At 24.6% G+C, this 65940-nt stretch overlaps 5 non-coding genes across 5 annotated transcripts; 3 read left to right on the top strand and 2 right to left on the bottom strand.

Annotated features, from left to right (window-relative positions):
- The first annotated feature begins 24193 nt into the window (after positions 1-24193).
- On the top strand, positions 24194-24267 carry Trnat-agu (transfer RNA threonine (anticodon AGU)). The gene has a single exon. It is a non-coding gene; the product is annotated as a tRNA-Thr (tRNA).
- A 1104-nt stretch (positions 24268-25371) lies between these two features.
- Positions 25372-25443, bottom strand: Trnat-ugu (transfer RNA threonine (anticodon UGU)). Its single transcript has one exon. It is a non-coding gene; the product is annotated as a tRNA-Thr (tRNA).
- A 3326-nt stretch (positions 25444-28769) lies between these two features.
- Positions 28770-28842, top strand: Trnat-ugu (transfer RNA threonine (anticodon UGU)). The gene has a single exon. It is a non-coding gene; the product is annotated as a tRNA-Thr (tRNA).
- Positions 28843-29962: 1120 nt separating this feature from the next.
- Positions 29963-30036, bottom strand: Trnat-agu (transfer RNA threonine (anticodon AGU)). Its single transcript has one exon. It is a non-coding gene; the product is annotated as a tRNA-Thr (tRNA).
- A 6456-nt stretch (positions 30037-36492) lies between these two features.
- Trnaa-cgc (transfer RNA alanine (anticodon CGC)) lies at positions 36493-36564 on the top strand. Its single transcript has one exon. It is a non-coding gene; the product is annotated as a tRNA-Ala (tRNA).
- Positions 36565-65940: the final 29376 nt, after the last annotated feature.

Genomic DNA, 65940 nt, shown 5'->3' with positions numbered 1-65940 from the left:
TTTGTCTTTTGTAGACCATATTTATATGCTCGTTAAAAACTAGATCAGGGGTCGACAAACTGCGGCCCGCGAGAACTTTTTTTTTGAACGGAATGCAGCCCATGAAAGAAAGTTTTGTGGCCCGCAAACATGTAAGTGTGGTCCGCTGAGCAAAAATATAGTTTAAGTTAAGTTTTTTTTTACGGTAATTTGGTTAAATTGATTAAATTAATTTTAAGACACTGTATAAAACTTTATAATAATTTAGAGGGTTTACTGCTTTAACTTAAAAATGTGAAAAAGACAGATTAGCATTCTAAAATGGTTTTTTCTCGGTTTTATAATAACTTTCTTTTTACAACAGCAAGTAGTTATCTGTAAAATAGAGTGCTTGGATTTTGTACGTTAGTTTTATAATACCTATTTAGTAGATAAATTAAATGCAAATGTTTTTCATTTTGTACAAAAGTAATGCATTAACTAAAATGTAATTTCTTTACAGCTGAGGTATTCTTTTTAAATGATTTTTATACCTAAGTTTCTTTTATAGATGTTTTATTACTTGATGTTATATTTGAGTGTTCAGAAAAACATTTGAAACAACATGATAATAAGAAATAAGATTTAATTGACTTTTTAGTAGTTTTCTTTGCACTTTAAATTAATTTCTTTGCACACCAATGTACAAAGATGCTCATATTTCAAACCACTTTTTATTTAATACTTAAGTTTAGTTTTTAAATAGTTTTCTAACATTACTGTTTCTACAGGTAATATCTAAGTGTCTAAAGACTCATTTAAAGCAATATATATGACATAAAATGAACTAGTTTTTGTTAGGTATGCATTTAAATTTTTCAAACAATGTTTTTTTGGCAAATTAAGTTAATTTTCAAGCGTTGCATACTAATCCACACAATTTCTGTTTTTTGGATTTACCTATTTATACAAACTAAATTTAGAGATGGTAAATTTATTAAGTTTGTACATTGTTAATCAAAACAGTTCAAATTCGATCAAATAAACAAATAAACTTTGCCATACACTCAGACTATGACTATTTGAAGACATCAAATCTCAGGCCAATTAAGTCATTTTTTCAGTTTTTTGTGTGAATTGCTGTTTGTATACAAAAATATCAAGCTAGTTTTTGTCATTCATGCCTGATTTTTACATTAAAGATTGGCAAATTAAACTTATGATTTATGTTTTGTTTAATTCACAGTGTTTGTTTGAATTATAACATATGATAAATTTTAAGTTTTAAAGACGAAATAGTTTGAATTTCTATTTAGATTATTGTATACATACAAATGCGAACAATCAGTATTACAAAAAAACTTGAATTCCGGAAAAGCTTTGAATTTGACAATTTATGCTTAAGTAATCTGAAAAAAGCTTTAATTTGAGAACTTTTGAAAAAACCTGGAATTTCAAACAATTATTACATTTAAAGTAATAAAATTTCGAATTGACACAAAAAATATAACCACATTAAAAAAAATTTATTATAAAAAACTTAAAGTAGCTCGACAGTATCTTTTTAATTTTGATATATTATTTAAGACAGTTTTTTACCTTTATTTTAGTTTTTTACTAAAAATCGAAGAAAAGGTTTGTATTTTTAAAAACTTAATATTGGTGCATCGCACAATTACTTTTAAAATATATTTACCTGTTCTTGTGCTTTGCATTGGAACTAAATCTATAAATTCGTTTAAAAATTCTAAGTTAGTAAAAACACCTCTAATAAAAATTCACAGATAAACAATATTTGTTGTATCAGTGCTCTCATCTTAACAGATTGATTAAAGTCCTTATATGATTTATGCGGCTTTATAATCTTCAGAAATTTCCTAAAGACTACATCTTATTGTCATTGAAGTAATATACAAAAGTAATACACTAACGTCAACTTAATTTCTTAAATTAAATTCAAATTCGAAACGGTATCTTTTTGTTAGTAATTAATTTTACTTCTTTATAACTTGCCTTAAAAACTTCTTCGGTCAGTCTGCAATTGCTGAAGATAATCATGTGCTTTAATGGAACTAACTAAAGCGATTTTTTTGGTTTCTCGCAATAAACCCTAACTAACAGTTTTTGATTTTTATAGCTTGTCTTATATTTCACATCTAATCTTTTTAAATGCAATGTTTTTATTGCAGATAAAGAATTGCTATAATGCTCAATAAAAAAAAATTCTATTACATTAATGGCATTATAATAAACTTTTATACTCTTGTTAAAAACTCAAACTAACTATAATTTTTTTTTGCTATACATTTAATTTACTGTTAACAAGTTCGATATTTCTTTATTTCGTAAAATTTATATTAAATAGGGTTTCCAAACAGGCATTCTATTTACAGCTAAAAGTAATTTAATATATAAAGTAAATAAAAGTAAAACTTTCTCTAGTGTGACTAAAACCAAAGTACTATTCAAATGTTACTAAAACTGCGGCCCGCGAAGACTTTGAAAGCTTGAAATTTGGCCCGCGAGCACAAACTGCCTGTTGACCCCTGAACTAGATGAATCTATCTATAACTCAACACTTTTGATAACTTTTTACAAACTAAAATAGTAAAATTTTTAAAATTAATATGAAAAAACAACGTTAAAAAAACCCAAGCTTTAGTTTTTGATAGTTCACTTATAAGATGTATTTTTCAAAGACTAGTTATTTTTATTAAACTAAGCACAATACTGCTAGTATGAATTTGAAGAAAAGCGACTTTCATTTGATTTTTTTTAGGATTTAGGTTACAATTTATTCGTACCCTATTTTAAGATAAAGATATTTTAATATTATAAATCTAAAAGTTTTGAAACTTTTTATTAGAATTTAGTTAGAAAAGTATCAACTTCTTTTATTCAAAAAAAAAAATATTGTCTGCAATCTTTGAATGTAGAGATAACACTTTTTAATAAAAAAATAGAAAAATCTTAGTTTTTATTAAAACTTTATTTATTAGTTACAAGAATTAAATTTTTTAAAAACTTATTAAAACTTGTTATGGTGAATCGTTTAACTTAAGCTTTTTTTCGTGTACTATACTATTTTTGTTTACTTTAGAAAAAACCTTTAGTTGCTAAAATAGTTTAAAACTTTATTTCAATAGAACTTCTACACTAAAAAAAAATTAAAAAAGAATAATAGTTTTTGTACTTAAAAACTTGTCTGGCAAAAACTATCGGAAAACTGTTTTTATTAAAAACTTTGTTCTTGTTTAGTTTATTTTACTTATATATAGCTAACCAGTACAAATATACTAAAATGTGATATTTTTGTATAAAATATCAGCCTATATACTTGTTTAAGTTCAAGGAAGTAATTGTTCATCTTTCCGTGTTCACATAATTAAATTTGTTAACAGCCAAATTGTGTGTAATGTTTAAATTAAAGCAAAAAAAACTTTGAGGAAGCTTTTGAACTACATAATTATTTTTTTAAACTTAAATGAACTTATTAAGATAAAAAATTAAATATCTATTAAACAAAGGATTAGTTAATAATCAGATAAGAAAACATAGTTTTAAAATAAATAACATTTTTAACTTGTATATTAGTAAAAGTAAAACAAAAAAATCTCTAATATATATAATAGTATATTATATTATTATATATTATAAACTACTGAACATAATTAAGTAAAAAGCAAGTGTAGTTTTAGATTAAAATAGCATATGAAAACAAACTTGTTAACTTTGGATAAACTTTTACTAAAAAAAAATGTCTTTGAAACATTATATTCTAGTTTTCTGGCAAAACTATAAAAACTTGTAAAAAAAAATTAAACGAATTATAAAATTTAAGTTATTATAGATTTAACTTCTAACAAATTTGATTTTGAAAGCGCTAGTTGCCATTCTCATAATATTATTTTGTTTTTAAGTTCTGTCTATCTAGTTAGAAATGTTATGTATATGTATAGTAGACTATCGCTTAAGTACGCAACTGAACCCGGCCAAAAAATGCGTACTTAGCACGGGTAGTGCGTATTTTCGACGACATAGTATAATATGAAACTTAGTTGTTCGTTTTCTTTCTTTCAACTAGCCACCAAATAATTTAGCCAAATAAACAAGTCTATTTATTTTAAATGAAATTTTATACATAGTTCTAATTTGCAAACTTATTTAATAGATTTTAAATTGATTTATTTTTTCTTTTAAAAAGTTTCTACATAAATAATACATACATTTAGTATAGAAAGTCAATGTCAGTCAATGATATAAAAACATATTAAGCCATAGTTTCCATATTTTGACAATGAAATTTAATACATAATTCTAATTTGCAAACTTTTTTAATAGATTTTAAAATGATTTATTTTTTCCTTAAAAAGTTTCTACATAATTAATACATACATTTAGTATAGAAAATCAATGTCAGTCAATTATATAAAAATATATTTAGCCATAGTTTCCATATTTTGTTTTGTTAGAGGGAAAGTATCAAACTACATTGTGTTTACCAAACATTTTCAAAACATCAATGTGTGTACATTTAAATTAAATTATGAGTTAACTATGTTGTATTTGTAGGTTTTTTAAACTTTGTCATCTAGATTTATTTATTTTATAGCATTACAGCTCAAATATCATTATTATTTTAAGTTTTCTTCAACCACTACATAAGTATTTAGTTTATTAACATTTAATAACAGAACTGTCACAATCTCAGGCCACTTAGACTACTTAGGGTTACTCACCCTAGTTTAAAAGTTGTGAAAGTCTAAGGCTAACTCAGCAGGTTGGCCATTCTACCTGGAATCAAAAAATAATCTAGAAAAACTTGATGATTAAAAATTTAGGCAAAAAAACTGGAATTTCTTAGAAGTTCTAATATAACATCCTTTATTTTGATAAATAAATTGTACATATAACGGCACAGTTAAAAATGTAGATTGAATAGTATTTTTAAAACTTTTTTTTCTTGTTTCGTTAACATAGTTATTAAAATTTGCTCTACAATGTTCATTAGTTCAACATCAAGCAACTCACAGTGACTCTAAATCTTTTAGATGCTGTAATTGTCCAGAAAGATTTTTTTTTGTCTTTCTGGATAAGTGCGTACTTAAGGCGGGATGCGTACCAAAAAAAGTGCGTACTTAAGCGGTAGTCTACTGTAGTTAATAGTTTTTGAAAAAGTGTATCAAAATCAAATGTTAATCTCAATGATCTTATCTAACAACATCAAATAGTTAGGTTACAAAATTAAAAATTTAAATACTACTTAGTAGTTTAAAATAATTGATCAGAAGCTAATGAAGTTTATTTTTTCTAACAATAAAAAAAAACGTTTTTTATTGTTACATACAGCGGTTAAGACGTCATTAAAAAAAGAATTATTTCAAAATTGCTTGTTTTTTTTTCAATTCAGGTTAGTATTGAGGTGATGACTGTAAGGACTTTCAAAACATCAGGTTCTTAAAACATATTTTTTTTAGTCTCTTCGTTTTTGTTCAATTAATTTAATTTAATTTAATCATTCAAACCAATTGACAGAAAAATATTTTATACAACCGTCATTTAAGATGTCTGAAATGGTATTACTACTAAAAAAAAATAATAAGTTTTTTTAAGTAATGGTCTCGAATTGCACCCGACGTGTTTTTAGCTTTAGAAATACTTTTGCCGAATAAATATAATTAAGCAATTTTTAACAATTACTTTAAAATGTACTCTTAATTTAAGAAAAGAGCAGAGTAGTATTAAAATGCGTCCGATGATTATTTATACGTTTATTAGTACTTAATTTCTCAAGGCTAGATAAAAGTCAGGTTAAAAAACCACCTATAAGTGCTTAAATTGTGAATACAATGTTTTTAACAACCAAGATCATGAGGTAATATATATGCATTTTAACACAAACGTTCAAATATTTTTATAAAATCTCAAAAAACGACACAGAGAAATAGTAACAGAAAAATTTGATAAATAAGATAAAAATGTTATAAAAAACTACCAAAATTACGTTTTATAAACGACGAAATCTTTAATTAAATACTACAAAGAACTATATTATAACGAAATAAAAATCAGTAAAAAATACAGAAAAAAAAATCAACAAACCAGAAGTGTTCTCATCATTATGTAATTATATAAAACATATACAACCTTGTTTATGTCATTTTAATTGATAGAAACTAGGCAAATTAGTTACTAATTAAATTAATGAGAACAATATTTAGTTCCAGAACATCTTATAAACTGTTACAGTCGAGTATAATACTTCCGTATTAAAAAATATACAGTATATTATTAGAAACCTAAAAGACTAATTTGTTTTAAAATTCACATGTAAATTATATCATAGTAAGTTAAAATAGCCGAATTTTTTAAAACGTCTATACAAGAAATTTAATAACATAAAAAAATCAAGAAATACATATATATTATTAAATTATACAAAATTTATTTTACGCTTGTTTTATTTTTAGTTACAAGTTACATCTTGTATAAGTAAGTGTTATAATTTGCTTTCCTACACTACTTTCAATAGAATCATGTATTGATACATTAAATACTAGCATATAACCTTTAAGAAAAATTTTATCAAATAAGTCAAAACACACAATTTTTATTTTATAAATTAATACTTTTCAATAGTTTTGTTATCATTTTTTTCGTATATAACTATGTTTAGTTTAAAAAACATATTAATAAAAAAGAATATTTTTTTGTTATTGTGAATAAAATTTTCAAATAACAAAGTTAAAAGAAATAATTTTTTAAATATGGCACGGAACATTTTCTAAACGTTTGAGATAATTTACTCAAAAACGTAGGAGAAAATAAGTTTTTAGTGAAATAGTCTTTTTTCCCTATTTTAAATACACCCATATAAAGCAAAGTTTTCAAAAGTAATTTGCTCCACGAGGCTTGGAGCTAAAAATATAAAATTAAACTAACAAGAATATTGTGTTTTATTTAAATTTTCAGGCGTTTTTTTTAAACGCAAACTACTAACAATAAGGCTTATTAAAAATAATTTTAGGTGTTGTCTTAAGTTGGTCATGAAAAGTGCTTCTCTGTATTTTGCACTTCAGTTCTGATTGTTGTTCCTTACTCAGATCCTTATGATTAATAAGTACATGCTTACATCGATCAGAACTAACAGTACATTGTTTACTAAACTCTACTCAACCATAAGGTTCGTAATCTAAATGAATTTTAAAAGGTCGGACTAAAGCGCTCTTCTTAGTCAACTTATTCTTGCAAGTACCACATTCTTGAGCTTTTACTTTGGTATGAGTAAAAATGTGAGTCGTAAAATTATTTTTTGGCAAAAATTGTGTAAAGACACTTCACATGTATTTCTTTTTTACAAGTATAAAATAACACATCATTTATGTCTTAAAACTTGTTTGGTAACACATTATATACTTTCCGAAAGATAAGTTATTTAAAATTGCCTTTAGTACTGTTTATTAAATGTTAGTATCGAGTTAACAATTGTTAACTGTATCTGCTATTTATCATGCTATCGATCATTTTAGGGATAGGGAGTACTTGGGTGATGTTTGCTAAACTTGTGAGTCATTATGATTTGGATGATTTTTTGCTTTATTATAAGGAATCTAAAAAAAAAAGAACTTCAAAAAAAACAACTGCTGCCCAAAATACTAATTTCAACACCAAAAATCACATACTTTTCGATTTTTTGACTTAAACAGTATTAAAATCACTTATAGATGTCCTAGACTTATAATTTATGTCTTAAATGAAAGCTTATAATTATTGACATATATTTGAAAACATTTTAAGTGCTTTTGATGTATTATGACGTCATAATCACCCTAAATGTTCAAAATGTGTCTATTAAATGTAGGGGTAGGGAGTACAGCACATTTTTTGGTCATATTGTAAAATTCAAATAAGTACATATAGGATGTGTTTTTGCTTAGTTGAAAAGAATCTAAAAAGAAAAATTATAATTTTGGAAAAAAAAAAAAGTTGCAGCCGAAAAACTTATTTCAACCCCAAAAATTACATGTTTTTCGGTTTTTTGACTTAAACAGTAATAAAATTACTTATACAAGTCCTAGACTTATAATTTATATCTTAAATGAAAGCTTATATTTATAGGCACAAATTAAAGACATTTCAACTGGTTTTGTTGTATTATGATGTCATTATTACACTTAATAGGCAAATATAGTCTGTAAAATCTGACTTTATTTTCTAGTATAAAAAGCATATTCTTCTGCTGTTTTACTTTTAGCTTTAGATTTAGAATATATAATGTGTTAAGTCAGCTAGGCAGAAAGATATTACTGATGTAATGCCATTTCAATTGCATGTGTAATATATATATATATATATATATGTTCAAAATCACTTTCTTATTTAATATAACTCTCTATTTCAAATTATGTTTATTAAAAGCATTTTATATGAGTAAATACAATAATAATTAGATGCTATAAGTTTAAAATTAAAAATTATTTGATAAAAAGCTTTAAAATTAGAGATTTAAACACTTAAACAAACTAAGAAATTAAGTTTTAACTTATTAATTGTACAATACTTTATAAATTTTAACTAATAGTATTTTAAAAACTATAACATACTTCAAGCTAATAAAAAAATACTAGAGACAAGCATTTATTCTTTAGTTAAATAAAAATTCTTAAGTTCAAAGAATAAAATTACACTAATTTTAATAAATTTACATGTAATTTCTTTAATATATAAGTCTAGATCTTTTATTCTTAGACAAAAGCTCTCAATAATCATAATTTGTAATTACGAAGAGAGATTTAAAATGTATTTTATATATAAATCAACGAAATGACATTACTTCAGTAATATCTTTCTTCCTAGCTGACTTGACACATGTATATTCTAAATCTAAAGCTAAAAGTAAAACAGCAGAACAATTTGCTTTTTTTATTAGAAATTAGATTTTACTGACAAAATTTGCATATTTAGTCTAATAATGACGTCATTAAACAACAAAACCAGTTGAAATGTCTTTAATTTGTGCCTATGAATATAAGCTTTTATTTAAGATATAAGTTGTAAGTCTAGGACATGTATAAGAAATTTTATTACTATGTTAGTCGAAAAATCAAAAAACATGTAATTTTTGGGGTTGAAATTAAGTTTTTTGGCAACGACTTTTTTCTTTGCAAAATTATAATTTTTCTTTTTAGATTCTGTATAACTAAGCAAAAACACATCCTATATGTACTTATTTGAATTTTTTAATATGACCAAAAAATGTGCTGTACTCCCTACCCCTACATTTTACAGACACATTTTGCACATTTAGAATGATTATGACGTCATAATACATCAAAAGCAGTTAATATGTCTTTAAATATATGTCAATAAGAACAGGCTTTCATTGAAGACATAAATTATAAGTCTAGGACATTTAAAGTGATTTTATTACTGTTTAAGTCAAAAAGTCGTAAAGTATGTGATTTTTGGGGTTGAAATTAGTTTTTAGGGCAGCAGTTGTTTTTTTTTTGAATTTTTTGTAATTTTTTTTTCAGATTATTCTCAATGACGCAAAAACACATCCAAATCATAATGACTTGAATGTGTATTACAATACGACCAAAAAATGTGCTGTATCCCCTAATCATTTACAATGTTTATTACCAAAATGACGTAGACATCAGTAACAAATAATTTCAAGTTGTTAATTATTATTTAGTAACCATTATAAATAATAAAACGTTTTATGTTTGTTAAAAACACCTTTGTTCGTTATTCATTGCAGTTTACATTATTTTTTTATCATTATGCATTTTAAGTTAACCAAAAATATTGTTTTCATTACTTTTAATTGTTTTTTTATTTAATAGTGCATACTAAAAACTATCCGCTAAATTATAAAAATTACTAAAATAAAATTTGTTTTAAGATAATTTTAACCCTTTTTTTAAATGTTAAAAAAAGTTTACAGTTTAAATATCAGTATTTTAAATAGATAGATGCTATTTGTTTACAAATAAATAAAACTAAAATACTGTATATTAAGTTTACAACTAGTTTTGATAATCTTATTTCAGTACCACATTAGTCATAGTAAAATATTACTAGAGGTTTTAAAAATATAAAACTTAAAAATCATTGATTTTTAATCTAAACTCAGGGCTTATTCTCTCAAAAGCGCCTACGTAGTTAGGTGACGTCACAAAATGTCATCGTTTAATGCCACGTCAGCTCAATCGACACAGCAACTCTATGACAATAGCGATATAAAAATAAAGCAGAGTTGTCAACTACCCGGCGTCCGGAGATAGATGTCTTGACGAATTTTTAAAGGTGACGCAATGTCGCCTAATTGACAGCTGAAATGCTTGTTTGGCAGCAACAATGTATGGTTGCCTTGTTAGCTTTTGAAAAGCTTGCAAGGCTAATTTACTATACAGATTTGCTGGTAAAATTGCATGTTAAATAGTAAACAAGTATACCTAAAAAACTAAAACCTAAAAGCTAGCTATACTTGTTTACAACTTTGACTGCTGCACATATACACTACCAAAGTGTTTATTGAGCATTTTGGCTGTCAATCTGCTTTAGACTACATTGTGTTGCCTTCAAAACTCACGAGAATAAAGTAAGTTGTTGTTGTATATATTTTTCAAAACAAATATAAATTAATAAAAACATATGTGCTACTGCTACTGATTATCTACAACATTTAAAATTCTATTATCAAAACACCAGCTATGTTATAAATTAATTTAAGTTGTAAAATTTTATAAAGTAGCTATTGTAAGTCTTTTATAAACAAAATTTTATAAAAGTTTTTTATTACAGAGTTTAGTTTAGTTATCTAATCTTTTTAAGTTTGCTAAAATGTACTTTGCAAAACTGTACTAAAATGTACTTGACTACTTTTTACTTAGTATTAAATTAATTCAGTTTTATAATATTGTTAAGTATTTATAATACATTTTAATTCTGAAATATTTTAAAATATTTTTGCTTATAACTGATTGTTTATTTGTTCAATTATTTAATGTTTTTTATAGTAAGTACTGCACATTAAAAACTATTCAGTATTTGTTTTCAAACTTCTTTTTTCCACACTTATTCATTTTGTTTTAAACCATTTACCTTTCTTCTTACTTTTCATTAACAATCAAAAAAAAAACTTAATTTAGTTTTTTGAAAACAATTTAATTAAGTAAAAAAGTGCTGTTATTTTATTACACAAATGTTAAAAACTCTATTTGCTGCTAGTAATTGTTTACAAAATTAATTTAACTTATAGTTTAATATCAAAAAAACATAGCATTTATCTATATTATTAATCTATTTAAGTTATTAAACATTATTTAGTAGTTGTTGTAGTTAAAAATATCTTTTGCTTTTTATAATTTTATTCTGTTGATAAGTAGTTGTAATTTTCTACAATAAAAATCTTTTATTCTAAGTTTAATAAAAAGTTTATTTTCAGTAATTAATTGCTTTAAATTTTGGCACCTCTAAAGCCATTGATCAGTTTAAGTTCCTTTTTTGTATTCAAATAGTTATACGTAAACTTTTGAAACTTATTAAAATTAAAACAGGTTTTAAGACAAATTTAGTACAACAATAAAATAACATACAGTTAAAAAACAAGTATTATAATAAGCAAATACAATTTAAAAAAATAAAACCAGTTTAGAAAAAAGATTAATTAATATATACCAAATTTAGTGTTTGTTTTAATTAAACGCTTTTAATACATATTAAAATTCTAAAATTTTATTTAAACTTTTACTGAATATATTACAAGTAACATTATGATAAGAAACCACACAACATTAAGATTCTCAAGCTCAAAACTTATTCTCTCAAATTACGTTTGAAATTACATCATGAAAACTTTTCGCTTAATGCTACGTAGTGTCAAACGACGCAACAACTGAACGAAAATCGCGATATAAAAGCAAAACCTGCAGGCGCCTACCATTTCTGTTCGTTGCATTTCATTCATTGTTGGAGAATTTTTGAAGGCGATGCAACATCGCCTAAAATATACTGGCAGCCAAAGTGTTCAGTAAGCACTTTGGCTGCAACGATGTACAGCAGCCTCGCTAGTTTATAAGCTATCCTGGCTGATCAACTGTTCAACTTTGCTAGTATGTTGCATGTTCAACGGTAAACCAGCAAGACTAGCTTAATAAAATTGAGTTGCATTGCCTAATAATTGCAAGTCGACTTATAAGTTAAGCTGACTTAATATAAAACTCTACTGATATCATATTGTCAGCTTGTATTTTAGCTTGCTAAAAGCTGTCCTACAAATTTCCAACTAAAAGTGCTTAAATAGCATAAACTTTTAGGCGCTTTTATATCACTTTAAGTGGTACAAGTCTTCTCATAAGTCCACCTGCTTTAGTGTAAAATTTTGCAGGTAAGGTGTAGCGTCTTGTAACTAATTTATGGCTATATGGTAGATGTTCAGCACATTTATAAGAAAATTTTTATGTCATAAATATACAAAAGTAAGCGAAGTTTTTATTTTAAAAAGAAACAAAAGAACTGGTTGAAACATATAGTTTTTACTGAACCTTTATGATTAAGCATAAGTTTATTAATTTATTTAGTTGTTATTCTCTTATTACGTTTTTGTTTTGTTTATACCTAATTTAGATTAACCTTTTAAAGATACATACTAAACTGCTTTTTGCCACTAAATTATTGTAAATAGATAAAAGTACTAACATATAAAAAGTATTTTAGACAAATTAAAAAAAAATAGGTATAAATTCATAAGTGCAAAGTAATTTTAAAAGATTGTAGGATAAATTGTTTTCAACTTATGTTGAAAAAAAGTTAAATTATACTTATAACTTTAAGAACTTGAAACTTATAAATAACTTTATAATATATACAAATTAAGTTATAACATTTTTATATTATTAAAAACTGAAATGAAACTTATAAATTATACTTAATTTTATGCAGTTAAATTTTTTGTACAAATTTGACCTTTAATAGAAATGAAAAAAATATTTTCAGAGTTTCGGAGATATTTTGTTTCTAAAATCTTTTATAACTAAGCTTTTTTTTAGATTTTTGTGTATAATATTCAAATACAATTGAAAAATAGTCAGATGTATGTATTTTGTAGTTTTAAGATAATCTATACAAATTATTGTTAAACTTTTATTGCGTTACGCCGTTTTTCTGCAAAACTGTTCATCAGACGCTAATAAAAGCTGAAAAACCAAAAATATTTAGAGCAATGAATTAGAAAATCAAATACACATAAAATTAAAATTAAATATAAAATAAGAGTTACCATTAACATGTTGTTTACAAAAGTTAAATTAAATTAAAATAAAATATAGGTAATTTTTTTAGTTATCTATTAATAATACATTTAATATATTGAGCTTTGAAAAAATGTAAAATATAGGATTTATAGGGGACTTATAAGAAAAGATCTTTTATTTATTTTAAGATTATTTGCTTACATATAAAATAACCTTATGATTTAGTTTTTCTAAAATACAACCTTTTAAATTTAACTAAAGTTTTTTGCGTGACACAAAGTTTATCCTAAAATTCAAAATTGTTCGCTGTAGAAACTTGTTGATAAAAAGCAGCATCTTGTCAGCTTAGCTACGTTTTAGCTAATTTTTTGTTAAGCACATCGCTAAGTAAAATTTTTAACTATTATATCCCAAGTATACTAAGATAAGCAAAGATTGTTTATAATTATACCAAACCGAATAATTTTAGTTAGTGATTAAAGTTTTTACAATTTATTAAAATTTATGTTCAAATTTAAATTCACTAATAGTTTAGATATTATTCACTAACAATTGTGTTTTTGATAAATGTAGATAAACTAAATAAGTAAACGTACTACACAGGTTGATGACACTAACTAAGCTATTGCATTTAGAAACAAAAAATTATAGATAACTTTTAACAATTTTTTTTTTAATTTTATTAAAGTATTAAATTTTGAACGCAAAGAAATTGTAAAAAGTTATAGAAAAAGTTGTAGTCACTTAATGTTAATTAAGCGTAAATTGAAGGTTAAACTTAAAGGACTTAAAAGTTAACAGTAACTTAACTTATTAAATGAAAATAAATAATAAATATATATTTATTTAAATTTAAAAAACCTCATTTGAAATGATAAATCACTTTTTTATCAACAACAAAACATTTAGTTTACACATTTTATCCCTAATAAAAACTTTGATTTTTTTTTTATAAAAATGGATAATTTTTTGTTTTTAACCTTTTAAAAGTTTGCATTTCCATGGTTTTTATGTTTAACCTTCATTTCCCTTTTTTTTCGTGTGTGATACTTAAATACAGCCTTATTTTACTTAGTAATTTTTTTTTCAATTAAGGCTAGTTGTTTATGTTTTTTTAATCAACAGTTGCTTATTATTAGTTTTTCTTTCACATTTATTTTCGAAAAAGTATATAAAAGTGTTATTTTTTTTAGTAGATAGAATGAAAAATGTATTATGGAAATTATACTTAAACTTTTTTTATTGAACAGTTTTTAAATTTGAAAAACTTAAAGACTATCAATTAAAAGCGTGTCATGTATTAGCAGTTTACAAATTAATCAAAACACTAAAGTAGTATTTGTTTATTAAAATTGTTAACAAAAAATTACAAGTAGTGTTTAAAGTATAAATGTTTCTAAAAAAGTTTAATTCTTAATCTGATCACATAATCCTCTTTACGAAAAAGTTCTTGCTTAGTGTTACGTAGCTTGAAGATGGAAACAGATCTATAAAAATCTTAGAAAAAAAAACCTCCACATAATAATACGCTAAGTCAAATATGTATCGAGACTGTCTTTTTAAGGCAACGCAACGTTGTCTAACTGACAGCCTAAATACATAACAAACACTTTAAATAGCAATAATGTACGTCAACCTTGGAAACTTTTAATAAGCTAGTCTGGCTGATTTACAGTTCATTTTTGCTAGTATCGTACATGTTAAAAAACAAGCACAGCTTACTAAGTCTAACATGTCTGCGCAAATATTTGTCACATAAGCGCTCACTGACTATTTTTCCTGTCAGTTCGTTTTAGACGAGTTGTATCATTTCAAAAATTGCAAGTCTTTGTACAAATCGTGCTAGCTAGCTTTAATTTTTTGCTGATGATGTTTAGCATCATGTTAGCTAAGTTTACTTTTAATCAAGTTTCTGACTTATTGTTGTATATTAGGCAGTAAATCTAAAAACTATTCTACGTAAATGTACGAAAGTAAGTAAAAATATTTGTGAGTTTTACAAAAAATTTAATGTAAAGCTATGGTAAAGTTTTACTGTACTTCGATAGTTAAAAGCAGTTTAACTAACCAGTTTAGATTTTGAATACTAATAGTGAACTTTAAACAAGATGAACTATTTAAATAAACATGTTCAAGTCATTGCCACTAAAGCTATTGCGAGTAGTTCAAAAAGATTAATTTACTGTTATACAAACTAAAAAAATCTCATTACTTTTCAAACAATAAAATATAAGTTTTAAACTTTTTAACACTAATTTAAAAAGCTCCTTCAGTTTTAAAAATTAAAGTTTCAATAAAAACTCTTAAAAATATTTGCAATAAAATATTTAATAAAACTTATAAATTATTACAAAACTTAAAAGAACTTGCTTATTATGACACATTTAACTTTTGTTTTATGTGTTATCTTTATTTTCAATATGTCATTCAAAAACAAATTTTAAGAATTTTTATACCTATATTTATATAGTTTTATGGTTATATTTTTACCTATAAAATAACTTAGTTCTTTTGTATAGAAATTTCAAAAACTTTAAAACTTTTAACATAATTTGTTTATTTTAGGTAATAAAAATTTTGTAGTTTGAAAATAGAATCAAATTGTACGTTGTATCTATACTAGTTAATATAGTTTAATTTTTGTGTGTTTCTGAGCTACAAAATACGTCACCTGATTTTAGCATAAACAAATTAATATTGCATACAAGTTTTTAATAACTCGACTGTATATAATTTTTTGATAATCTTACCTTTTTTAAAACAGAAATATATATCAACTGTATTTTTTTGAAAATGATATTTAAATGTTAGTCTGAGCTAATAAAAGCTGAAAAAAGCTTCCATACCCTTATTCTTAAACCTTCTTACCCAAACATACTAAAATTTAAAAAGAAAATAAAGTTTTGATTATTAAAATTATTAAAACATTTAATAAAAGCTTCTGTCACAGACTCAACATTTTTTCAGCTTGGACTTTTAAGTAAAGTAGCATAAATTTTTAAGCGTCTGGTAAAAAAAAAATTTGAAGATATAAAACTTCATCTATTAATTTACTGTTTGTCGTAAAAAGTTATAATACTGAAAAAAAAATCTGATAGTCATATTGTGAATGCTAGAATAAAAGTATACAGTTTTGAATAAAATTTTACACGTTTGAGACCAGATTTAAGCTCATAACTTTTTTTAATGGTGAAATAAAACTTTAGATCTTAAGTAAAATCTTTTATTTGCAGTGAGACAAGCTGACAATGTCAAAACGTTGTTCTAACTTGAGCTTATAAAGAATGGAAACAACTTCAGGGTGGCTGCGCGATCGGGTTAGTTAACAACAAGTTTATGTAAAGAACTAAGGCCTGTTTGAAGTGTTTTTGTTGAAATGTAGGCTAATTATGATTTTTTTCCTTAATCTCAGACTTTTTTATTTTTCATTCAATATTTTTCTTTTAGTTATATTTTTTCTAATAGCTAATGTCAAACATATGAGAACATAAAAATAATGTTCAGAGATAACTTCTCTACAAGTTTATTAATATCGTTCACATAGTATAAAGAACTTTATAAGACAAGTTAGTTTCACAAAAAAAAAAAGCAAAAATTTAATTAATTTAAGTTTATCTTAAAGTAAAAAAAGTTATACAGTGATTAATTATTTGTATATAAAATGAAACTTAGTATATTGAGATTACTTATTTTATTTCATATCTATTTCACAATCGTTTTCAAAACTATACAAGTTTCATACTTAAATGGTAGTTGTAAAACTATTTTGAAAAAATTTTGTTTAGTAAAACAGTTTAAAAAATAAGTTTAAATTATTACGTATGAATAAATTCAAATTTAAAACAAACTATAGAGTTTATCAAGTAAAACTTAAGTAAAGGTATGTTGTTAATTAACATTATATTAACAGTTTTGCTTTTACATTTAATGCTATTTGCGTTTTTAACTTAGGTCCTAAGTTATTTATTTTTTCAACTAATTTTTTGAGATATGGATAAAAAAGTAACTTTTGCCAAAGAAAAATAAACAGAAAAAAACAATAATCAGAAATTATTTCCATTCAAACTATACTAACTTAAAATTTTTGATGTTTAAAATCTCATTAAATTATAGACTGTTACGTAGTAGTGTGTCAAAAGTTATCATTTTACAAATCAAGCAAAACACTCAAAATTCCTTTAAGTGACGTCACGCTTATCAACTTCATAGTTTGATTATCTTCAAGCAACAAACGTCATTTCACACAAACAAACGCGTCTCCGATATCGATCAGGTGAAATGAATGTTGTTTTATAATTAAATGCAAAAAAAAAAAAAAAACGGAAGCATCCTGTGTATCCTGTGTACATTTTATGCAGCTAACTTAAACTCATTGCCATTTGCTTAAACTTTTATGCGACATTGCTTGAAACGGTTTTGTTAGCACGAACGAAGCTATAGCAGTTATGTGACGATAAGTTGCATTTAGTGATCTTCAGCAGCGCTTGCACCTGTTAGTCAATGTCGAGTTATAAATTAGTCAAAACCTACTTTTAAGTCACACTGTACTAAATGACATGATTTGCACCAACCAAACATTGTTAGTTAATCAGCATTGTTAATAGGACAGATGGTATGAAGGGTTGCTATACTGTGAAGTGATTTATGTCAAAATTATATATGTTTGACTAATAATTTCGAGCTGTTAATGGTTGTAAGCAACTAAGACAAGCTAAATCATAAAACTTCAAGACAATTTTGTGCGAATCATGCCGTTTAATACGGCGTGACACAAAAGAAGCAAAAAAAAAATAAAAAAAAATTTTTGAATGGCACTACAGAATGTCGCTAAGCAATTCGAAAAAAAGTTTCACTACATTCATTTTAACATCCGGTTTGCTTTGGTTGATAACGCCGCTTCAAGCAGTGTCGCACAAAAGTAGCAGTGAGTTTAAGTTGGCCGCAATGTATGCGGCTTCAAATAACATCTGCATTCATAGGAAGCAATTGTCAACGATGTGTACAATTTAGCATCACTCATCTCACCTGATCGATATCGGTGACGCGTTTGTTTTTGTGAAATGACGTCAGCAATTGCTAATTGAAGACAATCAAATTATGACGTTGGTAGGCGTCACATTTATTAATAAGAATTTTTAGAGTGTTTTGCTTGATTTGTAAACTAATAATGTTTGACACACTTCCAAACAATAGTTTAAAACTGCTTCAGTTAAAATAAATACACCATAAATAATAGACTAATCTGATTGTAAGTAATAATTCTTTAATGGGTAAAGATATGATACAAAAATGTATAACATTAAAAAAACCATTTAGTAATTAAAAAAACTATTAAATCTATTCTCAGTCTTTCAGTTTAGTCAAGTTTTGTATAATAATACTTAATAAATTTTTAATCTAATTCATGTGGTGTTATCTTAATTAAAACATAATTTAATTAATAACTTACACTGATTAAAAAAGAACAAATTAGTTTCAAAATATATAATATGAATTATTAGATTTATCAAAACATTTTGTAAACTTGCATCTACAAAACGCTAAGTTGAAGTTAAATGGGAGCGGCTAAAAATTGCATGGTGTTACTAAATTGCAAGACGGGAGTAAATTACACGAAGACATAAATGCACGAGGGCACAAAACTGCATGAAGATAATTTTGCATGAAGACCAATTTGCACAAAAGGTAAGTTTTGCACGAGTTACAGTTTTGCACTAGAGTAAGAAAAAAGAAAAAAAAACTAAAATATTGATCAAATGAAAAACTAAAAAAAAAAGTTACCAAGGGGTAACAGTTAAAGAATATATTAAAATTATAATAAAAAAGAAAAACAATGAATAAAAATTAGCTAATTAAAAAGAAAAAAAAAGGTACCGACTTAAGGTAAGGGTTAGGGGTAACAGTGACAGTAAAAAAAAACGACTTAGGATAAGGGTTAAGGGTAACAGTAATAGTAATATAAAACAAAAGAATAAAATAAACTAATAAGTAAAAATTAAATTAACTAAAAAAATAAAAATAAAAGAAAACAAGTTTAAAATACAACCCGTGCAAAATTGTCTGCTCGTGTAAAAGTATCTACGTGCAAAATAAGTCCTTCGTTAAAAAGTATATTTGTGCAATTTTGTGCCCTCTTGAAACTTTGTCCCCTCGTGCAAATTTGACAGCTACCCAGTTAAATAGTTCTAAATAGTTATGTTGTTCGAAAACTTATAAAATAATGTTTAGATCTTTTAGAAATTAGCATACAATTGTATAAAATAGAATAAGTATAAAAAAGTTGATTTAAGTTCTATATACTAAGAAAATGTTTTGATACCAAATTAGAAAAAAAAAAGTAAACATTTTAGTAAATTAAGTCATAAAAGACAAACAATTTTTTAAGTTTTCAATAAAAACTATCATTATACTCTTTTAGTAATAAGGTTTATAAGGAACATTTTTTGACTTATCATTAAAAATTAAAACATTAACATTTTAAAATTATTAAAAAGAAACGCATAGTGCTTTTTTTACAGCATTATTTTTATATATGCATTAGAACTAATTTTTCATTCATGAAATCTTGCTACAACGTTTCCAAACTCTTTTATAGTTACTTCGCACCATGGATTTTAGCTTCATTTAAAAATTTAAATTTCCAAAAAAAAAAACTCATATGAATGTTAAATCGTTCTTTTTTTTTAAACAAGGAAACAAGTATTATTTATTATACTAATTTATTTTAATAAGTATAAGAGTGTTTTATATTGTATGCTTAGTTTTATTTATTTAGTTTTTGTAAGTTTTTTTACTGATAGAAAAACACTCATAAATATCAGGAAGAAATATAGAACTATTTATAATTTTAGTTACTTGATAGTTTTAGCAAACATTCATAGTTAAGTAATTAAAAATGTTAAAAATATATATAAAAAGTATAAAAGAAATCATATCTAAAAAATAACTAGATGGTGATATACTTCTTGGTATAGTGGAGATTGTTAGTTAAAAAAAGTAAATAGTATTTATGACTATGTTAGAAAAAAAAATTGCTTGAAAGTACTACTCTAAACTTTATGTTGTTAAAATATAGTACATTCAGTTTGTATATTATTTAGTTTTAGTTATCATCGTTTTTTTTTTACATGCGTATGTTTAAAAGCATTATTCTATTTGTAAAAGAATATCACTGAAAAATTAAACAAGTTAATGTTCTTTTTGAACAATTTTGTTGCATTTCAAAATGTGGCTATTTAAACAATCTGTATATATATTTTTTTAACATTTAGCCTCTTTTTTATATATCATAAATATTTATTTTTTATAAATTAAAACATTTTCAAACTAATTAAATAAGTGTTAACTTCAAACTGCTTTTGCGAGCTTATCTCCTGTTAATATAAAATTAAAAATTTTAAACAAGTTTATTTCAATTGCGATAAAACTCACAACTATACCACTGACACTATTTCCTGAAGAACCCTCGGTTCCTGCCCAACAAAAACCCGAGGGGAGCGAAGCTGCTTACCAAAATGCAGCCCAAAAAGAAGGTGTTCAAGCACGACACAAAGTGCGTTGAAAAGAGGTTTGAACGTTTTATTTTTAAGTATCAAAATGTAAGTTTGTTACTAGAATAAAGATGTTTTATGTTGAAGCATAGTATGCACTGTGTTGTAAAAACTTTTATAAAATATCATACTTAGTTTATACAAATATGTTGAATAAAATGTTGTCATTTTAGTTATTTTTCTTTAATATTAAAGTGTTTTATTTTAGCTGAGAGTTTCAAATAAGTTGAGATTGACATTTAAAATTAAGCATAATGAAAACAAAAATTAATAACTTAAAAACGAGTTTTAATATAAAATTATGTAGAACAAAGTTGTTTGTTATTCTAAATAAATTTGTCTTATAGACTCTGAAGTTTCAATAAAATTCATGTTTTAATTTTTAATACTCCATAGAGTTTGATTTTAAAATAAAAGTTTTCTAATAAATATATCTTATTAGCTTGTATTATAATATTAATTGAAATAAGTTTAGAATTTTTTACATTGCGGAAAAAGCTTCTAAAAGTATAATTTTTTTCGAACCTGTAAAAACTTACGATAATAACTTATTTAATGACTTTTAAAGAACATTCAGTATTTCAAATGCACCCTCGAAACACTTAAGTTGGCTGAATGGTCTGTAAGAAACGTTTACGGTTTTTTTTTTACTAATATAATAACATAAGATCACTTAAAAAGACAAGTAATATTAATTTTATATTCAGTAAAAACTTTATTAACTGTTTTAAGTCTAAACATTTCTAACATAATCTAGTATATATTGAATCCTAAGCTTAGTAGGTTATTCTATTTTTGTAAAAAAAATAATTGAAAAAATCAAAACAGTTGTATTTTTTAGGCAAATTTTAACTAACTTACAATTGTATTTACTTATTACATGATTTTTATAGTTTTTCAATATATAAATCTAGGCTAACTTAGATTTTTTTCTAAACATACGTATGTTGTAGTGCCTTTATTAACTTTTCTATGTGTACTATGATTATAATAAAAAAATATATCAGAATTATCGCTAACCTTAGGTGCGTTTTTAAAAGTTTTTTGTCAATGGTTTTTGCTAAAAAGTATATAGCCTCTTTTTAAATAACTTGAGCTAAGCTTTTTTTTAGCAATTTTTTTTTATTTATCGCTTTAAGTGTAATTTTTATCAAAAGCTCCTAGTCAAGTGATAGTAAAATGTCTTTTCCAATTAATGCTATGAGATTTTTAAATGGAATACATAACAATAAAAACATACTTCATTTTCTAACGTTACTGGTTAAAACACAAAAAGACAGCTTAAAGTATATTTATTAACATGTTTTGGGGAAAAAAATATATATCTTTTTATTAATCAAGTTTAAAAAAATTTATAAAAAATTAAAATTTCAAATAAACCGAACGTTATTTGTGTAAAAATTGTTTCACTAGTATTTTTTTGAGTAAAAAGAAACTTCCGTCTATGGCACGTAATTGTTTATAAAAAGGTCTGGAGATGCCGGGAATTGAAGTGAAGCGCGTGCTCTACCCCTGAGCTACATACCCACATGTTTATTAAACATTAATTTGCATTATATATACAGTATGCGGTTTTTTTATCATCTGCCTACATAAACAATATAAGTATGTATGTATACTGTATTTATAATAAACCTTTTTTAGATAATTAAGTGTGTAATTTTTTATAAAGTAAATAATGAGATGGTCTAATTTTACAGAATAATTAAACAATTTATCATAAAAGTTTTATAAATATAAAAAAACAAAAACCGTTTGATTATAAAAATCTATGTTTAAAACCTAATATATCCCTGAACTACATCCCCAAATATTTAAGCTGTTTTAATTTGGTTTATATACATAAACTTCCTTTTTTCTTAAATTTTTGCTTATTTTGTCTATATAATATTATATATTTATTTAACTATATAACAAAAAACAGTCCTATACAGCCGTTTCGTGTACGATATATTTCTGTCACATATATATCTCAGCAAAGTTTTAGTTTATTAAAGATGTTTTACAAAAATTTATAGTTTTAATTTTTTTAAGTCCTATGACGTAGTAATAATGAACGTTTTTGTGCAGTAAGCTAAGTTTGAAAAATACGCTGTTTTTAGTTTTGTAAATGTTTATGAAATTATACATTTTGAAAAAGATTTTAGGAATTGCTATTAAGTTTTTTGTAAAGTATGGAAACAAAAGGTTGTATTAGAAAAATGTTTTAAACTCATCGTGTTTGCGGCTTAATTTTACTTTAATTTACTATCTATTAGTTTAAAGTTTGCTAAAAAAGTATTTTCGGTAATGAATGCATATACTTTGTCTTTCGCTTTTCTTGTTTAGTGTTTTGGTCTTGTCTGATTAATCAATTTCGTTTTTTTTTTCTAAGTTGCAAAGTCTGCAGCTGAATTTAGTATTAAGTTTTGATTTTTTCCTGTTCAGTAAATCCCATTTATGTTTATAGTCTGTGTTGTTATCTTTTAAGTTCTATATGTAGTTTGCTAGTTCTGTTTTATCACAGATGTTCTTGTGCTAAAACTTTATTTCAACTAACGGCGTTTCACTGCTCTCAAATAAATTTAAGAACAGATCTACGGAGTCTCAAAAAGCTCTAAGAATTCTTAGAGCTTTTTGAGACTCCGTAGATCTGTTCTTAAATTTATTTGAGAGCAGTGAAACGCCGTTAGTTGAAATAAAGTTTTAGCACAAGAACATCTGTGATACACATTCCGATAAGCTTAGCTTATCAGGATCTCCAGGATTTAACGCCTTATAACGTTACATCTTATAGTTCTGTTTTATGTATTTTGTTAATGTTGTTGTATGAAGATTTGTGATTACTATATCTTTGTTTAAAACTATTTACCGTAGATCTTACTTACTGTTTGGTTGCTCTATTGGGTGTTATTGTTGCTCTATAGATTGTGTTCGAAATAAGCATTGGTTGTTTAAAGGACAAGGTTCTTTGCGGCAATTGAAAAGTGTATGTTTTGTTACATTTTTATCGTTTGTATTGTTTTTGTTTAAAGTTTTATTTTTGTGTGCTATTACTTTGCTTCTAAAATTACTTTTACAACTGTTTGATATTTCAATTGTGTTGCAGTTGAATATTTTTTTCCAATGGGTGGTTTCCTTCAAAGGATGTGCTAATTAAATTATGAGAAAAAATCATTACAGTACTTTAGTTGTTTTTATATTAAGTATAATACAATACATATTAGATTAATTTTTGAAAAATTTAAATATTTATAGAAATAATTTTTTTAATAAAAAGCTGTTTTCAAATAAAAGATACAATAAAAAGCAACCTAAAATGCAATATAAAAGTATATTAATTTCAATAAAAATATCAAATGCGTTTTATACTAAGACATCGCGCTTTAATTGTGAAGTAACAATTCAAATAGGTATATGAACGCGATAATCTTGTTTTCTTCAAGCGGCGCCATGGCTTAGTTGGTTAAAGCGCCAGTCTAGTAAACATGAGATCCCGAGTTCGAGTCTCGGTGGTGCCTTGTCCTTTTATGTTTTACTTAAACCTATTTAAATTTATACTAGGCTAAGTTACTTTTTCAAATTCTTTTTAGGTATAAATTTTAATATTTCGGTATAAATATAAAGTTCATAGTCTTATATAAAAGGTATTTTACATAAGTTTCGACATTTTTAAGACCACTAAAAAACCTTTTATTTTTAAAAGTATGAGTTATACAAAAATAGCTTTGTTTTAATAGACACAATTACCTTTATGCATACAATAAGCAGATATTGTGATCAGTAATCCTATAACTACTTCTAGTACAAATTTATTCGATTTACACACACATATAAAGCTTATTAAAAAGTTAATATATTGACTTTAGTATTAACTGCTTTATTTACATCATAGACTACAAAACTAGATGAACAAGCTTATAACTTACAAGTAAGTTGTCAGCCGTTGTATATTTCTAACGTATTTTTATTTGTACAAAAATAGTGTTCTTAAAAAAAGAAAAACGTGTACAGTAAATAAACAATAAAAACTATTAAAAAAACTTAAACTTACACTAACAGGTTTAATTTATATATTCAAACCAGTTTATATATTTTTAGCTTAAGCATATGAAAAATCATAAAGATATATCTACAAATCTCTCCATCATTCAAAGCACTAATGTATTGAAAGTGAATGCAATTCAGGTTTATAAACAGTAAATATTCAAATTTGTCGTGGCCTGTTGTGGGTATGATTCGCGCTCCGGGTGCGCGAAGTCCAGGATTCAATTCCAGGACAGGCCCATTTTTTTCATAATTTCTTACTTAGTTTCTTCATTAATTCACCTTTCAAATAACCTAGACTAGAGCTTGTGATATAATAAGATATAGGAGCTACAACTTTATTATTATATTCTATGCAAACTAATATAAAAAAATGTTTTAGAACTGATACTGTTTTTGGTCTGGAAATATTTTTTATTTTCTAATATAAAAAAACGAAACATATGATTATAAAAAACCAATAGTTCAGTTTTAAATTTTTATTTTAAATTTCCAAACATCATGAGTAGAGTATAAAAAGTCAAACACAGTATTAAACATATCGACGAACTTTAACAATAGCTTATCTAACAAAAATATACCGCCAGAGAGGATTGAACTCTCGACCGCTGGTTTACAAGACCAGCGCTCTGCCACTGAGCTATGGCGGCTGCAAACGTATCCTGTTTTAAATGTTTATAAAGCTGAAAGTATTGTTACGTCAACATGTAAGGGTTTGTTTTCCTATTTATTTACCTTCAGAGCTTCATACATAAAAATGTTCATTTGATGTATATGTATCTATTTTGAAGTTGGATCAATATATACATATATATTTGAGTTTTATTTAAGTTTGAGGTTACTAAACAATTTTAAAAATAATATTTACCAAACTTAGGTAAAAATTAACAGCACTAAAATATATAATCGTTTTAATCTTAAAATAATTCTTTGTTTTAGATATGCAATTGAACTATTAATTTAAACATTCAGTTTTAGTATGTTTATTTATAAAAATAATTTTTGACTATTTAAACACTTCAGTTAAAAAGTAATAAGATAAAAACAAGTATCAATCTTTTTCCTTAAAAATATTAGTTAAAGTAAATACTACTTATTTAGTAAGTAATGCACAAATTAAAAACAACGTTGCCTGAGTGAAGATCAAACTCTCTACTTGGTTATTGAGAGACTCACGCGCTGCCTACTGCGCCATCGAAGCTACAATGTGAATGTCAAAACTGGTGTTGTATTGATGATTACATATGATTATGACGAATTAATGCTATTTTTTTCATTTCTAAAAAGCGAGGCTCCACTGAAATTCAAATTCGGGATCTTCTATCTACTAAACAGGCGTTTTAATCAACTTATCTATGGCACCACTCGTTAAAATAAATATTATTGTGTTTATAAACTTATTTAAATTGTTACGTGGGTCGATCTTTTTGTGGGTATCCTTTTAAAAAATTGTACAATTTTATATCGACGTGACGTTTTTTTCTGCTTTTTGTACATTTTTTTTAAAGAATTTTACGTATATTTTTTCACAAATTGTTCAATTTCTTATAACTTTAATTGATTTAACACAAATTTAAAAACTTGTTTATACTGTTTTAGATGTAAAAAAGGATACCCATAAAAAGACTAAAAACAGCATTGAAATTTTTTATGTGTATCTTTTTGAGTTTGATCGAAATATCTTATTTTAAACTTATAACTACATTTACTACTTTAAAAACTTGTTTAAACTTTTTAGATGTTAATTTTTTAAAGTGTACCCATAAATGACCAAACACAGCTTTAAAACTTTTTATCCTTTAACTTCCCTAAAACCAATTTTTTAAAATATTATTAAATTCTTAGTTTAAAATAATCCACAACCAGAATTTTATAGAAATTATTTTGTTTATGCAACTCATTGTCTCTTACTTAAAATCTGATGTTATCTCAAAAGTTCGAACTGTAAAAACAATAATAACTTTTAATAATAGTATTAGTTCTGTGTTTTACTAAGATTTAATACTTTTCAATAACTTATTTAAAAAGTAAGATTTTACAAAAACTAATAGTAAAAAATTAACTGAATAATTTGATCAAAAACGACTTAGTTAATTCTGGCAAATTATGTAGATTAAGTTTATGAAAATGTCTATTTATAAATTAAGTAAACATATCATTAAAAATAGCTATACTTTTTGTATAGAGTAAATTATTTAATAATAAAAATAAAAGCCTTGATAAAGAGTGTTACGAATAAAATTACATAGAAAATAACCTTGATTTTGGAAATCATTGTCTTATACTTTAAATTTTAGAAACTATCAATCTAAAACTAATAACATTATTTGAAAAATAATAAAACTTAAATAATGAATTAGTAAAATATTTTTAAAAAATTATTTTTTAATTAGTTTTTAGGCTTTTGTTACCTAAAAATAAGCATAAATGCAATTTTAAAAACACATTAGATAAGTTGAAAGTATCACATGACCTACTTTGATTTATTTAACTACCGAGTTTTTAGCTAATACTTTTTACATTATGTTAATAACCTAGAATTTTTTTTTTTAATTTATAAATGTGATAAAGTATAGTTCATGGTTATTTAGTGTTTTGAAATTTATTGATATATTTAATCTATTACCATTAGATACTTTGACAATTACTCAAACAACTTTATATATTTAAATCAAAATAAAACACACTTTAAAAGGCCTAGCCAAAACTTTTTAAACATTATAATAGCAATTCAATTCAATTTCTGTAAATGTTTTTACATTATGAAAAAATTAAAGTACGATACTTTTAAGTAAGATTTTTAGATTAAAACAAAAAGGATACCCATTAAAAGTTTCAAAGCTGCGTTTAGCCTTTTTATTGGTACCCTTTTAAAATTTAACATCTAAAACATCTTAAACAAGTTTTTAAAGTTGTACAAGTAAAATAAAAGTTTGAAATAAGATATTTCGATCAAACTTAAAAAGATACACATAAAAAATTTCAAAGCTGTTTTTAGTCTTTTTATGGTTATCCTTTTTTACATCTAAAACAGTATAAACAAGTTTTTAAATTTGTTTTAAATCAATTAAAGTTTTAAGAAATTGAACAATTTTGTGAAAAAATATACGTAAAATTCTTTAAAAAAAATGTACAAAAAAGCAGAAAAAAACGTCACGTCGATATAAAATTGTACAATTTTTTAAAAGGATACACACAAAAAGACCGACCCACGTAACGATTTAAATAAGTTTATAAACACAATAATATTTATTTTAACGAGTGGTGCCATAGATAAGTTGATTAAAACGCCTATTTAGTAGACAGAAGATCCCGAACTTGAATTTCAGTGGAGCCTCGCTTTTTAGAAATGAAAAAAATAGCATTAATACGTCATAATCATATGCAATCATCAATACAACACCAGTTTTAACATTCACATTGTAGCTTCGATGGCGCAGTAGGCAGCGCGTGAGTCTCTCAATAACCAAGTAGAGAGTTTGATCTTCACTCAGGCAACGTTGTTTTTAATTTGTGCATAATTTACTAAATAAGTAGTATTATCTTTAACTAATATTTTTAAGGAAAAAGATTGATATTTGTTTTTATCTTATTACTTTTTAACTGAAATGTTTAAATAGTCAAAAGTTATTTTTATAAATAAACATACTAAAACTGAATGTTTAAATTAATAGTTCAATTGCATATCTTTTACAAAGAATTTTTTTAAGATTAAAAAGATTATATATTTTAGTGCTGTTAATTTTTACCTAAGTTTGGTAAATATTATTTCTAAAATTGTTTAGTAACCTCAAACTTAAATAAAACTCAAATATATATATATATATTGATCCAACTTTAAAATAGATACATATACATCAAATGAACATTTTTATGTATGAAACTCTCAAGGTAAATAAATAGGAAAACAAACCCTTACATGTTGACGTAACAATACTTTCAGCTTTATAAACATTTAAAACAGGATACGTTTGCAGCCGCCATAGCTCAGTGGTAGAGCGCTGGTCTTGTAAACCAGCGGTTCAAGAGTTCAATCTTCTCTGGCGGTATATTTTGTTAGATAAGCTATTGTTAAAGTTCGTTGAAATGTTTAATACTGTGTTTGATTATTTCTACTCTACTCATGATGTTTGGAAATTCAAAATAAAAATTTGAAAATGAAATATTGATTTTTTATAATCATATGTTTCGTTTTTTTATATTAGAAATATTTCCAGACCCAAAACAGTATCAGTTCTAAAACTTTTTTTTTATTAGTTTGCATAGAATATAATAATATAATAAAGTTATAGCTCCTTAATCTTATAGTACTATTACAAGCTCTAGTCTAGGTTATTTGAAAAGTGAATTAGTGAAGAAACTAACTAAGAAAGTATTACAAAATGGGCCTGCCCGGAAATTAAGCCCGGGACCTCGCGCACCCGAGGCGCGAATCATACCCCTAGCTTGACCAACAGGCCACGACAAATTTGAATATTTTGTGTTTATAAACCTGACTTGGATTCACTTTCAATAAATAATTGCTTTGAATGATGGACAGAATTGTAGATATATCTTTATAGTTTTTCATATATTTATGCTAAAAAAAATAAACTGATTTGAATATATAAATCAAACCTGTTAGTATAAGTTTAAATTCAGTTTTTTAATATTTTGTATTGTTTATTTACTGTACACGTTTCTTTTTTACAAGAATATTTTTTTACTACGAATACATATACGTTAGAAATAACTACGGCTGACTAACTTATTTGTAAGTTATAAGCTTGTTTAGTAAGTTTTGTAGTCTATGATATAAATAAAGCAGTTACTACTAAAATCAATATATAAACTTTTTAAATAAGCTTTATATGTTTGTGTAAATCAAATAAATTTGTACTAGAAGTAGTTATAGGATTACTGATCACAATATCTGCTTATTGTATGCATAAAGGTAATTGTGTCTGTTAAAACAAAGCTATTTTTGTAAAACTAATAATTTTCAAAATAAAAGGTTTTTTAAGTGATCTTAAAAATGTAGAAACTTCTGTAAAATACTTTTCATATAAGACTACACATTTTTTGACAAAAAAAAATGATAAATAAAACAATATATACCTAAAAAGAATTTGAAAAAAGTAACTTGCCTAGTATAATTTTATTTAGGTTAAAGTAAAATACAAAAGGACGAGGCACCACCGAGACTCGAACTCGGGATCTCCTGTTTACTAGACAGGCGGTTTAACCAACTAAGCCATGGCTCCGCTTGAAGAAAACAAGATTATCGCGTTCATATATCTATTTGAATTGTTACTTCACAATTAAAGCGCGATGTCTTAGTATAAAACGCATTTGATATTTTTATTGAAATTAATATACTTTTATATTGCATTTTAGGTTGCTTTTTATTGTATCTTTTATTTGAAAACAGCTTTTTATTAAAAAAATTATTTCTATAAATATTTAAATTTTTCAAAAATTAATCTAATATGTATTGTATTATACTTAATATAAAAACAACTAAAGTACTGTAATGATTTTTTCTCAACTTGGTAATTATCACTTAAATTTAAGACAAATGCTATTTAGTTAAATTTTTATTTAAATATACACATTTTGTTTAGTAATTAATGTCTTTTTTCTATAAAGGCTTGATAATATGATTTTTAATAAGAGATAAGATAAGACACCAGTCAATTAAAGTTGCTTCAATTAGTTTTAAAGTAAAATTTCAAAATAAATGATAATAATAATAATAATAATAATATAATGATAATAATCAGATAATCACAGATTTGTGAGCACATGCGGGGGCCTGGATGCTTTCAACTTGATAATGACGTCACTATCGGCTTAAGACCTCATAACCAGCTCGTCGTCGTAATCGCACTAAGAATCGGGCATGAACTTGACGTTGAACCTCACCGACATGCCGGGTGCCACTATCCCCTCGCTTCCCGGGTATTTACCTAAGGTGAGATTCAAATAATGCATTTTTTAAACTATTATATTTTATACTGCCATCCCTAATCCAAAGCTGAATTTAAAAATAAGTTCCTTGTTTTTATTTTTTGTTTTTTGTAAAAACTGGATGCAGTACATTTCTTTTAAGTTAAAAAAACGTATTTTATATCAAACTATTTAACATGTAATCAGAAAAATTTAAAAAATGAACTAAAACAAAATATGTTTTTATTTTGATAATCTGAATACAACAAATAAACTAGCTCCAACATTTTTACTCGTTTGTTAATTAAGCTGACTTAATTTGGTTTAGTTTATCAAACTATTTTAAAGGTTATAAACATCAAAATAAATCAAAATTTATTTTTATGTTAAACACTTGCATGAAGTTTAAATTAAAATACTTTAATTAAAGTAATCAATGTATATTATAAAGTTTATACACATTTTAAACAAATAAAAACTCTTTTTTTTGTACATATTGTTAAATATGTATATTTATATATTTATATATATAGAAAATAAGGTGATTGTTTAAACTCAATCACTTACCACAGAGCCCACTTGAAGGGCTTTTAAATAATTTATTAGTAAAACGCGATTAAAAATAAAACTAATACATATGGTTAATAAGAACAAAAAAGATTGTCTTTAATCTTCACCTGGTTCAGTTAAAATTGAAAAGCACTTTGGTAAACAGAGATGCAAAATTTGTTAGAAAAAACAATATGACGTAAGAATCGAATATTGTACATTAAAAACATTCGGTGCAAAAAGTGATCTTCCATCTAACTAAACAAACAACTATAACTCACAAAAACCACAGTTATTCGACATTAAAATACTTTTAAATTTATTGTATTTTAAAAGGAGTTTTTTAATACGTCGACAAGACAATATTAGTTCACTAATAATGAATCACGACATATAAAAAAACTCCTCTTAACATACATTAAATTTAAAAGTATTTATGGTCGCTTAACTGTGGTTTTTGTGAATTTTAGTTGTTTGTTTAGTTAGATGGAAAATCACTTTTTGCACCAAGTGTTTGTAATGTACAATATTCGATTGTTACGTCGCATTGTTTTTTGTATAACTTTTGCATCTCTGTTTATTAAAGTTCTTTTTATTATAAATTTGAACTAGCTGATGATTAAAGCATTTAGCTTTATGAAACATATGTACTAGTATTTTTAAAATCGTATTTTACTAATAAAACATATGTGTATTCATGTATTTTTTTATATAATAAACCACAGTTTTCTACATCTTTTTCATACATGAGACATTTCAATCTCATATAAACCTCAGTAAAGCTTTAGTATATTAAACATGTTTTTTAGAAATTTAGAACTAATAAGTTTTATAATAACTACGACGTAGTGTTAATGAAGGTAATGTACATCAATTGCCTTCATTAAATCACCAACGATAAGTACTTAAAAAAAAAACTACCCGAAACAATAAACAGAAGACTCATAAACTGTTTAACAATAAAAAATATTTTAACAATGCAACAAAGGAAAATGAAGAAGCATTGTTTTCAATTAGTTACAAAGATACATTAAAATACGACAAAAATATTCTACCAAAAAAATAAAAGACAAAGAAAAAGAGATATAATATTCTCAACCCACCATTTAGTTTAGCTATAAGTTATAAAATAGGCAAACAACTTTTTTAAAAATTAATTACCACATCTTTTCAAGAAAATCATCCATTTAAAAAATATTCAAACGTAACACAATCAAAATATCATACAGTTGTAAAAGTAACTTCAGAAGCAAAATAATAGCACATAACAATAAAACTTAAAACAAAAACAATACAAACGATTTAAATAACACAAAAGATAAATTTTGCAATTGCCGCAAAGAACCCTGTCTTTTAAACAACCAATACCTAATTGCTAACACAATCTATAGAACAACAATAACACAATAGAGCAACCAAACAGTAAGTAGGAACTACGGGAAATAGTTTTAAACAAAGATATAGGGATCACAAGTCTTCATACAAAAACATTAACAAAATACATTCAACAGAACTAGCAAACCACATTTGGAACTTAAAAGATAACAACACAGACTACAAAACTAAACGGGATTTACTGAACAAGACAAAATCAAAACTTGATACTAAATTCAGCTGCAGACTTTGCAACTTAGAAAAAGAAAACGAAATTGATTTAACAGACAAGACCAAAACACTTAACAAGAAAAGCGAAAGACAAAATATCTGCATTCATTATAGAAAATACTTTTTTAGAAAAATTAAAACTAATTAGATTTAGAAAGTAAAATTAAGCCGCAAACACGGGCAGTTTAAAACATTTTTCTAATAGAACCTTTTATTTCCATACTTTACAAAAAATTTAATAGCAATTCCTAAAATCTTTTCAAAATGTACAATTTCATAAACATTAACAAAACTAAAATAAGCGTATTTTTCAAACTTAGCTTACTGCACAAAAACGTTCATTATTACTACGTCATAGGACCTAAAAAAATTAATGTAATGAAACTAACATTTCATTTTAGTATTTTAAAGCTCGTGAATAAATATGTAATTTTTTGTAACAATAAAAGCTTTTCCAAAACATTTTTCATTATTCTCAAAACAAGATTTTCCAAATTTATTTAAAAGCGGATGTTGTAAACTGTTTTACGCAGATTTCGTGACGTGCTTCTAGTATTGAAAAAACAAAAAAATTTTTTATTGTTAGGAGTTACATTTGTTTTAGTGCTTATAAAACGGAATTTGACTTTCATTTACTCGCAGTTGCAGTAGCAGTTTAGGCAGAGCATTCGGCAAGTGTGCTTTAAGTTAAGATGCATTTTAAGCACGTTAGATTTAAGAACTAATGTTTTCTTGTGTGTATAACTTTAGTTCTCGTATAGAGTGATGTAATTGTATCTTTGTGTTGTTTAGTTTATGTAAATAAAATATAAGTGTTGTTTTGATTGTTGTACTAATCTACTTTACTAACCCTATTACCCCCCTTAAAGAAATATTTGTAACGAGACATTGGAAACCATGTGTGGCCTGTATTTTAGGAATCTTCTGATATTTAGGAATTAGGTGCCTTATCAATTAAAAAACGCAGCGAAAAAAAAAACTTTAGTTTATTACTAAACAACTTTTTAACGAGTTTCAAATTTTGACAGTATAATTTGCGATGATACTTTACTTTGCGACATTTCACTATGATAATAGTAAGAAAAATTGTGTGAATAACTTTTTACTTTGAAACAGCAAGTCTACAATTATAATACAAGTGTGTGGTAGTGGTTTATTTAGTTTTGTTAAAAGTGAAGCTTGATGTCAAGGATTTTTTGCTGGAAGTACTATATAATTTTTGCGGTTATTTCTATGTATAGTTTTATATATGCTTTTTTAGTGCTTAGGTGCACATTTTATTTGCTAACGAGCATAATATTTCTTCTTCTTAGTGCACAATATATGTTGCAACTAACATAAGTCGCATGGGTGCGCAGTATTTCGATCCTAAAAAGCTTAATCTTTTTAGCTAAGGGTATAATATAAGTTGCAACTAACATAAGTCGCATGGGGGCGCAGTATTTCGATTATAAAAAGCACAATCTTTTTACTCTAGTGCACAATGTTCTTTGAAGATGTTACAATTTACATAAGTCGTCAGGGGACGCAGTATTTTAGTGCAAAATTGCATTTTATAAGTTGCCTAGAGAACGCAGTTATTATACTTTTCTAAGCATAAAAACTAAGTAAGAACCGCATTAAAATTTAGAATTACAACAGCAGAATAGTTGTTCTCAATAACGTCTGAGTTTTAGCTGATAAAACAAATTTGTCTATTTGTTTACTACTACTACTTTATTGTTTTGATCTGCTGATTGATTGTTCTAAAGTATAAATTGTATTTGTTTTAAACCAGAATGTTGCTGAAGTTTAAAAATATATTTGAATGAGTTTTCATCTTTCTTAGTCGTAAAAAGATAAGTTTCTTGCCTTATTTTATTACTCGTTTCAAGTTCAAGTATAAAGTTGTGTTAAAATTTTCCTTTTGAAAGAAATCAAAAATAAACTCCCCTTAAATTTAGCAGTCGTCGCTTGTAAATAAATTGTTGCGTTTATATCTTTTTAACGTTGTTTGAACCAAATTGTTGTTTGATAACCACAACTTTTAAGCACACCTAACACCTTGCTACTGCATGAAACTTTAAAAGTTTTTTTGTTTATAAGTACGACAATAAACAAAATATTGAATGAAGATTTTGTGTTTGTTCTATTACGTCACAATCAAGTTCCTGCTGTCATTGTTTCCGAAGCCAATCGATGTGGTGTTTTGCTGATTCAACGAACCAGCTAGAAGACAGAAAGTCAAATGTTTCCTAAAAGAAACAAGACGTTGTCAATGATCCAATTGATGGTTCAGAAGCCTCTATTAACAACCTGAGGATAACAACCTGAGGATAACAGCCCGACGACAAGCCCGAGGACAACAACCCCAAGGACAAGAACTTCGAGGACAACAAGCCAGAAGCCAACTAAAATGACTATCATTGTTACCTTGTTGTGTTTTATCTAAGTTTTTGTAAATTATGTAATTTTTGAGATAATAAGAAATACAATTTCTTTTTCTTACTTTTTTTAAACCGGACTTTTGATAATGTCTAAAAAGTTTAAAGTTAAGTAGGATTTTAAGGATTTAAATTATTTAAAACCAGGCTTTAAACGTTAAAATTGAAAATTAAAAAAGAAACAATGTAATGAAACTAACATTTCATTTTAGTATTTTAAAGCTCGTGAATAAATATGTAATTTTTTGTAACAATAAAAGCTTTTCCAAAACATTTTTCATTATTCTCAAAACAAGATTTTCCAAATTTATTTAAAAGCGGATGTTGTAAACTGTTTTACGCAGATTTCGTGACGTGCTTCTAGTATTGAAAAAACAAAAAAATTTTTTATTGTTAGGAGTTACATTTGTTTTAGTGCTTATAAAACGGAATTTGACTTTCATTTACTCGCAGTTGCAGTAGCAGTTTAGGCAGAGCATTCGGCAAGTGTGCTTTAAGTTAAGATGCATTTTAAGCACGTTAGATTTAAGAACTAATGTTTTCTTGTGTGTATAACTTTAGTTCTCGTATAGAGTGATGTAATTGTATCTTTGTGTTGTTTAGTTTATGTAAATAAAATATAAGTGTTGTTTTGATTGTTGTACTAATCTACTTTAATAATCTTATTACCCCCTTTAACATCTTTGTAACGAGACATTAAAACTAAAAATTTCTGTAAAACATGTTTAATATACTAAAACTTTGCTGAGAAATATATAAGACAGACATATATCATACACAAAACAGCTGTTCAGGACTGTTGTTTGTTATATAATTAAATAAATACATAATATGCTATAGACAAAATATACAAACATTTAAGAAAAAAGGAAGTTTATGTGTATAAATCCAATTAAAACAGCCTAAATATTTGGGGATGCAGCTCAGGGATAAATTAGGTTTTAAACATAGATTTTTATAATCAAACGGTTTATGTTTTTATATATTTATAAAACTTTTGTGATAAATTGTTTAATTATTCTGTAAAATTAGACCATCTCATCATTTACTTTATAAAAAAATGACACACTTACTTATCGAAAAAAGGTATGTAATATATACAGTATACATACATATTTATATTATATATGTAGGCATATGATAGAAAAATGGCATACAGTTTATATAAACCAAATTAATGTATCTCTAACATATGGGGATGTAGCTCAGGGGTAGAGCGCGCGCCTCGCATGCGTGAGGCCCCGTGTTCAATTCCCGGCATCTCCTGACTTTTTTATAAACATTTGCATGCCATATACCGTAGTCTCTCTTCACTTATAGAGAACTAGTGAAACAATTGTTACACTAATAACGTTTTTTTTGTTTGAAATTATTTGAATTTTATAAATTTTTTGAAACTTGATTACTTAAAAGAATTATGTATATTTTTTTCCCAAATATGTTTATAAATATACTTTCAACTGTCTTTTTGTGTTTTTACCAGTAACGTTGGAAAATAAAGTATGTTTTTAATGTTACATATTCTATTTGAAAAACTCATAGCATTAATTTGAAAAGACATTTTACTATCACTTGACTAGGAGCTTTTGATAAAAATTACACTTAAAATGATAACAAAAAAATACTTGCAAAAAAAGCTTAGCTCAAGTTATTTAAAAAGAGGCTATATACTTTTGAGCAAAAACCATTGACAAAAAACTTTTAAAAACGCACCTAAGGTTAGCGATAATTCTGATATATTTTTTTATTATAATCATAGTACACATAGAAAAGTTAGTAAAGGCACTACAACATACGTATGTTTAGAAAAAAATCTAAATTAGCCTAGATTTATATATTTAAAAACTATAAAAATCGTGTAATAAGTAAATACAATTGTAAGTTAGTTAAAATTTGCCTAAAAAATACAACTGTTTTGATTTTTTCAATTATTTTTTTTACAAAAATAGAATAACCTACTAAGCTTAGGATTCAAGATATACTAGACTATGTTAGAAATGTTTAGACTTAAAACAGTTAATAAAGTTTTTACTGAATATAAAATTAATATTACTTGTCTTTTTAAGTGATCTTATGTTATTATATTAGTAAAAAAAAAACCGTAAACGTTTCTTACAGACCATTCAGTAAACTTAAGTGTTTCGGGGGTGCATTTGAAATACTGAATGTTCTTTAAAAGTCATTAGATAAGTTATTATCGTCAGTTTTTACAGGTTCGAAAAAAATTATACTTTTAGAAGCTTTTTCCGCAATGTAAAAAATTCTAAACTTATTTCTATTAATATCATAATACAAGCTAATAAGATATATTTATTAGAAAACTTTTATTTTAAAATCCAACTCTATGGACTATTATAAATAAAAACATGAATTTTATTGATACTTCAGAGTCTATAAGAAAAATTTATTTAGAATAACAAACAACTTTGTTCTACATAATTTTATATTAAAACTCGTTTTTAAGTTATTAATTTTTGTTTTCATTATGCTTAATTTTAAATGTCAATCTTAACTTATTTGAAACTCTCAGCTAAAATAAAACACTTTAATATTAAAGAAAAATAACTAAAATGACAACATTGTATTCAACATATTTGTATAAACTAAGTATGATATTTTATAAAAGTTTTTACAACACAGTGCATACTATGCTTCAACATAAAACATCTTTATTCTAGTAACAAACTTACATTTTGATACTTAAAAATAAAACGTTCAAACCTCTTTTCAACGCACTTTGTGTCGTGCTTGAACACCTTCTTTTTGAGCTGCATTTTGGTAAGCAGCTTCGCTCCCCTCGGGGTTTTATTGGCCAGGAACCAAGGGTTTTTCAGAAAATAGTTTCAGTGGTAAAGTTGTGAGTTTTATGGCAATTGAAATAAACTTGTTTAAAATTTTTAATTTTAATTTAACAGGAGATAAGCTCGCAAAAGCAGTTTGAAATTAAAGTTTCTTTTGTTCGTTTAAAAATGTTTTAATTTATAAAAAATAAATATTTATGATATATAAAAAAGAGGCTAAAGTTAAAAAAATATATATACAGGGTGTTTAAATAACCAAATTTTAAAATGCAACAAAATTGTTTAAAAAGAATAATAACTTGTTTAATTTTTCAGTGATATTCTTTTACAAATAGAATAATGCTTTTAAGCATACGTATGTAAAAAAAAAACGATGATAACTAAAACTAAAAAATATACAAACTGAATGTACTATATTTTAACAACATAAAGTTTAGAGTAGTACTTTCAAGAATTTTTTTTCTAACATAGTCATAAATACTATTTACTTTTTTTAACTAACAATCTCCACTACACCAAGAAGTATATCATCAACTAGTAATTCTTTAGATATAATTTCATTTATACTTTTTATATATATTTTTAACATTTTTATTTACTTAAATATGAATGTTTGCCAAAACTACCAAGTAACTAAAATTATAAATATTTCTATATTTCTTTCTGATATTTATGAGTGCTTTTCTATCAGTAAAAACTTACAAAAACTAAATAAATAAAACTAAGCATACAATATAAAATACTCTTATACTTATTAAAATAAATTAGTATAATAAATAATACTTGTTTCCTTGTCAAAATAAAAGAACGATTTAACATTTATATGAGTTTTTTTTTTGTGTTTCCAATGTGAAATCTTTCAAAAGTATTTGTTTACAAAATTTTTCATACAGTGTAACTTAGTTCATCAAACGTATTAGCCATTACCAATTTCTTTTTTTTTTTGTTTTTTTCTTAACTGCTTACTTAGCACAAAAAAAATCAAAAAATAACTTTTTCATTATCAATTCTTTGAACCATTATTTTTATTAGAACTTAGTTAATTAAAAAAAAGCTTTTGTTTGATGTTTATCCACTTTTATGTTACTGTCGAAACTTTCACCATTCTAGTTGAAAACTCTTTAAAATATATTTGTATAAAATATTCTGATGTATTTTAAAAATTTTATTACGTAAGTAAAGACTGTTAAAATTCCAATGACCTAAAGGTGCCGATTAATTATATATAATATAAATACAGTGTAAGTCTTTTATAAAGTTTAAAAAGTTTTAAAAATATATTGACATAATTTTATAGCAGGTGCACTATCTGTTGATGATTTTTATTCAATCATAATTCGACTTTATTCCATGCACATTTAAAAGTATTGTTGTTTAAAAATTTTATACTGATGTATTTAATATTTATTGTTTAAGTTTATTACAACTCAGGAACAAAAGGATTGCAATTTTATTCTTTTATGGAACATCTTAATTCATATACGTTTTGCTTTAGTATGTTATAAGTTGTAAACACTTATGGTTTTTTTTCAGTAGCTTGTAAACGACTAAATGTAAATTAAATTACCAATCAATAAATAATAAAGTCAATAAAGTATAAGAAATCAATTAAGTCTTGAAACAAATTTTTTTTTGATAACTATTAAATGTATTAAACGCATAAACTAAAAAATATTACTACTTTTAATTATAAAAAGCTGAAAATTTATTTAGTCTTTGGTTATAAACTACAAACTAATTTAACACTAAAAGTTTTCGTCAACTGCAAAAGGTGTAACAGATTTTAATGAAATAAAAGACATTTAAAGTTTGATTATAAACAAGTTTAAAGTACTTTGTTTTATTCTTAGAAAAAAAACTTATTCTTTTTTTTCAGATATGGACGTAATTAGCTTGGGAAAATCAATGGATTAAAAGAAGAGAAAGTAAAAGTAAGATAGTTTTTGTCAAAAACAAAAAATAGATAGTGAAAGATAAATATTGGTTGAAACACAATGATACTATCGAATATATAACTGACATCACATTGAGTTGTATATTCTATTTGATATAACATATTAAGTGTTTACTATTTGCATGCAAAAAACATCATTGTGATTTATCAAAAGTCATTCAGTTTTGTTAAAAATCTTATCAAGTTTTTATTAACTTTATTGTATAAAAGTGCTTGGAATAAAAGAAAAAAAAAAGGTAAATTAAAAAATAATTTAATGAAAAAGTTATTACTTTCAAAATTTTGAAATTAATTCTCAGTAATGCTTTTAATGGTTTGCTCTTCTTTTTTTCGTAGTTATCTATACTGGTGATTATCTTACCACAAAACGTTAATAAGGAAGCGCAACAATTTTATGATTAATCAAAAATAAATTGTTATTCTGAAAAATACTTTGCTGTTATAAGACCAGTCTAAAGTTCTTGGTGTTAGTACACCATCAGATTACACAGGCTAATTGTAATGAAATAAATTATAAAATTTTACATTGATAAACATCTTTAAATTCAGTATAACTGAAGATTTAAAAAATAATAATTATAATACAAAATTATAATAAGTTGACTATTTTCTGTAGCAATTATATTTTGCTACATAAAAATAAAGTTTTTAAAACTTTATTTCTTGTAAACTATCTTTTAAAACTTTTTTTAAATTTTGTTACAAGTATCACTGTAAATTGTTATTCTTTTGCTCATATAAATAGTTTATGTAAATTTTATTGAATTTTCAATAAAATATTTTATCGTTTAATTTACTTGAATTTTTTAATGAAATATAACTCAAGTTTTACAAATGAAGGACAGTTCTATTGTCTATCTATCATAATTTTATTGGAAGTTATAAATTTATACACTAGATCTCATATTTTTTTAATTAATGGATTTTTTTGTTATAAAAAACCGACTAGTTTTGAATTTTACTTTAGCTTGTTTTATTAAAAAATTAGTAGTGTTATTACAGTAAATTTTCAATTTTGCTTGTTTGAAAAGATTGTATTAACTTTTTATTGAGTTATAATTCCAATAAAAAGCTCAACTAGAAAGGAGCAAATAAACATTAATTAGAAAATTTCAGATTGAGAGTTTTATTCAACACTGTGTTTCATGCAAACGCAATGATCACCAATAAAATTTTAATCGTGATCATTGCGTTTGCATGAAACACCGTGTTGAATAAAACTCTCAATCTGAAATTGTCTAATTAATATTTGAAAAGATTAAATTAGCAAAACAAACTGGGTATATTACTAAACAGAGCATGTTGGGGAAAACAAGCAAATGGGTTGTTGATGCAGAATTTTCAGTTCAAGAAAAATTCACGACTAGCGATAAGTTTTGCCGAATTTCGACAAGCTTTGATTTTTTAAATAAATTATGCATATTAAAATTTTTTAGTATGTGTTTTTTTACGATACTAACTTAATTCTATGTTCCGTTAAATTTTTTTTATTTATTAATGTTTAATCTAACGTTTTTTTAATTACTAAAATATGGTTATTTTGAAAGTTTTAAAATTTATCATTTTACAAACTTCTTTGAGTGTTTTTATTGTCATAACTTTATATTTCAGCAGTCTTGCACAATTATTATTAATTTTAATCTCAAATAACCTTACTAGATATAGTTCTCTAAAATAACTTTAATTGTAGTAATTTGATTTATTCTTGCTTGAGTTTTCATTTAACCTAAAATACTGTACTTTGTCGTTGTTTTGTGTTCAACTTGTTTTTTTAATTTCAGTGTTGAAATAATCTCTAAAAAACTGTAAAATTTTCTAATTCTAGTATTTAGAACAAGAACCTCTCAGTTCTAACCCGCAAGACGACCTACGGTAAGTGTTAGGGGTATAATGTGATATTAAAAATTATCAAAAAAAATAAGTAATTAGAAAAAAATTGGTTGGAAATTTAACAAGTGGGAAATGTGAGTATACCAATAAAAAACTGTAAGGTGTTTTAGTTAGGTAAAAAGTGTTTTTACATTTATAAAATACAGGTTCAAACATGTAACCTAGAGTTAAAAACAGTTATTTTTAAAAAAAAAAAACTGTAAATATATCTTTTTTGAATAAGTGAGTATTTTTAGTCATAGACCACATTACTTTTTTAAATTTCTAGTTAGGTTTAGCCTACCAAGAATGGTTAAAACCTAAAATTCTAAAAAAACTTGAGGTTTGACAGTTTATTCAAAAAAAAAAACATGGAAAAACCTGAAAAATAAGAAATTTTGAAAAAAAACCTGGAAAAAACCTAGAATTTTAGACAATTTTTACATGTAAAAGATAAAGTTTAGATTAAGTATAAAAATTATCATATATTTTTTTTTTCCATTCAGAATTTTTCACTTACTTTTTTGATAAATATTATTTACTTACTTTTGTGCACGATAACTTTTAAATTTAATCAATTATTGTTTGAGCATAAACAGTCATAAAATTATAATTTAATTTAAAGACGTTTACTTATTAACTATGATGCATCTACTGAAAACTTTTGAAACTTTACTGTAAAAAGATAATACTTAGTATTTAATCTGGCAAAATTTTTTTTTAATAAACGGTTTTAAGGGGTGTTTTTTTTCATACAAGTTGTTTCTCATTCTGTAAATTTAAATCGGATAGAATTTTATCCAAGCTAATTTCAATATTTGTTAATAATTAGAAATATTCTATAAGGTAATTATACTATAAACTAAACTAATTGATAATGTTTTTTTTCCATTTAAGGCAAATAAAAGTTTTATCTTAATACTTGCAACATAATCTACTAACCAAACACATATCAGAATAAAGGTCTGTCTTATTCTAACTTGTTTTAGCTTAATTAATTTAGAAACAAAAATAAGTGTGTTGTATTGTTATTGAATATTTATTTGAAAAGCTTGTTGTTAAAAAGAAATTTATGATTTACTAGGTCAGGATTTTCAAAAGGTCGAGGGTAGATCCACCAATTGTATATTTTTGACAAAAATAATTTAAGTTCGACACTCTTGGGTATGTTATCAAAAGTAAAACATTGTTCGATTACTAGCAAAGCGGCAACAACTAACGTCCATAGATTTTTTTTGGGTATGTAATAAAGAGTGAAAGTAAAATATCTTAGGAATAGCTGTCAAGAAATCTAATAAATATTATTAGGTTTCCAGCCTTAGTAGAAATTGCGGTTATAACTGTTTTATAAATATGTTTGGTGTACTTTTAAGGTTTAAGATTACAATAAAACTTATCAACTTATGAATACGGAGAATAACAACATATATTGAATTTAATTATCAAAGTTATAAATAAAATCTTATTTAAAAACAATCTATTTTAATTGAGAAAATTTTTATTAATCAATAAAAGATCTCGTTTAAACGAGTATAACATTGTTGATTGAATTTTAAACAATTGAAGTGATAACTATTTTTTGACAAATATTAAAAAAATATAAGTTTTGTCAATTTACTTCTAAGTAGTGGATGATAAATTAATAATAAAAATGTAAGAAATAAATTCTAATAATCTTTCTGGATCTTGGATGTAATACTAAAGAATTAGTCTGCAATGGTAGTTTAATTCAACTTTTTTTTATAGTAGTTATGTCATAATGATACAGTTTGTTAACTTTCGTAATTAAACGTATATAATTTATTACACGAAAAAAAATGCGCTCAAAATAATTGGCCCTGGTGCACAAAGAGCTTTTTGGTTATTGCAACTTAATCTTTTTTTAAGTAGTTATGTAACTAAAATATTTGTTTTTATTAGGTCAGTGTTTGTTCAGTTAGACTGCAACTTCACAGTATATTTTAACTACAAAACAGAACAATGTATAACATCTTTTTTAACGAGTTTTACTTTTTGCTTATATTTTGCTTTTAGTTAAGGGAAGAAGTTTACATCTAAAGTTTGACATGTAAGATATAGAAATTAGATAAATTTTAAATAGAAATTATTTTTAAAGGTAAAAAAGGTTTAAAATGTTTTATTTAAGTTAAAAAACCTGCTTGTAACTATGATAGAGCTACAAATTTGAGACATTTAAAATTAATTAAGAGTAAAACAATCGGACTGTTTCTTCGTTTTAAAGTTTGACGTTTTTAACTAATAATATTACTTTCAAATTCAGTTTACTTTGTACAATGTTCTACCGTTTTTTACATAGAAGTACTATATTTTATTGCTTTTTAAAAACAAAACACAAACAGAGCCTTAACAAAATAAAGCTCATTCAAAATTTTATAAGATTTCAGTTTGTGCAGTTTTCTAACTAAAAGTGGAATTATAAAAAAACACTTTTTATAAAAAACAACAGTTTTTTATGAAAATTTTAAGCGTTTGAAAAGAATTAGTTATTATTCTAAGTTCTGAGTAAATTATATGATCTCCAAAGATGTCTCTAAACTTAAGTAAAACATTTTTTACCTTTAAATTTTTAAAGAAAACTAGTCGTTGTTGCTGTAGGAAAAGTTCAAGAACCGCTAAAACAATTATGTGAGTTTAGGTTGTTTATTAAAGCTGTTATATATTTTTTTGCAAATAAAGTATTTTTTAAGCTAAAGCGTTTTAAATAATACTATAATTAAAATAATTTAGTTCAGTATCTTCTATAAAACTGTTTTATAAGTTATTATTTCTACTATGTATAAGATTTTAAAATAATTTTAACAAGTTAAAGAGCTGAAAAAAAAAATTATAGCTGCAATTCAAAGGTCGATAGCTTTTTATAAGGAGTTAGCTAGATTTACTTTAAAAACTTCTAAGCGTTTGGTAGTAGTTTTTGAGTTTTTTATTGTTATTAATGAGTACACATAAAAAAGTAAATTTGCATTAAAATAATTAAAAAAGAGGTAGCAAAGTTTACTAAGAAGAAAAACATCATGCTTTAATGTTACTGTTATAAAAATACTCAAAATAAATTTACCTACATTAGTTGTGTATTTATTTAAAGTTCCTGTTGTTAAGCAGCAATTTTGATCATTTAGTTTAGTTTTAATTTATTTGAAGTTTATTGTTATAAATTCAAGGACATATTAAGAACATTTTGAAATCAAAGCTTCTTCAACATCAGTTTGTATTTAATGATAAAAATTACCAGCCTTAAACTCTACCCTTTCCAACAAAAAAACATCATTTAGGCAAAAGCTTTAATGTTTAAGTTATATAACTAAAAGTATTGTTTAAAAACATTAAAAAACTGAACATAGTGGAAGTATACATTTCTTCCGAAGTAAAATTATATTTGATAGTTTTTATAAAAAAAATTATAAAAAAAGCTTTAGAAAACTGAATAAAGTATACAAAAAAGTTCAACAGCATAAAAATTTTTCAAGAAGTTTCATTTTAATGCTGAGTAGTAAAAAAGTTTTAATTTAGCATAAGAGTTTGCTTTAAAGATACGATTAAAGATTTATAGGTACAAAGTGTTATTCCATAAACAACTAAATAGACATTTACGTAAACTGGTTATAATTCGTACATAATGTTAAAATAAATAATATTGATAAATTTACAAAGAAAACATTTTAACTAAACGTTTATTAGTCTTAAGTACAAATTATTCAAAAGTAGTTTTTTTTTTGTAAATTACTGCGAAAATTCCAGTGTAAAGTAAGTTGTTTAGTTTTATTCAGGGTTGCCCAAAGTGGTCCGTAAGCCTCTTAAAGGAATTCATTAAAAGTCAGGTAAAATGAGTTTGAAAAGAGGGGGGGCCATGGTTAATAAAAACGCTGTAACACTTTAAAATAATTGTTGAGAAATTTAAAACTTACACTAGATATTATTCGGTTTGTAAGGAGCGAAAGTGACCATTTTAAATTTTCTAAAAAAGGGACATTTGAGAAAAAATACTCCATTAAACACTCGAGTTTAGAAAAATATTCCAATTAACTAGATCAAACAAATAAAACGTTGAAAATTTCAGTAAAATTTTAAATAATTTTAAATAAATAAGCTTTGTATAATTGAATATTTTTATTTCTATCGTTTTTTATACGTTTTAAGACCTATAGAAAAATACTTGTAAAAGAGCTGCTACTATACACTTGTATGTTAAACTGCTAGTCGTTAACAAAACCGAAAAGCGACAAACTTTCGAAAAATTAGGGTGATCGTGTTTAGAAGCACGGTTTAAATAAATACCCATATTGTTAATCTAAATTAATAAATCTGTTTAATTTATAAATTTCTTAAATTATTTGTATATAATATAAAAAGAATTTAAAATATTAAAACTGTTTTTTTTTCTATTTACAAGCTTTTCAAAAGATAACTTGCTTATATTATTGAATATTTTATTAAAAATACTTTTTTAAATCAAACGAATTAGGTAAAATACACATAACTTTGTGCGGAAATAAACTCTAAAACTACTAATGTAAACACATTACACCAGTGATATATTATAAAGTTACGAAAAAAAAAAAAAAAAAAAATTATCTTACAACATAGATGTCAGATTAATCTAATTATTCTCATGTTAAATTCTTTTTACATATTTTGACAAAAACTATTTTAGTTATTACTTTTATTGACAAGTAATCCTAAATCATTTGAAAATTAACATACTCTCAAATTTGCACAAATTTCTCATTGAAAATATAAACTCTATATTTAACTAAAGTTTTATTATGTAATTTTAACTATAAACATTTTATAGGCATTAATTAAGGGACAATTTAATTTTCTCTTCATTTTAGCATTTTAATTTTGTTTTACATCCATTTATCTTTAGTAAATTTAGTACATTACTCAAAATATTACTTTTTGTCAATAAGAGTTATAGCAACAAAAAAGTACAAATTTATAATTATCGCATTGATAGTTTTAGAATATTGTAAGAGATAAGGCAACATAGATTTTCAGTTAGATTGCAATAAAATTTTAAAATGTCTTTGTCGACTTTAAGTAACTATAATGGCCTGGTTAATTTTCGTAAACTTTACGTACAAAAACTTAAAACAATAGAAAGAAATATACTATGCTAAAGAGCGTGTTAGTACCTATTTTATTAAAACATCAGTTTTTACACTGCATTTATAAATAAATAAATTCCTACAGATTAACGATGCAAATATATTTATTCTTTAAAACTACTGCATTCTTTAAAAACAATACTTACAAATGTATTTAAAGTAATTTATAAATGTTTTTACAACAACTTTAAATATAGAGCAAATATTATAACAGAGGTAAGAACTTGACAAAAAGTCTAGCTCTTCATTAAGAAATATATTCAAATGACTTCATACGAACGGCTAGTACATAATTTTAATTGCGACTAGATGCCTTAAATTTTGTTCTTAAAACCAGACTTTTACGAATATTCTTGTATAAACAAGTGAATTTATACTTTAATTTATAAAAAAAATACTCTTCAGAAATGAGTAATTTAGATGTGTTTTGTTTACGATATCCTGCTTCGAACGAGCATGCAGTAGTAAACTTATACCACGTGACTTCATGCTCGAGTAAACATATAAGTTGAATTTTACTCAGCTTCAGCTTGAATTTTGAAGTGGGTTGAGTAAAACGACCAAAGCAAATTTTAAAGCAAGCACTTTAAGCTGCATAGCAAAACATTTAACGCTTGAGTACACATCTTTAGTAATGCTGACTTATCCTTACATCCCCCTGCGAATACTATTAAATTTTCATATAATCTACAATCGTGATTTTAACAAAGCTGTGATGCGTTTTGTTATAATTTTCCTTTAATTAACATTTTTACTGACAGCTTTCTAGATCTTTAAAATTCATATTTATAGTCTAAACCAGACTATCTAAAAGTTGGTAATAACTAGTAGGGAAGCGAAAAAGTAAATTAGCGATTGACTAAAAAATGGGTGATACTTAATAAAAAGGGTTGATGTCTTTTTATTTTCTTCAAAGGGGGGATTTATGAAAATGACTTTTAGAATCCCCGACTTAGAATTTATGCTTACAATCATTTTTTCTCAGTTAAAAAGTGTTTTGTTTTATATTTAATACTAAAGTTTGTTTTATAACAAAAAAAAAATTGAAAACGAAACAACGCTAAATATGTAGCTTATTCAGTTTATTTATAATTCACAGAGCTTTAAGTGCAATAAATAATGAGCTTTAGTTTTGAGATACATGGTCTTAAAATAAATTTAATTTAATATAAAATTATAAAAAAATACTCGTTTGTACAGAAGTGGAAAACAACTTCTTTATTATAATATATTTGTATTCATTATTGTAATTAATTTTTCTTACAAATATAACATTTATTGATCTGTCAACATTTTTTTCAAACTCCTCTAGTAAAGTTAATCTATGTTTAATATATTTTTCACATTGCATTTTTTTGTTTTTAAATTAGTAAAAAGATTCGAGTTTTAAAGATAAAAATTTATTTTAAAGTTTAATTTTACTACTTCATTTAAGTTTACATAACCAACAATTTTAAATGAAAGCAATTAGCAAATGTTAGGTAACATTATAGAGTTTAAGAATTAAAAAATTCAATTTCTTTTTACGTATATATGATAATCATTAGCTAATAGTTTAATAAAGATAAGTCTTTTATATTAAAATTATAATCGCTATGTTTTATAAAAGCATTCCTAAATTCGAAATATCAAATAACTTTTTTTAGGAATAAAGTAATAACCAGTATTTCGTTATAAGTATCAGTTAAAAACAAGTGTGTAATAAAAAACTGCACATATAAAAAATAAAAAATATTTCTTTTCTTACTTTATTTAAGTGTGATTGAAAAATTTAAACACTAAAAAAAAAAGCTTATTTGTAACTAATATATCAATTTAGTTTACAAAGTATTTAGATTTTAAGAGTAAAATAATAATTTTATGTTGACAAAACAGTTTTTTTAAAATAACTTTTTGTAGTTAATAAAACAAAATATAACTCGAACTAGTATTACATGGAAATAATTTACCTTTAAAATCTAAAAGTTATTAACTGCAAGTGTTTATAAAAAATAGACATATACAGCTTAATTACACAAATTCACTGCTTCTTTTTGGGTTTGTCAACAACTGAATACAAATGTTCAACTTCCTTGGGTTTATCTCCACAGTTAACCGTACTTGGTACTATTGACGAATCTTTACTTTTATCAGCCCTGAAATTCAAAGCTAAACTCATTTCAGCCATCAAGGAAGATCTACGATCGTTAGAAAGTTCACCAACAGTTTCAAATGAGGAAAATTCGTTCAAAGGTTCTCCAACATTTTCGTACGTGGGGAATTTGTTTAAAGGTTCTTGAATGGTTTCGTATGTAGGGGATTCACCGTGCAAAATTTCAATTGACATGTACGTTGGATTGCTAATGGCATTTTTCAAACCTGCTTCTTTGTAATGTTCCAACTGATTTCTTACTCTTTTCTTTTTCCTATACTTTTTTACAAGAAAGAATGTTGCTATCATTGCTACTACCAAGAGTGGGAGTAGTATAACCAACCAAGTTAGATTGCTAGCACTGGTGTTTACTTCATCTGCTACAGTAGTGTTTAGATAAGATGCACTGAAACCGTTATATTTCTCACATATGAACCCGTACTTTTTCTCAGCCGAAGTCAAATACAAATGCTTGTCGTCGCGTGAAACAACAACTTCTTTGTACCCTATTCTGTCTGTAAAAGTTTTCACTTTTCCGCTAACTTTCTCGTCATAAGTAACGTTGTTTGCCCAAGTACCTAAGCCGTTGTTGAAGCTCAATCCAATACGATAGAACTTGAATGGCAAACTTTTATAAAAAATTTCGTTCTCAATTTTACCATTTTGAACTGTAAAGTTAGTACCAAGAAAAGACTGTAAGTGTTTACATTCGTCAGTGGCTTCTTTGAAAGATTTTAACTTGTTTACTACTATGAAACGTTGTTCTGTCATTAAAATTTGTTTTGTTAACTAGCTAACGCAACGCTATGCGAATATTTATTTTAAAGTTTTGTTACTGCTTATAAATGGTTTATCACAAAGGAGAAAAAGCTCAAATTTAATTATTTTTTCTATTCTTAAATACCATTTTAATTTTAGTTTAGAAGTTCCTTGAAAACAATCAAATTTAGAGTTTTAAAAACATATAAAAACAACAATGATTTTTGAATATTTAATAACAAATGCGGAAGAAAGATTTTATGAACTTTATTTGCCTTTTTCATAACAATGAAAATGTAATTATTGAAAACAATAAATGTCGTAAGCTTCTCGTGTAAAAATTTAACAAAACTAACAAAATTTTTATTCCAAAACAACCAAACAGTACTGTAATGACTACATAAAGTAATTGTTTTTTATTAGCTTTTGATTAAGATGTTAATAAGTAAAATTAGTATTACCAATTTTTTACGTCTAATAAGAATAAGTTTTTTTTTTGTATTAACGTTGTAATTGACTAAGATTATTAGTAAAGTACATAAAAGAAAACTATAATTAATTTGACATAGTTTAAATTGCATTTGTAAAAAGTTTCAGTTGAAATAAGTATTATGAAAAAAAACTTATGAAAAAATTGATATGAAAAGCTTATAAAATTTTTTTTAAATTATTCATATTGAAGTTTAAATAAAAATAATTACTTAAAATTGTGCAAAGATTAAAACTATTGTTTGATTAACACGATAATTAGTAATATAACTGTCAACAATTCATATACGATTTTACAGCTTTATATATAATTTAGTTTCATTTGTCAAAAAATCGGTTTACTGTGTAAATTGTTATTCTTATAGTAGATTATTTAATCGGCAACTAGATAAACATTTTACAACCACAATTAACAAAAAAGTGTGTCTTGTAACAAATACAATAAATATGATAATTGTTTTTCATTCAAAATAAAATTTGTTACTGAATAGAAAAAAATGCATTGTTGTTGATATAACAAAGTTAACATGGTTTTCTCAAATTATAGCTGTTTTATTAAACAAATACAGTAACCTCTCGGATCTTTACGCACTCGTGACGTTACGCACTCTCGTTTAGTTACGGATTTCAGAATTCTATAAAATTAAGAAAATAAAAACTTTAATTTTTTTTAATAATGTACAAAATAGGTTTAATGTATATTTTTGAATTAAAATATTTTTTTGAATTCTAAAACACCTCTCTATATCTTTAGACTTTGTAAATTTATGTTCCTTGACTAAATGATAAACATTTAGTTGTACCTCAGTATATCAGAAATTTTGTTAACAATAAGAGATTAAATCAAAATTCTGAAATAAACATGACTGTGTTTAATAACAAAAGTATAATAAAATAATGAGAGTTTAAAACACAAAGAAATAATACAGCACTCTTGCCCTATATATTAATAAACACCATTTTATAATTGTAAAGAAATACTTAATTATAAATTGAATTTTGCTAAGTAGAATAGAATATAAATGTCTTATATAAAAAAATAACTTCTACTTATTATTAAAATAGTAAAACTATTTCTACTCGTATTATTATTTTATAGAAATTCAAATCTATTTTTTTAATATATGTATAGTTTTATCTGTTGTTTTCATATTTATAAATTAAGTAAACAAATAGTTAAAAGTGGGAAAGTGCCCAGTCTGCTTTTAACTAGAAGCAATATTAAAAAACAGCCATTATAGTGAGTATATTTGGTACCTCTCGTTTCTTTACGATCTCTCATATCTTTACGCACTTTTTCTGTGGACACAGTGTGCGTAAATAAGCGAGAGGTTACTGTACTTAAAAATCCATAAAGTAATAGTTTTTTTATCGCAAATTAGTAAGTTACTAACAAAAACAGCATGTTTTAATTTTAAAAACTTTTGCATCTACTTTAAAGCATTGGTTTTTGTGTTAATTTTTTGTAATAACTTCATAAAAGTGAAAATTTAATTAAAATACAAAACTTAAAGCATTTTATTTAACAATTAAACTAGTACTAGCTTAATAAGGCAACCAAAAACGTATGCATTTTAGTTTTTACCATAGCCTCCTCTAAAATACCTTTCAAAATTTTATCTCTTCAAATATGATTGCGTGTTGTCACTTATAAAAACATAACTAAAAGTATTTTTTGAACTAAAAGACCTAGAACAATCTAAGTCGTGTATAAAAAAATGTAAAAAAGGACGACTAGTTTATAAAATGATAAGGTATCAAAACTGTGTTTATCAACTTACTTGAATTTTCACTTAGAACTACATTTAACGATTTTTTTTTGTACCGTTTTATAAGAATTTCCTTTATAAGTTTATTATATTTCAAAGGGTTAAAAGTATTGTTTAAAAACTATTACATTTTATGAACGTTAATTTAATTTGAAAGTTTACAGTAGTTTACATAAATTAATCAGTTAATTGATAAGTTCAAAAGTAATTAAACTCAATGGTATGGTATAAGTATATCAAGTAACGATTTATGTTCAGATAATCTGCAAAACTATTATAAAAATAATTTATGTACTGTAATAAAGACTTTTTTGATTTTTAGATGATAAACATATAAATTTAAAAAGTTTGTTACTTCGTTAGTATACATGAAACTCAGTCGATAAAATGTCTAAACAACTTTTGTCAAAACAATTAGTTTTTCTGTTCACAACGTATTCATGATATAACTAAGTGATCAATGATAATCAATTTGAGTAAAAAGTACTTCCTGTTTATTCTTTCATTGTTGCAACATCCAAATGCATATCTACTAAGAAAAGTAATAATAATTACATTATACAGAAATCTAAGACAGGATTTAATCAAAAACATTTTTATTAAAACAAACATCAAATAAAATCGATTTCGGATAACGCTTATCAATTACTTTTTGTTTGCAACTAATTGTAAGATTAAATTTTAGTAAATAGATAGTTAGAGGTTTCATCAGGAAAAACAATCAATTAACACTAATTAGCATAATTTAGCAAAAATTCATTAGACATTCACATTTCATAACTACATATTCAAAAATAGTTAATCAGTAATTTAACTAAAATAAACAACAATACCAAAACAAATAATAAAATAAGCGACAAAAATTCAAACAAAACCAAATGAAATTTTAAACTAATTTTAATTTTAATTTTATTTTAACAATTTATAAAGATTAGAATTATAAACGTATTGTTGTTTGCACAAATTATGTTTGAACGTATTTATTTTTCTAAAACACTTAGGTGATAATTATTACGAGTTTTACTTATAATTGTCGAATTACTATCTATATAGTTCCTTGCACAATCTGAATTTTTTAATAAGTGTTTGGCAATCGCTGATGATCTGTTAGATTGTTTTTTCAAACCCGTGTCCATCCAACTTCTGAGAGATTAAAATACATGTTAAAACCTAATCTGTGCAAGCAACAATAGGTTTATAATTGTAATCTTTATAAGTTTTTATAATTAAAGTGAAATTAAAATTAATTTTAAACTTTATTTTGTTTTAATTGAATTTTTGTCGCTTATTTTATTATTTGTTTTGTTATTGTTGCTTATCTTAGTTAAATTACTAAATTTAAATATGTAGTTATAAATTGTAAGTGTCTAATTATTTTTAGCTAAATTATGCTAATTAGTGTTAATTGATTTTTTCTGATGAAACCTTTCTTTATTTTTTTACTCAAAATTTAATCTTATAATTAGTTGCTAACAAAAGCAACGTTACGCGTTAGCCAAAATTGATTTTATTTGTTTTTTGTTTTAATAAAAAAGTTTTCAAATGAATCCTGTCTTATACTTTTGTATAGTATATGTAGTACGAAAAATTCAAATCATTATATTATGTAATATATAGTTTTGTTTTAAATTATTAATATGTCTTTAATTTGTTACCTATATTGGCTTTAAAAGCGTTTCATTTAAATTTCCATAACAGGCCTTTGTTTTTGCTACACTTTTTGCTTTTCAACAAAATATTATAAAAAACTAACTACTACTTAACAGTAGATAACTAACAACCGCTTTTTTGAAGAAAGCATTTTTTGCTACCTTTTAAAGAAGCCTTTATATACTTACTTAACGTATCCAGTAGTAGAAAGTTTTACACTAATGTCTAATACACATATTTACAAATATATATGCGCAAGAACAAGAAAGTGTGTACAACTACAACGCACTAGACTAGACTAATAATATATCGCAGCTTGTTTACAAATATGACGTTTAACAAACTGTTAATCACACAGTATCATAAGTGAGTGAAGTTACAAAACTGTTTTGTCCTGTCTAAAATTATAATCTCAACAGCTTACCTCCTTTATTAAGCAAAATCGATTTTAATATTCTTTTTTTTAGTAATTTTTTTTTGCTTTTTTTTCTAATATTTCTATTTAGATTTTCATACAATTTTGTTGAGATAATCTTTTGAGTATATCTTTCTATGCTAAATAATTACTTTATTGCTAATAGTTTTGTTTACCAAAGTTGTTCCAAGGGTTATGTTTAGTAAAAATTAGAACACTGTGAGTATTGTTTTTACAAAAAGTAAATCGATAATCCTTAAAAATAAATTTCAATATAAAATCTTTCAACTAAAAAGCATGTTTGTATTAGGAGGTTTAAAGGTCTTTTTAAATTATTAAGTATTTTTTTACAACCAAGCTATTGTTATATATTTTATGCTTTCTTTTACAAACTTTATACCGTAAATTTTTCAGAACTGATAATGAGTAAATACTTATTTTATTATAAAAAGTGTAGAAATAAACAGTTAAAAGAACCTTTTAATAATTAAAATATAAGACAAGTATGATTAATAGTATTGTAATTAGTAACTTATAATTTAATTTTTTTTTTAATTTTTTCAGTATCAAGATTGAAAAACAATACTTGTAATGTCAACATCAGAAAAAATAAATCAATTTTAAAGAAAACAGTCTAGATATTGATTTTATTATTGCTAAAGTAATTAACGTTGTATATATATATATACATTCGATTACACATCTTATTAGCTTATATAAAGTTTTAAATTTAGTTAGAAGCAAAATGTATCAGACTTTTTCTTTAATTTACTACAAAACAAAAGTTTTGTATTACTTAAAAAAGTATCAAAAAAAGTATTTCAATTTTTACAAACTTTTAGTAGTTTTCAAACATCAAGCTTTAGATTTTTATATGGTTTACAAAATTTTGCTACATAAAAAACTTGAAAAATATTTTTAATAATTAATTTTACAACTAGATTTTACGGTCAGTATAAAAGTTCAAGTAAAATACGTTGTTAAGCTTATAAAAAACTTTTATAACAGCTTTATTATCATCAGTTATTCCTTCTTTAACGTAAGTTGCAGAAAAAATTTTTAGACTTAATTTGAAATTTTTAATTTATGTTGTAAAATTGTTACTAGCGTTCCAGTATGTAATTTATACAGAAAAATAAGCACGGTTTTTTGTTAAAAGGTTAGTAAGAAAAAAGTTTTCTTATGCGTAGTTAGATTTACATAATTTAGTTTTGTTTAAGTTAATTAGTTAAGTACTTCGAAAACTTTGTAGTTTGTTTTTCAATCCGTAAAAAGCATCATATAATGTTTTAAACTTGCGCAGATAATAAAAACGAGCAAAACAAGCTACATTTATTATCAACTGTGTAAAAAATACATACATTTTTCAAACTTAACTTTTATTTACTAGTTGTGCATTTATTTTTGAATTCTAAATACTAAAACGTTTTTTGCTTAAAATAACTAAACTTTAAACATAGTAAAGTTTATTTACGTTAGAGTAATTACTTTACTAAAACCTTGCACATTACTATGAAAATAAATTAGATTTGAAATGTAATTTAAGTCATATGCTATCTTAAATTAAAAATAAAGTATATAAAAAATTAATCTGAAATTAAGCAAAGTTTAGTGCTTATTAAACTAAAACAATCTTTGTTATAAAAAGACTACTTAATAGCAAACAATTGTATCATATATACTGATATTTTGTATAAAAAAACTACATAAAAAGTTCTAAGAATAATTTTTGTTGCTTTATATATCTAGAACAATTTGTGTTTGTTTTCAAAGTGTATAAGACTTTATTAATTAACAAACAAATGTTTTTTTTAATTGTTTTATTTGTTGACCAAAGCATAATAATATATATATATATTGTGTAATTTATCTAGTTTGAGGTTTTTATAGAAAAAAAACTAACTTTGGAAATCTTAAGATACTTTAAAGATTTAGTTCACTTTTTAGTCGATGAGATATGAATTTTCTAGATCAGATACGAACTTTTAAACATCTTCGTTACAAGCATCGTAAGGTACTGTGGTAAAATAAATTTGAACGTTTTAAATTAAATGTCTAGAGAATTATGCTGGTGAAAGAAACAAAAATGTTAATTTTTGCATAAGTTTAGTTATTCCTAAACCATTAATTACCGGTGGACTTATGTTTAGACAACTGTTTTTTCATTTAATTTGAAGCCTAACGATGATAAACGAATTTTGTTGCCTTCATATACGATTCCTGTAAAAATATCAAACAATTATTTTCGTGTACAGTATTTGCTATGTTTTCTTAAACTTTTGGTGCTTAATATTTTACAAACATTGAAATAACGAGTTGATATGTTTTTGTCTAGACCGGTCAAAATTACAACTAGGTCAAGAATTATTTAATTTCATATGCAGAATTCTTAGATCTTTTAAAAGCGTTATCTGTATGCGTCTGTAGTTCTAATTATAATAAGTGATTGATATTATCTTAATTTCAAAGTCTTTTGTACTCATATATAATTGTTAAGATAATTTTTAACTTTAATTATGGTTTCAAAAAAGTTGTTGCTAATATAATCTAAAATAATTTTTTTTTCGAATGTTTATTTTAAGTTAAAAATAGAAATTAGGACTTTCTTAAGTAAAATGAACAAAATTTAAAAACCATAAAATAGTATTAAATAAAAAAAAAAACTTAACTGATATTGATTGTTGATTTTAGAATTCTATAGTTTTTAGAATATTTTATGTTAAAAGCTGTAAGTAACAGCAGTAAGTAACCTCAACACCACTGCCAGTGTTCTCAGAATGTGACGTCATAATTTATTAATACTTAATTAATTAATGATGACGTCATAACCCACAAACAATCGCGTCACTAATAAAAATAAAATGAGAAATGTGTGATAACATCTATACTAACCGAATAACAATTAGTTGACTCAAATTTTTACAGCTGCATACTTTGCGGCCATCTTGAACTAATTACTACTTCGCACATTTTGTGCCACCATGCTAGTTTTTTAAACCGAAGCTGAAATTTTATAGTGCAAAATGCATAACTATGAATTCAAATTAAATGCAGCTTAACCATTTATTTATTACCAGCAACCGATTGATTTTTACTAGGCCTTTGATTTTAGATCTCAATCTCTTTGGCGAGATTGTTGAACTATTTCCCTTTCCGAAATTTTCAACATTCTTTGTTATAAATACCAGAAGGTCCTGTGAAAACATAACTTTGAACTTAAAGTGCTCAATGACTAAAGAATAACAATGGAGAAACATTCTAAAGTATATATTTATTAAATCAGTTTGACTATATGTTAAGAATCAATAACCAACTGATGTTGATAACCAATATGATGATATTCGTTTTTTGTTCAATTAAAAAACACGTCTAGTAAAAAAAATAAAAAGTGTTTATATATATTGTACTTGTTGATGTTTTCTAAAACTTTTGTGGTTTAAAATTTTACAAACATTGAACAAACGAGCTGTTATTTTTTATCTAAACAACTTAAAAGTACATAAAGAACATTAAATATTTTTTTTTATGTAACATTTTTAGGACTTTGAAAATGCCTTTAAGACTATTGTGTAATAGAATCTTATAATTATCATAAGTAGATATGTGAGCTAAACACCACTGCCAGTGTTCTCAGAAAGTGACGTCATAATTTAATAATCTTTAAGTAATAAATAATTACATCATAACTCACAAACAAACGCATCACTGGTTGAGATAGTTGACGTCAAGTATATTGTATTTTGCCTCAACACTTGAATGTTGTTCTGAATATTTAAAGCCGCATACATTGCGGTTAACTTAAACTATTTTATATATTTGTGTGACACTGTTTGAAGAAACTTGGTTTTAACGAACCAAGGTTAATCAATCATTGGATTTTTTTTTTGAATGTGTGAGCTACAGCAAAACAGGCTTTTTTGTTTGGAACGGGTCTAAACTGCACGAAGACAAAACTGCACGAGGTTACTAAATTGCACAAGGGGACTAAACTGTACCAGAACAAACTTTGCACAAAGCCAAATTTGCACGAGGGCTAAAAATTGCACGAAGACGATTTTGCACCAAGGGTCAATTTTGCACGAAAATAAAAAAAAAAAAAAAATTAATTAAAAAAAAACTAAAAGATAATTTAACAAAAAAAATAAAATAAAATACAACTAATAATAATCGTTGTAAAAAAATACCAATAATAAAATAAAAAGTAACGAAAAAAAAAATACCGTCCGAGGGTAAGGGTTAGGGGCAACAGTGAAAGTAAAAAACATTAAACGAAAAAAAATAAAATGTTAAAAAAGAAAATAGCCTTACCGACTAAGGGTAAGGGTTGGGCGACATAATAGTAAAAAGAAAATTGTTATTATTAACATAACTGCTTTAGAACATACTATTTGTTACAGTAGTAATATGAATGTAAAAACTGTTTTATTAGCATCGTTTTTTTTATTCGATATTTATTACTTGTAACTTGTTTAGATTATTATGTTGATTTGTCTATTTAATTCAATTATTTTTTTTTGTTTTAAAGATTTTATAGCTAATTTGTGTATAGTTTGAAACAAAAAGAATAAAAGAATACAAAAAGATTTCAAATTTGTAATTCAGATTTGAAATATGGCCTAGGTTAAATATTTAATTTTCTTTAATTTAAAATAACTTACTTAGACATAAAACAATTTTTAAAATTATGTATTTTTTAATACTTTATTTATATATATATACACATATAGAGAAATCTTCTATTGATAAAATTCAATGGGAGCAAACCAATTATTGTTAAAATGTTTTTATATATTGCTTTATTTAAATTACTACAGCATTTTTAAAGTAATCAAACAGTGAAAAGAGTTCAAATATTATCAAAAATTACGTTAATCAAATAGTTAGCAAAAATATGTTTGAATTATCAATTAATTGACGTTTCAATGTTGAAATAAATTATACATAGATGATTACAACTAAAAGTTCTTGACATAAGTAGTAAAACGAGGTTTACAAAATAATATTAAATTACTCAAAGCTTGATTTATGTTTTTCAAACAGGAAAATCAAGTATTATGTTAGAAAACATTCTTATGATTATTTATATTTGTTAACATAATTGCTTATAAATAGAAACACAATCAGTGCAGTGAGGTATGGAAATTTAAAACACATTTTTACTAATAAAGTTACCAAGGTTTTCTTAACTCATTTTTATAAACTTCCCCTTGGCGTAAATTAAGAAATAATCACAGCTTTTAATAGACATCGTCCACTTACTAGCTAACTGTCGTTTACTTTTTTGTTTAGTTTACCTTAATATTTTTTGCCGACTTTTGGAAACTCAGGCTTAGACTTAAGTTCTTTAAGGTTTATATGAAACTTAAATCTTTTTTAAGCTAATAGTCAAAAAAGCTTTATAAAGTAGTTTTTTTAACAAAAACGCATCACAGCTCACCAATGATAAAATTTAATAGTTAAAACATCAATGCTTGTAGACTATTTACCATTTATAAAAATGTCCGCAAGGGGATGTAAGGATAACTGCATATAACTTTGTATTGCTAATGATATGCACTCAAGCGTTAAATATTCTACTTTGCAGCTCGAAAATGCTCGTTTAAAAACTTTGTTTGGCCAGGTTAGAAAAAAAAAATTTACTCGAACGCTACATAAAATTGAGCATTGATGTTTACTCGAGCATGAAATCACGTAATATAGTCTTGCGTCTATAATCTCGTTCAACGCAGAGTAAATATAAACAAAAAGTATCAAAATCACTCAGTATTTTCTGTAGGTGTTTTTCTTAAACAACAATTATATTTTCTTTAGTCTTTAAAGTTATGTATTAAGTATTAAAAATACACTGATTTAGACTACTAAATTTGTTGAAGATTTTAATTTATAATCTTGTTTATTTCAAAATATTTTAGGCATTAAATTTGATGTACCGACGAAGGTATATTAGTAGTTGTCATTTTAAAGTCGTGTAAATTATATTTTTAGCAATTACATTGATTAAAAAATTTTATTTTAAAATTTTGTTCCTATTATTTTAGTTTTTTGATTTATCACGTAATCTAGTTATACTTTCTCTGATAAGAAATGTATGTCTTGTTTTAAAAGATAGATGTTGTAATAAAAAAAACAATAGTTCGTTTGTAGGTAGTCATGATTATTTTTTATATTTATGTTTTGACTATTCGATTTGAAAGTTAGTTTATATAGTAAAACAAGAGTCATTTAACTATTGACTGAATGCTGGCAATCAAGTAAAATGTCCGACCGTTGAGTTAACTTTTTTAATTTTAATTTGTTCAAACCAACATAATACATATTTTTTTAAACTAAATTCACAAAAACGCTTAAATACTTGTCATATATACATAAAGCTATTTTCTATGTTTTTGTTGGTTTTGTAAGCAAGTTATAGATATATTTTTTAAGATATACACATGTTTAAATATTTATAATTTTTTTTTCTATAAAAACTTGAGAATAAGATTCTTAAGTAAATAAGTTCTGAAATTCAATATTTAGTGATTATAGGTTTGAATATGGTATCTTAGACTTAAATCATCATTTGGCTTCTATTGGAGGTTGACTTTTACAAATTGTATGTTTTTCAACTGGTAGGGTAACAAAAACTCTAATTTCAACAAATATTCTTAAAACAATACTGTATACTTTTAGTAATGAAAATATGATACATAATTTTAATTATGTCGATCAGCAACACAATTAAAGTTTACTAACCACGAGTGTAAAAGTAAGAATTTTAAAACCAAGCATTTTTTTTTCTTTAGATTTTTTTATATTTAACGCATGAAAGTCAAAGTGTTAGAAAGCACACGAATTGCAACCACCAGCTTTAACCATAGCAAATTATTTCAAACCTTGTACTAAACAGACTTAACAAAAGCAATGTGTTTAGTGTTATATAAGTTTCGGCAACATAGTTCGAATTAACTTTTACCTTACAGCCGGTTATTTTTATAAAGATAAACTCAGTGTTCTTTACCAAGTCTGGTACTAAGTCTGGATAAGTATAGTATAGTTATTTAAGGAAAAGTGTAATTTAAAAAATGAGGTATGTAAAGATCAACAAACAAATACAAAGTAATCAGTAGAAATTATTTTTCTAAGTTCATTCGCAATGATAATTACAAAAAAAATAAGAAAGATTCAAAAATTAACTTAATTATGTTTCTTAAAACTGTAAATGTACAAAAACAAACACAACTAACTTGCTTTATTTTTTTTGTATTTTTAGGCTTTTTGGTGTTTTTGTTATCCAAATAGTAGATATTGATTCTTATTAGTGGTTGTAGCAAACGTTTCATCGTAACTAAACTTTTGCTTTTGTTTTCAAGCAAACATCTGAAGAAAAAAAAAGTCCTCAACCAATACTAGGTTACTTATCTTTAACTTATATAAATTTATACTCAGTTATTGTTCTTGTAACGAAGAGCTTGATATAGTACACATAAAAATATTAATTATTTTGAATAATTTATATGCTAATATTAAAAATACAAAAATATCTTCAAGTTTCAAACTTAAGTAATATAAGTTATGAATAAAGACATAAATTAACTATACTTTTCTATTGTTCTATTATAAAAACTTATTAGAACTTCAATGACACGACGTTTTCACGTTTATTTTAAAACTTTTAGTAGTTAAAGAAAGTTCATAAGTTTTTTCCTAACATATTGTACACAATTTTATTTATATGTAAATAACTAAAAGCTTTGTAACAGATTTTGGACTAAAACAAAATAATTATACTAATCTTATAACTCTTTGATTAAATTTATAACAACAAAAATCCCAATAAGTTTAAGTAAGGCTAATTTGTGAAAACAACTTATTTTTTAAACATGACTAAGTTTTCGACAACATTGGATAAAAAATGTTAATATCAATATTATCAGGATTAAAACAGTCGTGTTATAAAAGTTTCAAATTTATTTAAATATTTCATAAATATTATATTAGATTTTAGGAATTTCTCTAAAATCATTTTTATATATTAACAAAGTTTATATTTAGTGATCTTTATTACAAAGAAGTTATACTAAATAAAGCATTTAAGATTTAAATGGTTTACATACTATACAGATTGCAAAAAACTTTGTGTAATAGTAAAAATCTCAACGGGTACTTATGTTAAAATATATTATTACAAAAACTAGATTTTACTTTATGCTTATTTTTGTCTGACTTTTTTTGTAGTAGTGATATCAAAAAAAATGTAATATACAAACCGATTTTAAGTTTTTGTTAGGTAGTTTTTAGTTATATAGCTTTAAAGTTTTGTTTGTAATAATTAAAAGTGTTTGTAACATTTAGCTGTACTGTTCTAAGTGAAACTAACCAAAAATAAAACGACAAAATTCAACTCGAAAGAACTACCTAAAATAAAATTTCAAAAAACACTTATTTAGATTTTTTGTTTCTAATCATATCAGTTTCTTTTTTTTTTTCTAATACTTCATAGCTTAATCAGAAAAAAAAACACAATAATATGAATGAATTACTTAAAACAAAATAAAATCGGATCAGCTTAAAATAAATTATATTAATATTAATTTTTTCTTAAGATGTAGAAATACGACCTATCTATAAAATAGGTGGTAATTTTCTTATTAGTTCGTTATTGCTTAAGACTAAAAGTGTAAGATTAAAAACTTCAACTATTTTTAAACGTCCTATATAATTTTATAATAATATGATCTTTTAAAATAAATAAGAGACTGACTTGACTAGTTACGTTCTTAAATCAACATTTTAAGCTAGCAAAGGTGTAAAGAAGCGTTCTTTTACGATGTAATGTAAGTTTGATACTAAATAGTAATTTACTAATAAGATTAGTTAATAATATACAAACGAAAATCATTGAAAACTTGTCTTTTTCAAGAAGAGCTCTAAGTTTTGAAGTGTTGTTTTGTTACTACACGAAAATAGACTAAATCAATTCCTTGAATACCTTGTTAAATTGAAACGTTGCACTTGGGAAACAATTACAGTTTTAGACGGCTGAATGACAAAAATCAGAATACTATGACACAGTAAAAAATAATATATATATATCTAATGATACCTGAAAAAATTAGTAATTGGTTTTAATTGATACACAATACTTATGCAAAGTATATCACTACAGACCATTTCACTTTTTATAAACATAAATTTTTATATAGATTTTAAAGATCATAAAAAAGTTTTTTCTGAATTGTTAGAAAAACTATATGTAAAAAAAAATTAAAATGTTTAGCTATATTAAAACATTTTACTTTATTTTTTGTACAACGATTTTAATTTCTTGTATATTTCACAATAGTTCTTACTCTTTGAAAAATAAAACTTACTACCTCTGTATTAGTTGTGAGGTACTTCATTAAAAATAAAATTTAATATTCTAAAACTGTGGATACTGTATAAGTAAAAAATTGACTAAAAGTCAGTATACAAATATTGTATAAACTTTAAAACGTTAGAAATATGTTTGAGTTATTCTCTATATCTTGCAACTTTCATAGCTTATTTTTGAGTTATTATCTTTTTTTTCTTTTTTATGAGTAGTATTTTTTTATTAAAAATAAAAACAATTATAACTTCATGAAACTAACTCATACTTTATTTCAGTAAAATCTTTAGGTCTAAGCTCTAAGAGGAGGTAACATTATATTTTTTTTTCCTAACAACTAAATGGAAAAACTAAGATTATGTATAAATTATCAGAGCTTACTAAAATCGTAGATAAAATTTGGTTAGTTACATATTGCATAAAACGTATCGTATACTATTAAACTTTCACTCTTGTAAATTTTTTCGTGAGAGATGAAAAACTATCTAAAAAATACCCTGATTTAAACAAAAATTCTAGATAACTGTATAATTTATTCAAGTTTGTATATTTTTTGCGCTTTTAAACTACTAATTAGTTAGTCTAGTAGCTATTTAAGCTTCTATTTATAATAAAACATGTTAAACAAATTGTTTATCTAGCTAGATAACCCTAAATTTGTACAAGAGAAAATATGAAAACACTTAAAACAGCATCAAAAATTCACAGTATGTTTTACAAAAAATTGTTAGTCAAGGATGTTTTAAGAGTTGTAAAGTATTTTGAATACTTTAAATGTTCATAATATTATTTTCTATTAATTACAGGAATTAAAATAATTTAGTATCAGGTAATCTATGCTAAAATATCTTTGCAAATCAATTAGTAGCTTGAAAAATCTAAGTATTTCTTTTTTTTTTATCTTACTGAGAAACAGCAAAACAGTCAAACTAAATTAAGTAAAAAAATTAACAACAACACCGTTGTTTATAATAATCAATAATAAAACAATTAATAAATATTAAAAAACTAAGCAAATAACTTGAACTGCTTTGTTAAGGTTAAATAAGTATTATCATTGAGATCTTGACGAACTCGACTAATTTTGTTAAAAGTTGCACAAGTTTAATAGTAATATTTTATTAAAAATTGGAAGATTTTAGATTTCAGGGTTGTAAAATTTTCTAAGTATATAAAAAATGTTTTTTAAAACTTAAAACGATAATCTTATATTGAAATAACTTTATTTTTTGAACTAATTAACTTAAAACTTTTCTATGATATTTTAATTTTGAAATTTGTTCAGATTTATACTGTTTTGTTCTTACCAAACACATAAGACTTCACCACTTTTACATTAGGTTTTGTAAATAACTTTTTAATGCTTAAATATCCGTACAATCATTTGGCCGTTAAACTTAAATGGGGACAATAAATTGTATAAGGGAGAGCCGCAAGACCATCACTTAAAACTTATACTAGATATTCTGGAATTAATGATGGCAGAAAAAGAAGGTCTCAGGCGTGTTTAAGGGTAATCTTTTTGATAAACCTTGTCAAAAGGGGCCATAGCTCTTTTATTACTTTTAAGAGACCTAATGAAAAAACGTTTGCAGGCATATAAAACTACAAGTAAATAGTTTAATCTATATATCTTTTAGTCAAACTTTACTTTATTAAACTTTATTTTATTGATAGTATTATTTTTTCGTATTTAGAATAAATCTTAATTACAAAATCTATATATATATAATTTAATGTATTTTACATTGTTTGAAAAATATTACAGATTTGATAACTAAATATAATACAAAACTTGTATTTATTTTATCTACTAGAACTAGATGTTACCTTTTATTTTGTTATTAATTATTCATTTGAAAAGTTGTAATTCAGAGTATTTTAAATTTTTTTAAAATCTAATACGCCTATAATTAACTCTTTACATAAAATATAAATTACAATTAAAAATAAAATATTGAATGTTTAAGTATTGCTAAGGTAATACTTCATAATAAAAAGTATTCAATACTTAGTATATTCACCTCAAAGTATGACAAAAAAATCAGTTAGAAATACAAATTTATAATTAATTACACATGTTTTATTAATACAAAATACAAGAAAAAAGTCATCATTGTTATTATCTGACATTTTTGGTCATAAATTTAAGATTCTCTTTTTTCCATTTTTGCTTTGCATATGGTAAATCATAAAAAATATTTATTGACACTTTCAACATTAAAACTTAAATATTTATTACAATTTAGACATTAAATTAAGTTGTAAAAGTTTTCATTACATTGTGTAAAAAAATCCTGACGTTTACTGATTAACTTACAGTCAAT

This window comes from Thalia democratica, chromosome 1 (assembly GCF_965202585.1).
Source record: "Thalia democratica chromosome 1, ktThaDemo2.hap1.1, whole genome shotgun sequence".
NCBI lineage: Eukaryota > Metazoa > Chordata > Thaliacea > Salpida > Salpidae > Thalia > Thalia democratica.
Note: the sequence above shows the minus strand (reverse complement) of the source record. Positions and strands in the feature narration are given on the sequence as shown.